The sequence below is a fragment of the Suncus etruscus genome, chromosome 5 (assembly GCF_024139225.1).
Source record: "Suncus etruscus isolate mSunEtr1 chromosome 5, mSunEtr1.pri.cur, whole genome shotgun sequence".
Taxonomy (NCBI): domain Eukaryota; kingdom Metazoa; phylum Chordata; class Mammalia; order Eulipotyphla; family Soricidae; genus Suncus; species Suncus etruscus.
This window is the reverse complement of record NC_064852.1, coordinates 5,068,855-5,140,943: the sequence shown is the minus strand read 5'-3', so window position 1 is coordinate 5,140,943 and position 72,089 is coordinate 5,068,855. Positions and strand designations below refer to the sequence as shown.

The 72,089-nt window shown below is 34.7% G+C and overlaps 1 protein-coding gene and 1 non-coding gene across 2 annotated transcripts; one reads left to right on the top strand and one right to left on the bottom strand.

Moving 5' to 3' along the window:
• Positions 1-20,006: 20,006 nt before the first annotated feature.
• Positions 20,007-20,114, bottom strand: LOC126009803 (U6 spliceosomal RNA). Its single transcript, XR_007496002.1, has one exon. It is a non-coding gene; the product is annotated as a U6 spliceosomal RNA (small nuclear RNA).
• Positions 20,115-24,827: 4,713 nt separating this feature from the next.
• On the top strand, positions 24,828-47,676 carry LOC126009389 (endoribonuclease Dicer-like). The gene is given in 3 exon segments (XM_049773794.1): positions 24,828-24,938; positions 46,926-47,208; positions 47,211-47,676. Coding segments are annotated over 3 exon segments (741 nt in total). The 3' UTR covers positions 47,558-47,676.
• The last annotated feature ends 24,413 nt before the right edge of the window (positions 47,677-72,089 follow it).

Below are 72,089 nucleotides of genomic sequence, written 5' to 3'. Positions count from 1 at the left end.
TATTGCCTATTATTTTATATAAAATGTGTACACATACCTCACTTCATTCCCGCAAAAGAGGAGGCTAAACTATATGCATTTCATTGTTTTTATTTTTTATGCTCTCACCCCAATTTTCTCTCTTTTATTTTTTTAATTCCTCTCTTTTTTTAATCACTTTATTTAAGCACTGTGGTTACAAAATCGTTCATTTCTTAATACCATTCACATAATATTTTGGAGTTTTCTGTGCCCCAAAACAGCTTTCTCTCCCTTTGTCCCCTTGGCCCTCAAGTAATATATCATATTTAGCATGATAATGTAAGTAAGGTCATATTCTGCCTTCAGTCACCAATGTGCAAATTCTGTATTACAGGCTTAATGGAGACTCTAGATGTGCTCTCCAATGAGGCCAAATATGAATAGTTTTTTCATCTCATTTTGACAGGAATGGAAATAGATACATTTTGGACTCCTGGAAAAAATTAAAATATTAAACAAAAATTGCATTATCATCGAGAAAATTTTAAAAAAAATTTTCAAAAAATTCTAAGAAAAATGAGGGTTTTTTTTTTTTCTCCTATCTATGTCTTCACTTCAACTATAGAAACTGGAAGGGACTGAGAAAGTCCCTTGACTTGAGAAAGTGCATTGAGAAAATGGAAGTTCAGAGCTTTGAGAAAAATGGTGGGCTCAGATAGTAGAGGACTGATTAGAGAGTAGATCCATTCCTAGATGGCTCTAACTTCTGGGTAGATGGAACTAATCTGAGTGAAGGGATTTGGCCAACATTTGATTTTAGTATCAGTAGTTGCCTTCTTTTTTGTAAGTGTAGCCCTAGTCTTACTTGCTTTCAACCAGGTATTTTGTTCCCTTTCGTGCTTTTGGCTTTTATAAACTAAAGATTATGATGAAAATGTTCATGCAAGTGCAAGACTGGAGACATGGCTCAAATGTCAAAGCAGTGTGAAGACCTAGGTTTGATTTCTGGAACTGCAGAGCTCATGAACACTGCTGGATGTGCCCACTTCCAACAATAACAACAATGAAAAAAATGAGAGAGATTGTTTACATCATATAGCATCATCGTGATGTAATAATTCACGTCATAGCAAATGCCATGTTCAAACTACGTAGTCAATAATTATGAGTTCTTTTCAATCTTTAAAAATAATAGATCTGTGGATGGGGAAATAGCTCAGTAATCAGAGTTGAATGCATTGCATTTATTAGAACTTGAGTTCAAACTCTGAAACAACATATGCCCTGTAATTTTGGTGAGTGTAGACTTGGTTACTGGCCCCTGAACACTGCCAGATGTGGCTCTGGTGATCTCTGCTCAGGTACATAGACTGAGCAACTCTCCCTTCTCAGTCCTTCACTTTTTTGTTTGTTTGTCTGTTTGTTTGGTTTGGTTTTTTAGCCACATCCGGTGACACTCAGGGGTTACTCCTGGCAATGTGCTCAAAAATTGCTCCTAGCTTGGGGGACCATATGGGATGTCGGGGGATTGAACTATGGTCCATCCTAGTCTGGTGCATGCAAGGGAGATGCCTAACCGCTTGTGCCAAAACACTGGCCACAGTCCTTCTCTTTGAACTGTGCTTCCTTGTGGGATAATTGTCACAGGAAGTGTCCCCTAAATTCCCTGAACAATTCTTAGGAATTCCTTCCTCCAGTTTTTAAAAAAATTAAAAATAAATAAATAAAATACAACTCTGGACCTGGTTCTTTGGAAACAAATCTTAAAAACTAGTATTTTTCTGTCAATGTTTATATTTAAGCCACACTTTTAAACCTAATAATAAGATAACCACATGGTTTTTCTGTTGTACTCCTGGAGAAAAACAAACATTTTATGTTGCTTTTCTTTTTATTGCCAAAATTAGATGCCCAACACTATAAGAAGTGATTTTTTTAGGCAGTATTCCTACCATAGACTCACTCCTGTTTAGAATTTTTCAAGGTTCCACACTTCTTCCAGGGCTTTAAAGAAACAAATAAGCAACCCCACTCCCAACTGCTATAAAACACTAAATTAACATCATTTCCTCACCTCTGATCACCATTTTTTTTCTCTTTCATCACTAACCAATTTTTGTCTTTCCTAAAACAGTGAGTCCTCAACATTACAGTATTTTTTTTTTCAAGTGAAAAATAAAAGGGTTTTCGCCTTTATGGAAACTATACTTTCCATGGTTAACTTAATATTGCAAATGTACCTGGGCTATATGTGGATATTACCACACAACAGGAAAACAGACTATAATAAGCAATCAGTGTACTGCAATCAGGGGCAATGGGAAATATGTCAGTTTTCCTATTTCAGATTCATTGATCATATTGTTCATGAAGCTTCTTTCCTATGGCAATATCTATGGGAGTCACATCTGCATGCATATATCAATTGCTAGAGGAATTGATCCCTCTATGCTGCTGCACCCAGAGAAGAATAAGTTCTACTTAAAAATACTAATTTTGGCTGGAGAAATATTACAGCAGTTAGAGCACTTGTCTTACATTCGGCCCAACCAATTTTAATCTTTGACAATCCATATGTTCCTTGAGCCCACCAGGAGTGATCCTTGAGCACAGAGACAACCAGTATTAAACTCTGAGCCTCACTGAGTACTTAATAGAAATAAGCAAACAAGTAAAAGTTACTTACTTGGGGATATTTTAGGGGAGGAATAGAGGTTAATGAAATGGACTCTTGGAATGTTGGTGAAATGGATAGGCTGATAGTAGGCATGATGTTGTAGCAATGCTTGCATGAAAGTATTGTTGCAAGTCAACCACTGAAGAGGTTGACTGATGGAGGGATGGAGGATGAGGTCTTTCCCCTCTAGCTCGGAGCATGCGTCTGCCACCCTGTCTAGCCGACGGTTCTGAGGTGAAACGGCGGGTAAACAGCTCGCAGACAGTCAGGCTTGTGGAAATATTAGCTTTATTCGGTGGACAAGACTGAAGTCTGAAGACTCAGCCTCAGTTCCAGCAAAAAGCCCCTCGCCTTCCACAGACCCTTGTTTTTATCCCCCAGAATCAGGTACCACCCAGTGGTGGGATCAGATACCACCCAATGGTGGAAGCAGAATCAGGCACCACCCTAGGGTGGGGGCAGAATGCCAGGTCACACCCTAGGGTAGGGCACAATCACCGATCAGGGTAGGGTCAGTAACATAATAATCCCCTAAAATATTTACATACACAACAAGTATAATTTATAGTATTATAAATAATAGTACTTCAACAAAAGTGGTAAAGAAAAACAAACACTTTCTTTCACAGTTGTTTTTTCTTTATAGCATTTTTCCTAAATTAAAAACTACATATTAGTGGATTTTTTGTTGTTTTTAATGTATTCTTCAAGAAGGAAGAGTACGGGTTTTGTCATTTAGGTATGATCATATTTTTAATAAAAAAGGGCGAAAGGCACTTCATTATCATGTCAAAGTCTTTTGCTATATAGTTCACTTTAATTGTTCTGGGAGTTGCAACAAAAATTTTAAATGTGCTCTGCTCTAAATGTTATAAAGTTCTAAGGTGCTAAAACTAAAAATGGTGGAAATACAATTTTCAAGAACTCAAAATAAGAATGTTATTAGGATATCATTGGCCTCATTGTTTCTTACAAACCTCTCTTCCCCCTGAAATAGTCTTGGATTTTGTGGGGGGGGGGGCAGAGGGGGGTGGGAGGGCAGAAGCACACCTGACAATACCCAGTGGTTTCTTGTGGATTCGACTCAGAAATAACTCCTGCTGGTACTTAAGGGACCCTATGGGATTTGGGAATTGAGCCTGGGTTAGCTCTCTGCAAGTGTGGGAGGCAAGCAAGCTACCAGCTGTCCTATAACTTTGGCCCCAGTTTTACATAATCTTAAACTAATATTAACTTTTACTTTGTCCCCACCAAGTACAGATTGATCCTTTGCAGCCTGTTACTCCAATAACTATTTGAAAACTAGCAATATTTTTGGAGGGGCCACACCCAGGGGCACTCTGGGGTTATTTCTGGCTCTATCAGAAATCGCCCCTGGCAGGCTCAGGCGACCATATTGGATGCAGGGAGGGAACCCAGTTCTATCCTGTGTCTGCCACTTATAAGGCAAACTCCCTACCACTGTGCTAGCCCTTTTTGAAGAAGATTATATTTTAAAGGTGGACAATGATACTATCTCTGTGAAAGTGGTAACAGTAAGTTGAGAAGTTATTTTTTTTTGAATTTTACTTTTTTATTGAAGAACCCCAAGAGTCTATTAGCAACTGTGCCCATCAATAGATAACCAAAATTATATAAGTAATTAAATAAATTAATTTGAACTACCTAAATGAACAGACTTAATTGAGTCATATGGGAATAATAGCAGCTTCATCCTTGATTTGGTTATAAAGTAAATAATGCCAGCTGGCATCAGTATCTCTGTCCCCTGGTTTATTCCATAGTCGATTGAAGGTGCAACTATCCTTGGAAAATCATTATGAAAAAGAACAGGGAAGACAGATCATTCCACTTTCCTTCCTGTTGCATACTTGGCGTTCTCTTCCAGGATCCTACTCCGGATCACATTACCTGAGTGTTCTCGGTGATTTGATTTGACAATAAACACAAAATAAATTAAATATGATACCCATTACTAAGCATTGCTGAATAACGCAGGCCATTCAGATCCTAAGCAAACTGGGATATTTCCGCCACTGTATGCTCTTCCTAGTCTGTTGAGACTGGCTTCTTTCTGTCAAACAGAAACACTTCTGATCCACAGCTCAGCTCCTGCAATCTTTTTGACAGCTTATCTACTACTCGGGCTTAATCTGCTCCAGGTAGATCAAAAAGAATTGATATGAATTCCTTGATTGGGTGCCTGTCTTTTTCCCTTCCATCTCTTTACCTTTCAGGAACTGAAGAGGATCCATCATGATAATTTCCCGTTATTAGGTTTGAAGTGTTTTGAATGTGAAATGCCTTTTCACTTAGAAAGAATTGATGCCTATAACTTGTAATGTGTTAGCAGTTTGGTAGACTGTTTGACAGCCCAAACTGCATTACAGGTAGCTAATCCCCGTGGCTGAGCCCCATTAAAGAATAGATCGTATCTGTTAATATAGCCATAGAGTGTGGGTCATTGTACTGAAAGGCAGTCTAGCTGCTGGGAGAAAGATTATTATGTGACTTTATTCTATTTTAAAGTTGGAGAATGTATGGTAGATATACTCGTCGTGATTGATTAAAGTTTCGAGTGGAGATTTTATGACTCTCCTGGTATGTGCCAGGCTTCTAATTCCCACCAGGAAGAAAAATGTCCCCGGTGGTTTAAATGAAACCAATAGCAAAGAGCAAACTATGGACAGACACCTATTCCTGCACATGCTTTGCTGTGACTCTTAACATATTTAAGAAAAGTTCTTTGAAAGGCATGAGGCTCTCTTCCCACCCCCCGATTTTTAATGTATGTTATAAATGCCTATTAGATAAAGGAACTTGTGATCTTATAATGTGACCCTGTGCAATTTGGGTTACTAGATTTATTTTTTCCTGTTAGGCTGAGAAAATAAAGTGTACTTCCATTTATGCGCTACTCTTTATGATTAATATATAGTGGAGAATTTTATTGACCTCCAAGAAAAGTGATATTTATGTGCCTTGATTCATTTAACTACAAGCACAGTAGGTGGCAAAAATGCGATTATGAAGGCCAGTGATACACCTAACTATCATCCAGTATAGAAAAACTCAAGTGTAGTTTAGAAACGACAATCTTTGAAATAATTGAAAATATCATCAAACTTATGACTTAAAGTTTCATCTACATGTTACAAAACACTGCATGTTTTTCTATAAAATTTCATATGATAAAATCTATCCTCCCATCTGGAAAACCCATATTTGGAGGAAATGTCCTGAAGAGCTGAGAAAATCGGAGATTTACCCCCCCCCTTATTTATTACATTAGTTTTCTTATCAAAGAGAATTCAAATTTACCCTGACTCTTCCATCATCTGAGGGAGTACTCAGGGGGTCAGATCTTGTATTTTTCCAAACCTAAAAATGCTATATATAAATGTTTGTTCTTATAACTAACCATTTAATGGTATTTTATTCTGTAAGCCTAAGTGGATTGACAGAGAAAGTGAATTAGGATATTTATGTCCAGATTATGAGATCACACCCATCTTATTGAATTAAATTTAGTTTTAAACAGAAAATTAGATATGAAATTGGATCTAAACAATTTCATTCTACAATCAAGTTTTATTGTGGGGATGCAGAGTACAGGGGTATGTGCCTGGCCCTAGTTTGATGCCTGGCATCACATTTAATCTTACAAACACCATTAGAGGACACTTCTGACACTTCCTGAGTCAGAAAAAGCCCCCCAGCAGGGCTGTGTGTAGCTCAAACTCTTCAGTTCTCCCTCAAAATTAAATAAATTGTGAGAATTGTTATAGGCATTTTTGATTGTAAAATTCCAAAAGAAAATTATTGATAGGATACCTATGCCTTAAAGAATATGCATATACTGGCAAGATGCTAAGTGTAGAAATAACACATGGAATGCAAATAATAGGATGTGAGTAATCTAAGATTTCATATGTTATTACATATTCTTCACAGGATAGCTTCAAAGTCAGCTCAGGGCTCTTTTTGGAGGACAGTTTCTACTAATCTGTAAAGTACAATAAATGCTAAAAGCATAGATTTGCATGTGTGGTCCCACTAACACAATGCTTTCTTTTTATAAGCAGGTGTTGTAAAATTTTAGAATTAATAATTGCAATAGTGTATTATAGACAGCTTCCTGAGTCTCGTTTACTTTATTATAAATAGTATATGCTACTTATGAAGCACACACTAACTTTCTACATTATAAGTATTCTGGCCATAAATAATCAGTTATTGATATAAAGTTTTCGAAAGTAAAAATTATATGAATATTTTATTGCACGATTGGCATTTTAACCATTGCATAAATACAGTATTAATTGTATTTATTTGTTAAAAATTAAAAAAAATGTTTGTTTTTTTTGGGCCACACCCAGTGACACTCATGGCCCATGTGCTCAGAAATCGCTTCTGGCTTGGCGGACCATATGAGATGCCAGGGGATTGAACTGTGGTTTGTCCTAGGTCAGTCACATGCAAGGCAAATGCCCTACCACTGCACCACTGCTCTAGCCCACAAAATCAAAATATTTGTCTTGGAATTTTTCTAGCCCATCTTTTGTTTATTTGGTTTTTGGGGCCACACCTGGTGACACTCAGAGGTTAGTCCTGGCTCTGCTCTCAAAAATTGCTCCTGGCTTGGGTACCATATGGGAGCAAACGAAAGTCCGTCGTGGATCAGCAGTGTGCAAGGCAAATGCTATACCTCTGCGCTATCACTCAGGCCCTAGCCCTCATTTTTATCTCTTGAGAAATTGTGAGGCCAGAGGAAATTGGCAACCAAATAGCCTCTGGATTCCTTGATAGTGCTAGTACTGTGAAATTCTAGTACATTTTATGAAATAGCTTTTACAAAAACATATCTACTTTTATGGGTTGCTCATCTACTTGCTATCACTAATTTAGTAATTTTATATAGCAAGGAATAGTAGATAAGGATCAAATATTGATATGAACACAAATTCAATACTTTTATTTATAGGTTAAGTAAATTTAAACTAATTCTCGGTGTCTCTGATTTCCAATGGAAAGAAATCTTATTTAAAAATGATTAGAAAGATTAAGTGGCATAATGGACATATGCAATAATAAGTAATAAGTATATAATGGATAAAGGGTATAATGAATATTAAGTTACAGATTTAAGAATCTTAGTAAATGTTCTCGTATCTTCAAGTATGATCCTTTTGTGGGAAGAAGGCTTTCAGAAGAATTTGGGGGTCACTTCTTACATTTTGTCTGTGATAACAAGTGCTTAGGGCCCTCTGAGATTGTTCCCAATGATACTCCAGTTTGTGTGAGCCAAGGTTTGTGCTACAGTAGGCCACAAGACAAGTGACTTAATCCCTCTATTGTATCTCTCTATCTTGTAGTTCACAGAGACTCTTCTACATGGGAGTTTCAACTGCAGAATGATTGAAATTTTCATTAATATATAGATTAGGAAGTGATGGCAATGTACCTTTATTCCTATTAAGTCAAAAGAGCAAGCTAGTAAAAATGATTTATTTTATTATTCATTATTACTTACTAACTGTTGAGTAGATTTTTAAATAATATTTAAATATATAAGCTACAAGTTTCATCAGAAAATTTTATCTACCTAGCTCAAGGTAATTGTGATATTGGTCTTAAATACGAACATGACTCAGATGCTTATTTTTAAAACACTTAAAATCGAAGGCAATAATCCAATTCTTTTCATAGTTTATCAAATGTATTCAGTGATATAGATTAGAATGATTTTAGGACCCAGAAGCTTTTCATTCTCTGACCAAAATCAGTCTTTCTAATAATATTTCAGGAATCTGTCCTCTTCTCAATGATAGTTTCATATTTCTCTCTTCCTCATGCCCCTACTCATTGATTAGGATGTTCTCTAGTAGCCAATTTCTTTTCCAAGGAAAAATCAGCACAATTAAACCCACTCATACACACAAAAATTGAAACCAATCCTCTCATATTCAAGACAAATAGGAAGATACAGACAGGATTCTCTCAGAAATTTTCCACCTGCTCAAAATTATGATCAGTGTTTTGTAATCTTCACCAACAGACAAAAAATAGCCTTTCAATTTGATAAAAAAAATGTACAAGAATTATTCTTCTATATTTAAAATATCCTTTGAAAAAGAAGAAAATCTAAAAGAAAGAGAACCTAAGTAAATAAGTCATTTAAAAATTAAGTTAATATTTAACTTTTAAAATTAGTAACTTAAATTTTTCTCTTATGAGCTAGTAATCAACTAACCCTAATAAGATGGAAATGCCATAAAATCTGCTTACCACAGAATACTAAGAATAAAGTGACACTCTTTTCTCTGGTTTCCACCTCCTCACTTTCATTACTCTATAGTAGTGTAAGAAAGAAGGAACAAGAAAGCTATGTGGCCACATTTGGGGTTCATTTTTTTCCAAGAAATACCTGTGACTTTGATTCTGTAGTGCTCACCTATACACGATTGAAGAATTAAAGTCCCAACTCAAGATTAAAAACTACCCTAAAGGCTCAAAGGTGTAAAGAGAGAAATCAATAGAGTAACATTTGTAGCTGTGAGTTTTTGCCCCTACTGCCTGTTCTGCTTAGCTGCTGACTCATCCAGACTACAGAGTCCATGTATGCAATATGTGCTACTCTCCCCAATTCCCCTTCATTTCTTTGTCTCTCAGATCTTCCTCTCACAGTCTTGTGCACTGGTCCTCAAACTACAGCCAGACAAAAGCGGGCACATAGATTTCATTGAGATACTGGTAAGTTTTTTTTTTTTCCCAAATGAAAAATAGCCTCCTGCATCACTTTGTTCCCTTAATTACCTTTTTGAAAAATCATTTTTACTTATTGTTCTTTAGATGTATATATATATATATATATATATGTGTGTGTGTGTGTGTGTGTGTGTGTGTGTGTGTGTGTGTGTGTGTGTGTGTGTGTGTATGTTTGTTATCTTTTCTCCTTTACCTTCACCTATTTTGGTTCTGCTTGGCACAAAAACCTACAAGAAAATGTCTTGCCTGGGATTAAAGCTCAGGTGAATAGACCATATTTTCTTTCTAGACGTAACTATATTTTTGAAATTCTGGTAAGTCAATAGTTGAAGCATTATAGGAATGAGTGCATTTTACTTAACTAACAGATTTTCATATCTAGCATCTACTCATGTGGCCACATAAAGTGGAGATTCAGCAGCATTCGTGGAGGGGAAGGATAAGAGAATGATCCTCCAAGGAGATATGATTATTTCTTGGGCCCCTTTTCTCCTAGTCCATTTCCTCCGTTCCTCTCATGGCACTGTGCTTTGTAGGACTTGCTTTTAGTTTGCAAACTTGTAATTTCACACCATATCTGTCACCATAACAACACAAAATCTCTACAAAGTGGGAAATTTGTTGAGTCACCAGATTTATGTCCTGCTGGTATGAAGTCCAAACTATGGCTACATTTGCAATAATCTATGCAGTATACTGGTAATTTTCCAATGAGCTTTAATTCAATTCCCATCTATCCTAATTCCTTTCCCACATCTCTTGTCTTGAGATGGCATTTGCTTAGTTGGCCAAGATGTTGCTTTTCTCTTTCAAACTTTAAGTTCTATTTTCAAAAGTCTCCTCTGCTGCACAAAGTGAATTATTGGATTAATTATACTGATGTTTGAGAAATGCGTTTGCTGAAAATCATATCAGCATTTGAATGCCATAGTTTAAGACATGTTTAGTTGGGTGGGGCTTATGAGTACTAGTCTGTAACTTATTGCCTGTGATTGAGATTTGATTTGTATGAGAACTGAAATAAAGCATGTCTTAAACAGAAGGTCAAATTGGCCAAATGCCCACAACTGCTTTAATACAACATAAAAATTCAAAAGATAGTGAGCCCAGGCACCTTTAAGATGAGGAAGGGTCTCTATATTGTCTAGGTGGCTGTCACAATATCAATTCACTTCAAAGAAGGACAGAGTAGTAAGGCAAGAGGACATGGAAGCTATTTTATGCCAACATCATTTATATAGAGAAAATTAGACATTTCAGCGGCCAGAGTCATAGCAAGCGAAAGAATGTTTGCCTTGCACATGACTGATCCAAGATGGACCTTGGTCAATCCTGGTGTCCATTATGGTCCCCCAAGCCAGGAGTGATTTCTGAGCTCAAAGCAGGAGTAACCCCTGAGCTTCACTGGGTGTGGCCCAAAACAAAACAAAACAAAACAAAACAAAAAATTAGACATTTCACCATTTCAGGTGCTGTGAAGTTCCCTTCATTTATTTTTAACTGAAACTCTCCTTTCTCCACATAATTCCATATGTCCATCAAACTGTCCTTCTAAAACAATAGTTAATGGAACATGTCCTTAAAATCTATTTTTTTTGCACCACTCCCAAAAAGGGTTATGGTAAAACAGAAAGTCTCTCTGTTCTAAATTTCTATTATAATATATATCTACTTCTTCTATAAAGTTGTTTTTATATGCCAAATCTATATTGGTACTATAAGCTGGATATGTGCTCATTTTACAAAACTATATAATAACCTGCATGAGAGCAACATATGTATTTAACTGGATTACTCTCATTCTGAAATTGACACAGTTGACATAGCTCTAGTTGATTTTATGTTTATAAGTGAGAAGATAGAAGCCTTTTTGATGTGCATGACATACCCCTCTCTCTGATATAAACAATTGGAAAAGGAAGAGAATTTGTCTTTAATTTGCCTTTCTTTGGTACTTAATAAGATAAAACAACCCCAATGAAGTTTTGCTGATCATTGTTAAATAAGCTCACTCAAAATATGAACTAAAATGATTTTCTAATATCTCTGAAGAGACCAGAATATGCATATATGACATATATTTGCTTTTTAGTATGTCAATTTAAATAATTATGGAATAATAATGGGAATATAACTAAAACAATTCAGGGAAGTAGAAAACACTTATGGATCATTACACAGAAATGCTACTTTCTCCACACAAATAGAGTTTCCCAGAATCCCTCAGTCTGCACATGCCCAGTTAGATATCATTACTCTTTCTAGGAATAAAGATGATGGAAAGACTTGCTACCTTTGGATTTTCTCAGTCCCTCTTTCTAATACCTCACAGTGACCATTACCGAGGGACCTGTGCAGCCCCTAAATGATAACTTTAGAGCCAAGCATGGTTGACACTATTCATTATGAAGATGTATGGGATGGCTACTAGCTAATGAACACCAGTGCTTGGAAGGATAAACTCAGCTTCTCACCGATACAATTTAACATCGTATTTCCCTAATTTGAGCCTGATTTAGTCACTGGGGTATTTGGACGCCTCTTCTATGGTGCCGATAGTTAATTAAACAGATGTTGCAGAGGGAATCATTAATTTTAGTGCTGCAGATGGGAGAAGAATGACTTTGTGAAGTTAATGTTTCAGCAAAACAATAGGCTCCTGTCGTCAGTTGGTGGAAACTGAGTAAATTAAGAGAACCAGTAGGACAGGGTAGGTTGCTTGGAAGAAACACCAATTATTCATTTTAGGAATTACACTTCTTTTTTTTGTTTTGTTTTCTTTTGTTTGTGAATTACCCTAAGCAATGAAAAATGAATATCTTCAAGGAAGGGATATGAAAGGAGAAGGAAAGCAAATTAAAAGTTTGAAGCTTTAGCTAGGAAAAGACCTTTGATTTTGATAGGTTTTAGTTTGTAGACTGGGAGTATATGTGTCAGAAATATGGACTGAATACAACCCAAGAAAATTTGTGATAAAATACATACTTAGGAAAGTATTGATGGAATAATGGAGGAAGTAACATTTAAGGCAACCCTTGAGAAATGAATTTTACTTCCACCGGTCAAGCTATGAGGAGGGTTTGAGAGAACACAGATTTCATCCACTATTTTCAAGATTCATTTTTGTTTTTTAGACAGTTTTGGATTTATGATTGGTGGTCCAGTTGATTGAACAAATATGTCTATATCTTAATCAGTGTCTAAGGTGTTATGTTGCATGCATTGAAAAACTAAGATTATAGCTGAGAATAAGTTTGGTAAACAGTTAATCTTGAAATAATTATAAGAAAACCTTTGTTTTTGATTTTCCTTTTCTTTTTTTCCCTTTCTACTTCTGAACTGATATTTTTACGCCTCTAGGCAGATCACCTCAGCATTTTTTTTCTTTTTTCTATTCTTCCTTTTTTTCCCAACAGAACCAGAAAACTTGAATCATCTTGTTCTCCCTCAACTTGAGGGGGAAAAATGGATGGTATCAGGAACAACCAGTTTTATGAACATTGAGTGGAAATAAAAAATGATCAGATTTAAGCACCAAACCCAAAGTCAGTGACACCAGAATCAATACCCAATATACAGCAAGTTCTACACAAAGGAGACCTCTCACACTAGCAGTCCAAGGGGAAAAGGGAGGAGGTATGGGAACATGCTGGGAACAGGGGTGGAGGGAGGACAACACTGGTGGTGGTAATGGTCCTAATTCTTTGTCACTATGTACTTTAAATATTATTGTGAAAGACTTGTAATTCACTTTGATTGCACTAAAAATTATTTAAAAAAAAAAACAAACAAGAAATCCTTTAGCAGGCACTAGGAAATAAGGAGTCACAACTGGATATAGCAACGTGAAAAGATTGATGCTGGTGGCTTATCTTTGGAAGTGAGCCCTAGGAGCAAGTCACAGTCTTTGTGGACACTTTAGAAAAAGAATACAGCTTTGGGGCTGGAGTGATGGCGCAGCAGTAGGGTGTTTGCCTTGCATGTGGCTGACCCAGGACAGACCTGGTTAAACCCCAGTGTCCCATATGGTCCCCCAAACAAGGAGCAATTTCTGAGGGCATAGCCAGGAGTAATCCCTGAGCATCACCTAAAATATTACTGTGAAAGATTTGTAAACCACTTTGATTAAAATAAAAAAAAAATGCAGAAGAAAAAAAAAAAACCTAGTACCTATAGAGTAGAATAATTTTAGTTAAATGTTATCCATATGCAATATGAAATTCTAGTAGCATGTTGAGATATGACAAAATTGAAACACAAATAGCTCTAGTTACAGAACTTCAATGCTGATTATAATATCATTGTAGGATGCGTCACCAGGTAAGTACCAGGATGGTTCACCAGAGTTGTATCAGATCTCACATTTTTCTAATGGTTAACCAGCATTTATCCTTGTGAGTCTCAACTATGCCTGATTGTTTGAATCTAACTCGTGTGCATAAATATTATGGACAAGTGATTAAAAATTTCTTGGATTACATATAAAAGAATTGTCTTGCTCTATGTCATCATGGTGTTGCACAAACCAAACTGTGAGGAATCCAGAAGTGGGTCATGTCTCCATGTTTACCCATTAGCTGAGTACTGGTTTGTCCCTTGGATTCTGGTTGGTTATGCCACTGGCTCATTAAAAACAAAAAGACATAGGCTCCAGTATCTCAGCAATCTATTACCCTCAATATTCCCTAATTGATTTTAGGACATTATCCCAATTCCAATGTAAATTATATTTTCTTTCTGCCTCTGTTGTGTATATAATTATTTTCTTGGTATGCACATTTTGACAAAATTGATAAAAACACAAAGTACTTAAAATTACTTAAGAATTGTACCTACTTAAATATTTCAGGATTATCTTAAAGATAGTCCGGGTCAATTTATAAAGTCAGGCATACTAATATTTACAGATATGGAATTACTGTAAATTTTCATTTAATGGGACAGCAAGGTAGATAGACAAGTAGAAAACTCACACTTTAGCAAAGCAAAAGTGTGATCATTAAATAATCTATTTCACTATATTATCAACTGGGATTTTTTCCTATCAAGGATGTAACACAAATTGATTGAAACAACATTAAAGAACTTGCCTTCTATATCCAGGGTTTAAATAACAGGAATTAAAAAAAAATAAGATCAAGTATTGAAAATTTTAAATTGAGCCTGATTGTCTACTAAAATCACTGCTAACGATTTTTGTGTGTGTTTATTTTCATTTTTAATTGGAAATTTTCGCATTAATTCACAAACTAGTTTCTCCACATAAATTAAAATTGAGATAAATACTTAGAGGAGACAAATTGCAGAGTAAAACATTCTCAAGTCCTTTAATTAATTAGAGCAACAACACACATAAATTACCCGAGAATAGCTAAAGCTATCAGTTATAATGCCTAAGAAAACTTCAAAACTATCAAAATATATTTCTTGCTATTATTATTAAACTACTTCTCCCTAATTTCCTCTACTATTACTATTAGTGTGAAGTAATCATAGAAATATCAAATGGTGGGGCCGGAGCAATAGCACTGTGGTAGGGCATTTGCCTTGCACACAGCTGCCCAGGACTGACCTGAGTTGATCCCCAGAGTCCCATATGGTCCCCCCCAGCCAGAAGCAATTTCTGAGCACATAGCCAGGAGTAATCCCCAAGTGTCACTAGGTGTGGCTAAGCTTCCAAAAAATATTACAAAAAAATAAAAAATAAGTTTCCGACTCATTCATTCTCCAACATTTGGTCTCTATATTAAAGAGCTCTACATAAACTTAAATTATGACCATTAAAACCCCCAAAAAAATAAAAGAAAAGAATTAATAAATGGTAGTTTAATCTTGTTTTCCTCTTGGAGTTATCAAGTCTTTGAAAGGGCAAGCAATTTGTCCAATATATCATGCTACATAGTAACCTAGATATAAGATCATAAAAGTATGATCCATACTAACTCTTCCATATACATTATCCTGTCTTCTTTCTTTCTTTCCCTCTATTTCTGCTTTCTTTCTTTCTTTTTCTTCTTCTTCTTTCTTTCTTTCTTTTTTTTTCTTTCTTCTTTCTTTTTTCTTTTCTTTCTTTCTTCTTTCTTTCTTTCTTTCTTTCTTTCTTTCTTTCTTTCTTTCTTTCTTCCTTTCTTCCTTTCTTCCTTCCTTCCTTCCTTCCTTCCTTCCTTCCTTCCTTCCTTCCTTCCTTTCTCTCTTTCTTTTTCTTTCTTTCTTTCTTTCTTTCTTTCTTTCTTTCTTTCTTTCTTTCTTTTCTTTCTTTCTTTCTTTTCTTTTTTTCTTTTTTTTCTCTTTCTTTCTTTCTTTCTTTCTTTCTTTCTTTCTTTCTTTCTTTTTTCTTTCTTTCTTTCTTTCTTTCTTTCTTTCTTTCTTCTTTCTTTCTTTTTCTTTCTTTTTCTTTCTTTCTTTCTTCTCTCTTTTTCTTCTTCCTTTTCTTCCTTCCTTTCCTTTCTTTTTATTTCTATTTTTTCTCTCTTTCTCTCTTTCTCTCTTTCTTTCTTTCTTTCTTTCTTTCTTTCTTTCTTTCTCTCTCTCTCTCTTCTTTTTCCCTTTTTCTTTATTTTGTGTACCAAAGAATAGAACAAATATTCAATAACTGTTTGAATTCAATTTAACTGCAATGTTACATGCTGCAATATTATTTATAATAGCAAAGAATTGAAAACAATCCAACTGTCCATCTATATATTTTCAATAAAACAATTATATCATCTACGTTCAAAAAAAAGAATAATTCTCTTGAGAAGAAAATAGAACGTTGGCTATCTGTCTTGCTATAGTGTGTAACTTCTGCAAGTTTCTGGCATAAATAAAAAGGACAAGTTTTACATTTGATGAACAAAGCATAAGGTCATTTAACCTATGCCACTAATGTTGTTTTTTGTTTTACTGATCGTAAGTGCAACACATTAGAAGTGATGATGACTCTGGTTGACAATTATTCATATAATTCTCTTAAATATTGAAATTAACTGAGTTGCCCATTAACACAGATGAAGCCACAGATTTCAAATATGTTTAGTCTTTGTCCTACATACTAGTCTTTAATTTCCATGAATATACATATTAGGCATGTCTCATTTATACTATATCAATCATACTTATCTAAACACTTGGAACTTATATTATAATTTTAGTATTAATAATTAATTAATCAATTACTAATTGAAAATTATTTCAATTATCTAAAATATTTATAAAATTACTATGAGGAGTCCTTCTGTCAGAGCAATAAATTAAAAACTATTATAATGGACTTTCAGAGTCTCAAATTTTAAATTAGCTTCAGATATATAATACTATAATATACTTATGTGGGACAACTGATCAGCCACATGCAAAAAAGTAAACTTGACCTCCATCTAATGCCATGCACAAAAGTTAAATTCAAATAGATTAAAGACCTTGATATCACACCTAAAATCATAAGGTATATAGAAAAAATAAAGGTAAAACACTCCATGACATTGAGACTAAAAACATCTTCAAGGAGGAAACACCACTATCCAAAAAATTACAAACAGAGATAAACAAATGGGACTACATTAAACTGAGAAGCATCTGCACCTCAAAGGAAATAGTGACTAGGACACAAAGCCACCCACAGAATGAGAGAATCTATTCACCCAATACCCTTCAGATATGGGACTAATATGTAAGATATAAAATGCACTGACAGAACATAACAAGAAAAGAACAACTAATTCCATCAAAAAATGGGGAAAAGAAATGAACAGCTATTTTTCTAAGGATAAAAACAAAAGGCCAAAAAGCAAATGAAAAGCACTCCACATAACTAATCAGCAAATTAGTTATCAGAGATGCAAATCAAAACAACAATGAGGTACCATCTCATACCACAGAGACTGACACACATCACAAAAACAAGAACAATCAGTGCTGGTGGGGATGTGGGGAGAAAGGAACTCTCATTCACTCCTAGTAGGAATGATGTCTAGTGTAGTCTTTATTGAAAACAATATGGAGATTCCTCAAAAAACTGGAAATTGAGATCCCATATGATCCAGCTACACCACTTCTAGGGATATACCTTGGGAACAAAAATATACAATACAAAAATGCCCTCCTCACACCTTTATTCTTGCAGCACTATTTACAATTACCAGAATCTGGAAACAACCTAATGCCAGACAACAGATGAGTGGCTAAAGAAACTGTGGTACATATACAAAATGGAATAATATGCATTCTTCAGGATAAATGAAGTCATGAATGAGTGGACATGAAATCTTTTATGCTGAGTGAAATAAGTCATTTGGAGAGACATAGAAACAGGTGTTCTCTCACTCATCTCTTGTATTAAAAAAATAAAATAAATTTTAAAAAAGTATATACCAAAAAAAAGGAACAACCTAAATGCCTAAGAGTAAAGGTCTGATTAAAATTAAGGTGCAATCTTAAAATGCTTAAATATATATAAGCATATAAAAAACTTTAAAATTACAAAGAATATTACAGAATATCATTTTAAGAAGGTATTTATATAAGTAAATATCATAACTCTTAAAAAATAAAAATAAAGGACAGTTTGGTAATAATGCCCAGAACAATAGAGATGAGGGTTAGAAGGACCAGCCCATGATATGAAACTTAGCACAAAGAGTGGTGAGAGTAGTTAGAGAAATAACTACACTAACAACTTTCATGATAATGGTAGTGAGTGAGAGAAATGGAATGCCTGTTTCAAATACAGGTAGTAGGGGAGAGAGGTAGGAGATGGAGGCATTGGTGGGAGAATGTTGCACTGGTAAATAGTGTGTCCTTTTTATGACTGAAGATCAACTACAAACATGTTTGTAATCATGTTACTTAAAAACAGATATTATTAAAAATTGAAAAAAACAAAAATAAAATAAAAAGTTCAAAAATAAAATATAGGCAAATTAAGACCATTAAATTGTTGAACAATTTAGATATGATTCAGAATGGGAGGATAAAGTAAGTTTTAGCATGCATAAAAGCACCAGAACCCAACAGGAGACAGAAACCAAGTACTGAGGGAAAAATACATATTTAGACTTTGGTAAAGGCAGTATGCAAAAGGATATACTGTTTTGTTGTTGTTTTTTTTTTAATTTTTGGGCCACATCCAAAGTTGTTTAGGGTTATTCTGGCTTTGCACTCCAAAATCAATCCTGGCTGCCTTGGGGGACAGAATGGGATGCTGGGGATTGAAATCAGAACAGCTGCATGCAAGGCAAATACTCTGTCTGCTGTACTATCGCTCGAGCCTAGTATATACATTTTTTTTACTTTGCTTAGATTTTACAAGAAAAGCCTTCTTTCTTCCTATACAAAATGTGGTTTTCTAGCTTCTCAACAATAATATTAAAAAACAAGTCTTAAGACTTGTTCTTGAAGATGTTGCTAGTTTATTTTTTCACCATAAATTTCATGACTAGTAGTTCCCTTCAAAAATCAAATTTTGTTGGAGTGATGAAAATAATGCTGTTATCTAAACAGCTTGAGCCTTTCAATATGTACATTAAATAATAATATTTCCACAAAATCCTAGAGATATATAGTTATTCGGGATATATAAATGTGGACTTGGTTCACATAATTTCTAGGTATTCCTGATTGAACTTCAACTCACAAAAGTTCCTATTACTATTGTGATCAAATTGAACCTTTGAAACAAAGCATGCATGGTAGTAACTTTTCATTCTGGGTTTACATCAGAATTATTTATAGAAATTTAAATCTAATTTAAATTCAAAGTAAATTTAAATAAATTTAAATAAAATACATTTAAAGTAAATATCTACTAACCAGGGTCCCTGTTCTTAGGATTTAATAAATTTTAGGAGTCATGGTATCAGGAGCTTAAATATTTTTCTCTGATGATTCTAACACAAGGTCAATGTTAACAGCCCCCAGAATAGATCATCCAAACACCTGGGTCATGTAGCTTATTTATTCATTAGTAGCATTTAAAAAATAATTAGAACACTTATCTAGTTAATGAGTCCTGTCTCAGATTCATATTATAGTTAAAATTTAATTTTTCCAAGAATAGTTATTCTTAGGGTTTGTATTATTTTAATAGAATAACATGTATCCTACATTTTAAATGAACCTACTTTTATTATTTTATATTTTAACACAGTTGCACAGATAATTTAGACCCCTTTGCTTTAAAATTGCCTAATTTTAAAATATTCATAACCATGTTAACAATGAAAATATATTAAAAGTGGTATCCTCTTATTAACTGTACTGTAAATTCTACTTATATTTCACCCATTTTTCAAAAACATTGTGCTCTTTTTTTCAGGATTCAATCTAAGACATATGGCCTAGAAAATGAAAATTATTAAGAGTGATCTCGTAGTAATTCCTAATTCTAACCTAATTCACATATTTTAAAGAAGCAAGGCACATTTCAAAACATCCCAGTCTTGCATCTGCTAATGCAAATACATAGCTGTTTATTTCATCATTGCACGCTGGATCACGTTGAGAGTCTAGAAAATTTTAATGAAGAAAGTAAAACATTATGGTCATAAGAAGGCTTCATTAAAAGGCTCAAAGACCAATTAGAACTCAAAAAAGTATTTTCTACTTGGTAATTAGTTTAAGGAAAATGGTTTTACCAAGATCTTTTTGCATGTCGTCATCCTTGAGCAGGGGCCATGCTAATCTTCTTTGTATTGTTCCAATTTTAGTATATGTGCTGCCAAAACGAGACCGATTTGACCAAGATCTTTTTTATTAAATTACTGCTTGAATGATCTATGCTAATACGAGTGATCAAACATTTACATATAGATACAAACCAAAAACTTGACAAGAGACATGATTTCTATAATCTATTTCCCATCAGTTTGTAATCAATGAAATGGACAGTTATCAATAAGTTTCTATGCGGGGCCGGGCAGTGGCGCTGGAGGTAAGGTGCCTGCCTTGCCTGCGCTAGCCTAGGACGGACCGCGGTTCGATCCCCCGGCGTCCCATATGGTCCCCCAAGAAGCCAGGAGCAACTTCTGAGCGCATAGCCAGGAGTAACCCCTGAGCGTCACAGGGTGTGGCCCAAAAACCAAAAAAAAAAAAAAAAATAAGTTTCTATGCTTAGAAAAAACTTAAAAAATAAAAGACCTCATTCTGAATAAATGTTTCAAAAGTATATTTTTCTTTCTTTATGAGTAGGATCTTTACTTCAAAAAGCTAGTAATCTAAACAGTGTGGTGGGTACTGAAATAAAGACAGAATAAGTTTCACAGTACAATGAAATAGAATTGAAGGTCCAGAGACAGATCCTGAAATACATAGACAGCTAATCTCCAATAAAAGAGAAAAACACCATATGAAGTGAATGGAGCATTAAAGTCCACTTTAACAAATGGTGTTGGAAAAACTGGTAAATTATATACACACACACACAAAAAAAACTCTGATTCTTTTGGAACACCATGCACAAAAGACAAATAAAAATGAAATGATTTGATGTCAGATCAGACCTAAATTCATAAATTATATGGAGGAAAATATAGATAGGACACTCCAAAACATTGAAGCTACATACAGGTGGTTCTCCATTGCTCTAGCAAAGAGAAAAAAAAATGGGATTACATCAAACTAAGAAGATTCTACATATTAAAAGAAATGACAACTAGAATAAAATGAAACCTACAGATTAAAATAAAATATCCCCACTCTCATCAGATAAAGGGCTAATATTGAAGATATATAAAAAGCCCTGGTAGAACTTTATATAATAAGAAAATCTCATAAAATAGTGAAGTAATGAGCATAAACGTCCTCAAAGAAGACACAAAGATAACTGAATGGTATAATAAAAAAATGTTTTTATTATTTATCACCAGGGATATTACACCAATGATATTGACACATATCACAAAGACCAAAACAGCCAGTTTTGCCATGGATATGTGTTGAAAGTACTTTCATCTACTACTGATGGAAATATTAGTAGGTCTGATCTTTTTGTAAACAATATGAACACTTCTCAAAAATGTGTAAATGAACTCTAATGGTTGTATAACCCTGCAAATTTACTTCAAAGAATTAAACCCACAAAAGCCTCAAAAATATTCAGAAGATACTTTTATATTTCTAGGTTTTTTGCAGCATGATTCACAATAAACAAAAAAAATGTTAATAACCTAGTATCCAAAGTAGGATTGGGAATACCAACTATAGAACTTATACATTATGAAATAGTGCTTTGAAATTTGCTACTACATGAATATATCTGGTGAGATATTATTATGATAAGTGAGGTTAGTCTGAAGGAGAGGGACAGGCAAATGGTTTCTTTGATATATAGGTTATAAAGAAACCTAAGTAAATAAAAATAATATATAATAAGTAAATAATAAATATTCTATAAGAATAACACGTAAATAATATTTAATAAATAAATAGTAAGTATAATAAGTAAATAACAAATAATATATAATAAGTAAATAAAAAGTATAATTAGTAAGGGCTGGTGAGGTGGCGCTAGAGGTAAGGTGTCTGCCTTGCAAGCGTTAGCCAAGGAAGGACCACGGTTCAATGCCCCGGTGGTCCATATGGTCCCCCAAGCCAGGGGCAATTTCTGAGTGCTTAGCCAGGAGTAACCCCTGAGCATCAAATGGGTGTGGCCCAAAAAACCAAAAACCAAACAAACAAAAAGTATAATTAGTAAATAACAAATATCCAAAGACAACAGAAACTGAGAACTAGTTCTCCGTAAGAGGTTTACAAGGAAGAGGAAAATGTAGAAAAGATAGAGGAAGGATACTAGGACAATGGTGGAAAGAAGTAGACACTATAAGAAGGAGTATGGTGCTGTATTCTGTTATGTAAAACTCTGCCATCAACAATATTAAAAACCAGGGTGCTTAAGTCTTTTTTGAAAAGCTATAAAATAAAATGATATATTTGGAAATCAACATACACACAAACACGCAAGACTTATCGCTTGTACACAAAGACTCAAAGGCAGAGTGCCTCTCAATCTGATAAACAAAACAAAACAAAACTTTTTCCTAAGGTAAAGTCCTCACACTCTGTGTTTTAGATGTTTTCAGTTTTCTTGCAGCTCGAATTTCACACTTAAGTTTACCTCTTTAGAGCTCAGTTGCTCTAAATCACTTCATCTTTACGAAATTTTGTATCATTTTCTTCTCTTCAAGGTGTTAAGTTTCTAAAACTGTTGTTGGGCAACGTCATCAGTGTAATAAACTATTTTCAGATACAAAATCTGACCATTTATAAATAAATTAATATTCTAAGTTAAAAATAAAATAAAACAGTTTCAGAGAACAAGTGAATACAATCACATAAGTTGTGTTTATTCAGTATATTATACTTTCATTGATTTTTCATCCTTACTTAAGTTTTATAATAATAAACCTAGAACAATTTTGTATATTTTTATTCTAAGTTCTCTGTATGCCTATAGATATTCTATAATTCTTTACATAAATTAAGTTGAAAAACAATTAAGTATAGGTTTATTAATTACATTTCTAAAAATCAGTTTACTACTTAGATATTACTAGATATTAGCAAGGAGTCAACAAATTATCTGAGTTTATAAAACTTTCCAAATATTTAAAGATCTTTGGGAAACATAAACACCAAAAACATTTACTTAGAGATTAAAAAAGAAGCTCTCATTACACATTGTTATTGTTTTAAGATGTTAGATCAGAGTATTAAAAGTCACTACTATTTTTTTTTACTCATGTAAAAGTCTAGTATATATATTTATATATATTGGTTTTTGGACCACATCCGGTGACTTTCAGGGTTTACTCCTGGCTGTGCGCTCAGAAATTGCTCCTGGCTTGGAGGACCATATGGAATGCTGGGGGATCGAACCGTGGTCAGTCCTAGGCTTGCGCAGGCAAGGCAAACGCCTTACTGCTTGTGCCACCGCTCTGACCCCCAAAGTCTTGTATTTTATAAATTGCAGGGACATGACTGAATAATATATTTTAACAGAAAAGTTAGTGAATTTAATATAGGGCAAGATCTAAGATTAGCTAGAGGCCAGTGTTTTCAATATGCTTTTGTATGTTGTACTTAAAACATCTTAATTAATTCACACCATACTAAGCTATATTTCACCTTAGTATTGATAAAAGTGTCTAATATCCTAATATTAATCACTTTGTGCTTAGGGATAGATGCTATATTAAATACCATTCAACCAAACTCATTGATTTAACAAAACGGGAAATATAGATCATGATAAGAATATGGCTTACTCAAGATCATATAGTATTTCATTGGAGCCCAAGCTATAAATATGGCTCTCTGTTGTCAATTTCGATTTACTAATTGGCAACTTTATGCTTTATTGCTAATGTCTGTTTTTGCTAATAATGAGAATTTTTTTATATATTTTCTAGGTTATGGAGTTAATACAGGCTCTGCATTTTAATACATTATCCCAAGTGACTCTAATGCACCTGCCTGAATAAAAGTCAACAGACAATGATGGACAAGCCCATTCTTCTCCATAAGGAACATGCATTATAATGCCCCCAAGAAATGTTTTAATCCATGTACAAATATTTCACTTTCTACCACAACTAAAACGTGATTATTCTGATATGTCATTATTAGGATTCAAAGCAGACTCAGGTGTTTTTGTTTCTACCTAGATTTTCAAAAAAGACTGCCTAGAAAAGATAAGTGGCACCATAGAAATACAAGATCATGAAAATTAAATCAAGAAGGTATCTTATACATGTTTTATTTTAATCCTTTCTTTGATGTGTACCTCAAAGGAAATAAGAGACTTGTACAAGATCACATAGAGATGTTGTCAGATGTTGTATTTATCTGCTTGAGTTACCATAAAAGAACACCATCGACTGGTTGTTTTAAGCTAAAGGTCTTTATTTTCTCACAATCCTCGAGGCTAGAAGTTTATAATAAGGTGTTCTTAAATTCTATCCCCTAGGAAACGACTCAGGAGTAACAGTGACTACATATATATTTAAAAGTGAGTTCAAACACCAATGCCACTGGTATGCAGAGCACGTGCATCCATTTGTGTACTGTTTGGAAAACCTTTAATATTGCAACAGAGAGTGAAATTTTCAATTCACAGCAGCCAGAGATATTTGAACACCATCAATGAAGTGTGTGATTCCCTATGAGAAACTAAGACACATACGTATTAAGTAATGAAGAGGAGGGGAGGGATGGAAAGAATGTTTTTTTCTAGCCATCCCTATGATTCTCACAGGTTACTCCTGGCTTGGAACTCAGGAATTACTCCTGGAAGTGTCCAAAGGACCATATGGGATGCAGTTGATAAAATTCAGAAATGTCCCGTGCATAGATAAGACTTCCCAACTGTTCTATCATTCCAGATCCAGGAGTAGATTTTTAAATAATATATTCTTCCTTTTCCTCCCTCCCCTTTATGTTAGACCCGATGAGGCTAGCACCAAATGTGTACGGGACTGTCACCAAAATAATAATGAAGAGAAGGGAGAAAAGGGGAGAAGTACAAGAGAAGGAGGAGGTAGGAAAGATAGTCCAGAGGGTAAGACATTTACCTTGCACACATCCAACAGATTCGATACCCATCTTCCTATGTGGTTTTCCTATCATTGTCAGGCATAATTCCAAAGTGCAGAAGCAGGAGTAATCCCTGATCAGTGCTGGGTATGGACCAAGAAAAATAGAAAAAAAGGAGGAGAAGATGGGGCAGGAATGGAAAAGAAGGAAATGGAAGGGGAAAGAAGAAAACAAGAAGGGAAGGGAAGGAAATGGGAAGAATGGTGATAGGAAGGGAGGAGGATTAACAATGTATATATACCTGTAAAGACAACTACTCTCTCTTATCTAGTATGCAGTTTCCATTCTTTTAGTTTGTTTGTATGTTTGTTTTGGGGGACCACACCTGGTGACACTCAGGGTTACTCCTGGCTAGGCATTTAGAAATCACTCCTGCTAGGGAGACTATCTGGAACACTAGGGGATCGAAGAGAGGTCCATCCTAGGTTAGAGCATAGCAGGCAAATGCCCTACCCCTGTGCAATGGCTCTGGCCCTTGCCAATCTTGTTATGACAATTTCCTGGATCATATGAATAAGAAAGAGAGAAAATAGAGTGTGGGATGGGAGGTTGAAGAAAGAAAGCAAGGTAGGAAAGGAAATGACAGAAAAATCTCTGGTTTCTTTGCTTTATAAATACATAAATATTATAGGATCAGTCCTTCAGGCCAATTACTTCATTTAACTCTAATAATGTCATTAGAAGTCCATTACCTTCCTACACTAAATGAAGCTGCAACATAAGGGATGACAATGTTCATTCTATGACAAAAGTAGTCACAAATTCGCATGTAAGCATATGATAGCTATAAATATAGGATATGAGAAAATCATTCACAGTAACTCCCTTATAACCACAAATTATAGAATAAATTTATATGTATTTATTCATTTATGAATTTTCTATATTTTATATGCTTTCAGAAAGTCATTCTAGCAATATAAGGGTAAGTAGAATGTAGAGTAGACATGAAACATAGGATGGTTAGACTGCTTATAGTGAATTGTAGAAGCTCATTGTAAGCACCGTTTTATAAATATGGGTTCATACAATGCCACATGAAAGCTTGAAGTTACTTACTTTGGAAAAATTTTGAACATGGAAATGGCATATGAGAGAAATCATCCCATCCCACCCCAAAGATCTAATAGTTAAATTTTTGTCAACATATAGTGGATAATTATTGATGAGTTTGATTATTTTGAAGAGAGTAAAAATTCTAGGTGAGCTATTTGATCATATTTTAGACATTGCAATGTACATTGCTGATGTGTTAAATTATAGCATCAAGCAAACATCATATCGGAAATAGTAGGAACAAAAATAATCTTGATATATCTGAGTCCTTTATTCTGTGAAAGTTTAGTTAGCTACTACTGTTCATATTAGTTCTGACTATTTAGGTATAAATTTCTAAAACATTAAATATTAATTAAATATTCTAATAAAGGTTCAGGCATAGTGAATTCCTAGTAGTATAACTTAGGCATTACTTTTATCTGTCTTGGCTCCACTATTCCTATCAATAAAGCATTCTTGATGTATAACATCTTCAAATAATTACTTACAGGTTAATTAAATCACTGAAAAGCATGCATGCTACACATTCTGGCATCTAAGCAGTTAATTCCTATGGCTTTTACTAGAAGTATGACTTCTTCTGCTGCTGTTACTGAAATTGCATAAGCAAACCCGCTCACTTTATCAAGTACCAGGCAAGAGTTGGGAGAACAGAGTAGGAAGGTTAAAGCTATTCCTGGCTCGGAGAAGTCAATATTCTTTTTATTACAGAGCAATCAAATTGATGTTCCCTGCTATTAGGCTGGCACCTTTCCTATGCCAACAGGTTTGAATGTACAAAATCTAAACTTACAAGAGCTTATATCTGAACAGAGAATTAGCAGTAATTAAACAGTTTTCACCGTGAACACCTCAGTGAAAATTAGTCTCTTCAATGGATTTCTTTTGACATCTGGCTATGGTCGAAAGACTAAATGGGGCCATTCCTGATCATCTGCCCCCTGTGGTCAGTCAGGTCTATGTCTGACCAGGAACAGAGAACCACCTCTGCCCTGTTGTAATCACTCCAACCAAACTTGAACAGGGCTGTCCTTAGGGTCCTTCTGGGTTTCAACACCTGTACTAATTCTCTGACTTCTTTGGCCAGTCATATTTGTGTGTGGGCAGGACAAGGTAATCCCTGCCCTTCCCATTAACCCTCCAAACTGTGGATGTGAAGGCATTTTGATTTATATCAGATAGTTCCTAGTGGATTGGACCTAGCACATGGTTTCCATAGAAATATCCAGCTCAACCCCTAGCTGAAAAACCAGTGAACTAGTTGGCAATATATATATTTTTTTATCATAGTGAGATAACCTTTCTTGTTTAGAAAAATAACATCTAAAAAGATATTTCTCAAGCCACCTTTCATACAGACAGTTCAATGAATCACATTCTTAAACACCTTAAGGCTTCAGCATTCCAAACCACTAAATGCAAAGATCAATGGGGAAACTAAGGAAGACACCTACAGTTGGGGGTATGGAGAAAAATCCTGGCAAATTTCCAATCCACCCAAATGCCTGTGCCTTATTGATGAGGACTTAAAATCAATACTTAATGGTTTAGCAATGGAAATAAAAGAGTCACTAGCCTACAATTAAATCTATAGATAAACAATTCAACCAACTTAAATTCAGACAACATTCTTCAAGGACTTAGAACAATCAATTATTAAGTTTGTGTGAAACCATAAAAGACCTAGGGTAGTCAAAATATTGGGAGACATCTCATTACCTAATTTAAAGTTCTAATACAAAGCTATAGAGATCAAAACAGCATGGTATTAGAACAAAGACAGATTTTTAAGCCAATGGGTCAGAATAGAATATTCAGTGGCAAAAACCCAAGTATATGGTTTACTTATCTTTGAAAAGAAAATCAAATATGAAATGGAATAGACAGTCTCTTCAACAAATGGTGTTGGAACAAGTGGATAATAATGTGTAAGTAACTAAAGATTGAATCTTACACAAAAGTCAATTCAAAGTGGATTAAAGGTCTTGAGATTAGATCCAAATTCATAAAGTTTACTGAGGAAAACTTAGGTAGAACACTCCAAGACTTAGACTTCAAAGAAGTTTTTGATGATAGGTTGCTGAAGACAAAAGCTATAGCATCAAACCTAAATAAATAGGACTACATTACACTAAAAAGTTTCTGTATAGCAATAGAAATATGAGCTAAAATTTGAAGACAGCTAACTGAATGGCAGAAAACGTTTGCACTCAACACATCAGATATAGGGGTTGAAATCTAGCCTAGAGTACAGAGAGAAGAGAAGCAACTGAGTGGAAAAGAAGAAACACAAATGTGTATATTCTCTTCTATATTTCAAAGAGACTTTCAGCAACAAATACAACTGTTTAGATTGATCAATTGTCCAATAATATGCCCTTTTTAGATGTCTATAATAATGTCCTAATGCTTTTATCCACAGAAACAGGTGCAGAATGCATTTGGAAGCCATGGACTACCACTGCAGTGCTCACTAAAAGAAGTATTAGTGTCTTAATTTTAATAGTCTGTAATAACTCCTTGATCTTTTTGTCCACATTAGTACTTGGAAATATAGCTTGGTTTCCCTGAATTCACATTGCAATGCTTTCCTATATTAGACTCAGAAGACAGTGCTCATTAAGGTAATGTCTTGACAAAATTTCTAATTATTTACTTTCCATTAAATTATGACTGCTAATATCATCTAATGTTTATGACCACAGATAACAATGGAATACACAACTTCATGCCATAAAGTCCTGCTACATTGATCATTCATTATATTATTATAATATTTTCTCAATCAAAGGTAGTTTACCATTATATCTAATGCTCATCATTTCAGTTTGCTCTCAGGAAACAATTTTGGATGAGATAGACCTGCTAGTGGATACTTAATGTGTAGACTTTTCTTACAATGCTCATTGTCATATTGCTTAGTTTTCTAAATTTGAAAATTATGAGTAAGAATGCTCTATACACAATCTAATGCAGGAAATCTTTCTTTAGTAAAATTTACCCACACCAATGAACATTTGACTAGAAAATGTGAATTTTTCATCTGATCTGACTTGCTGGCTTTCAATTGTAACTCATGGATCTATCCTCAGTGTCTATGTATGTGAGGGAGTGTATGTGTTGGCCACTTCAATGTCTGCCCAATGTCCATCTGTATATACATAATGTATCTCTTTGTTGTATATAGTCCTTTTGCTGTTCCTCTGTGAAAACAAATAACAAAAAACCTGCCACCAGCCATTTTTGGTGTATTAGACTCTTACCACAGTTTATTACTTTTCTCTTTTTCAGGCAAAACCACGCAATTTGAACTAGCTAGTCCTGCCTCCAGTTAGAGGGGGAAATAAGGGAGGCATCAAGACCAAACAGGTGCAAGACTACTAAGTAGTAGGTTAGATACAGAGGGGACCACATATTCTAGCCACCCTGGGGGTGAGGGAAGAGGAAATGGGAGGTAGGACAAAAACGAGGTGTAGGGAGGACAATTAGGTGATGGGAATCCCCCCTGATTTTATGTAAATATGTACCTAAAATATTATTGTCAACAATACGTAAGCCACTATGATCAAAATAAAAATTATATAAAAAAAGAGAAGAAGAAAACCTGCCACCAGAAAACCCCACATTTTTTCTTTAATACTTTTATTTAAATTTGTATTTTAAATAAGGCTCCCACCTTTTTTGGAGAACTTTGGAACATAGTTTACTTTGTTTCACCATATATTTATGTATTTTTCTAAAAAAACTAATATAAAAGAAAAATAGTAAGTCTGGGGACAGAAGTCAGGTTTTGTCAGATGTATTGGAGGAGATAAAATAAGTATAAAACAAAATATCCAAGCCAAAGTCAACAGCAATGGAATCAAGAGACTTAAACTTTAACAATCTAAACTTAAATGAGCCTGCTACACTGGCAGGCCAGGGGCAAACGGTAATATTGCAGGATGCTCTCTGGAATCATTGGTTGAAAGAGGTCGACACAGGTGGTCGGAATGGCCCTGACTCACTGTATATCTGAAATTCAAATACAAAGAACTTTGTAGATAACAGTGGCTTCAATAATATTTAAAAAAGTAAAAATATAAAAAATAAGGACTTAATGGGAGTTTTTACTGAAAGACAGGATGATTTTGTACTTACAGTAATATTCAAGGGTAGCCAAATTGAATGTATGCACTAATTATGTTGAGGAAGGTCAAGTGAAAGACTCCTGAATGCATGAACTATTTTAATGTGGTTAGTAGATATATACCTATCTTTACATGTTAGCCTAAGGAAACTTATAGATACCTGATTCATAGTAATAAGATATAATATGCCTTCCTAAAAGGTTCTTAAGAATTAAGTATAGCAATACAGCAGTCCTTGGAAACCAAAAAGTCTATTGCCTGGAACATGGCACACACTCATTGAATTGAGTCACTTCCTGCTTTATTGTTGTATTTTCTTTCTCCCTACACCACTTACTTTCCATGCTCTTTTTTTTAATAATAGTTTTTATCGTGAACATCAGTGCTTCTACCTTAATCTATCCTCTTATTACATATGTGTAGTCACGGAGAGGTTTGGCATTCATCCTATTTAATATGCATGATAATATTCTCATGTAAATATCAGTCACATTATTTTTCACAAAACTGAATGGGTATACAGTCATGTAATTTACCAAGTCATTTAGCCAGTTGATGATTGAGGTAAATTTCAAATCTAGTTATCTTGTCTTCAAGGTGAATCCTTATGAAATATAGTGTATTAACTATTTTTCATAGAGTCACTATCTTTAAATATTATCCGATTAGGGGCCAGAGTAATAACACAATAGGTAGGGTGTTTGCCTTGCACATGGCTGACCCGAATTTAATCCTTGGCATCTCATATGGTCCCTAAGCATACTGGGAGTGATTTTTGTGTGTAGTGCCAGGAGTGACCACTGAGCACTTCCTGGTATGTCCCAAAAACAAATAAACAAAAAAACCCATCTGGCTATTTAAAGTTATTTGACTACAAATATCACTAAGGTCTTAATCATTCATTTAAAAATTATGAGTCTATAAAACAAAAGTATGGCTATCTGATAGCCTAAAATTAATGTTGACAGTTCAATATCAATTTGGTTCATTCACAATAATTAAAAATTGCTATTCATGTGCTAGCTACTAAACTCTGTGAAGAAAACAAGTAGTAAAAATATAGACAAGAACTTAGTAATATCACAAATCTAACAGTCTAGAGGGAGAAAACAAACAATGAACATCAAGGTTTAAAAACATTTTTTGTTAATGTCCAGTACTAAATATTTTATGCTTTGCAAGACATATGGTCTCTGTGCAACTGTTCTACTTTATCTTTATAGTGTAAAAATAGGCATGTACATAAATAAATGGCTGGATTCCATGAAACTTTATTTATAAAAACAGGTGGCTGACCAAATTTGGCTTTGAGGCTATATTTTGCTATTGCCTAGATAAACAAAAAATGATTCAGAAAGAACAATATGAGTTAGTGGTAAGTTTTAAGCGTCATAGCAGACATAGCAGGTTGTTTCATTATAAGAATTGAGAAGACAGGGGCCAGTGAGGTGGTGCTAGAAGTAAGGTGTCTGCCTCACAAGCACTAGCCAAGGAAGGACCACGGTTCGATCCCCTGGCATCCCATATGGTCCCCCCAAGCCAGGGGCAATTTCTGAGTGCTTAGCCAGGAGTAACCCCTGAGCATCAAATGGGTGTAGCCCGAAAAACCAAAAAAAAAGAATTGAAAAGACCCCTTAAAAATTAACTTAAATTTAATATTTGATAATTTTTGTATAAAACAGAAGATCAGAAGTAAAAGCATATAGAAAGATTGCAAACCACCTAGAAAATATATTTGACAAAACATAAAAGAATCAAGTGAAATATGAAGAACAAATGGTTGTTACATAATAAAGAAATTAATACCCTTCATTAATAAGTTTATTCTTACTATAAATGCATTGAGAATTTTTTAGGATGGTGTGAGGGAAGAGTATGGTCATTTGTTTTATATTAAATAATTAGTTTGGGGTTCTAGAAAATTCCATTAGTAGTATAATCTTAATTCTTTTTGACTCACCATATCAAAAAAAATAGCCAAATAAATTACCTTTTTATCAGAACTAAGTGATAATAATTCCAGAACCACATATTATGAATGGCTGTTTCCAAACAATGGATCTGTATAAATACACAAATATAGATAGTAGAAAAGCAAAAGAGAATATATAAACAAACAACATATAGCAGGTTGATTTGAAAAAAAAAAAAAGCAGTTGAAGGGATTTAAACAGAAAATAAGAGATCTAGGAAAAGGACTAGAAGAATCAAGCCAGGCATTCAAAATAACTTATTCGTTAGTCCTCATTGCAGAACAGAGCCACCTCATATTGGAGAAATGTTCTGTGGGCAAAAGCAAAATGCTGTAGGTCATTGAGAATGCAAACCTAAAAAGAACAAAAAACAAAACAAAAAAAAAACTTTAGATAAAAGTGGGCATAGAGAACCACTTTATGCCAACAAACTTCAGAGAGTGAGTCATCAGATTTTTTAATTTTACATGTAAAAGCAGTAAAGACTTTTTAAAAGGTTAAAACAACTAACCTAAATCAAACTTTCTTTTTAAAGTGAAGAAGATGTAAATGGATATTGAAATTAGAGCATAGGTCTTGCAGGTGTTATGATCCTATGTTCAATTTCAGGTTCTGGAAAGGAAGAAGAAATGAAAGAGTGGAAATTAAGAATAGGAAAAAAGAGAGAAAAATGGAAAAAAGAAAGAGAAAGAAAAAATAAAGAAGAACGAAACGAAGAAAGAAAGATAAATAAATAAAAATAAAGAAAGAGAAAGAAATAAAGAAAAAAGTTAGAAAGAAAGAAAGAAAGAAAGAAAGAGAAAGAAAGAAAAGAAAGAAAAAGAAGGAAGGAAGGAAGAAGAAGGAAGAAGGAAGGAAGGAAGGAAGGAAGGAAGGAAGAAGAAGAAAGGAAGGAAAAAGAAAGAAAGAAAGAGAAAGAAAGAAAGAAAGAAAGAAAGAAAGAAAGAAAAAGAAAGAAAGAAAGAAAGAAAGAAAGAAGAGAGAGAGAGAAAGAGAGAGAGAAAGAAAGAAAGAAAGAAAGAAAGAAAGAAAGAAAGAAAGAAAGAAAGAAAGAAAGAAAGAAAGAGAGAGAGAGAGAGAGAGAAAGAAAGAAAGAAAGAAAGAAAGAAAGAAAGAAAGAAAGAAAGAAAGAAAGAAAGAAAGAAAGAAAGAAAGAAAGAAAGAAAGAAAGAAAAAGGAAGGAAGAAAAAGGAAGGAAGAAAAAAAGAAAAGAAAGGAAGGAAAAGAAAAAGTAAAGAAAGGAAGAGGAAAGAAAGAAGGAAAGAAGAAAAACAGAAAAATGTGTTCAGAAAAAATAACTTTTATATAGTAGCATAAATATTGAGTATGAATTGCATAAAATTATTAAACACAAGCATATTCTTGTACTATAAAATATTTCTGTGCTGGAGATACGGTGAAATAGAAGGTGGCTTGCCTTGTCCCTGACTAGCTTTGATTCCTTTCACAGCATATGGTCTCCAGAGCTCCATTGGATATGATTTCTGAGCACAAAGCCAGGAGTAAGCCTGAGCACTGCTAAGTGTGCTTTAACATCACAGAAGAAAATAAAGGGACTGGAGCAGTGGCGCAGTAGTAGGGTTTTGGCCTTGCATGGGACTGATTTAAGAAGGACTATGGTTTGATCCCCCCAAGCATCCCATATGTTTCCCAAGCCAGGAGCGATTTCTGAACACAGAGCCAAGAGTAACCCCTGAGCATTATCAGGTGTGGTCCAAACAAACAAAGATAAAAGAAAAACCAATATATCAGGAGGATATGCCCAAAGAGAAGAGCAATGACATGAATTCTCTCATCATAAGATCAAAATAATCACAAATGACAAAGAACTCTAAGACAAAAAAAAGTCAAAAACACAGAGAGCTTTAAAATGAAATTACAAAATGGGCATAAAATCTATGAAGTAAATTCTTTGATAATAAATTCTTAACCAAACACTAATATATATGACAATGTTGTATTTTGGGAAGAAGTGAGGGATGGTTCCTGGATCACACCCAGTCATGCAGTGCCAGGAATTCAATTTGGGTTGGCCATGTGCACATGACATATCCCTTTTACTATTTTTCCAGCCTCTAAAAAAATTGTAAAGAATAAAAAAAGAAGAATCTACAGAAACCAAGAGTATGAAAAACTTGGTAGATATAGGCAAAGTATGTCTGTTATTCTAGTAATAATAAAACTAAAACATTAAAATATCAGGAACAGAAATAAATAACAACAGTTGTAAGTTAAGAAAAGATTTTAAGGGGCTGGGCGGTGGCGCTGGAGGTAAGGTGCCTGCCTTGCCTGCGCTAGCCTAGGACGGACCGCGGTTCGATCCCCCGGCGTCCCATATGGTCCCCCAAGAAGCCAGGAGCAACTTCTGAGCTCATAGCCAGGAGTAACCCCTGAGCGTCACAGGGTGTGGCCCAAAAAAAACCAAAAAAAAAAAAAAGATTTTAAGTGGAATAATGAAGTACTGTGAAACAGACAAGTTTATTGGATCAGATCAAAAACACAGTAAGAATGCATTTACTTCACACATAGCTGGTCTGGGGTTAGATTTGCAGAACCAAATATTGTCCCTTGAGCATCTTCAGGAGTAATCTTTGAGTAGAAAGTCTGGAGTAATCCCTGAGAAACATTAAAGATAGCCCCCAAATCAAACCAAACAAAGAGAATATTGACTATGAAGATCATGATAAGATATAGCACAATTGCTAGTGCAACCAATGCTCATTGAAATATCATTGATAGAGGAAGAGAGATAGACACAGTATAATCTCACTTACTTATGGGATTTAAGAAGTCTAAAAGTCATTATTATAATAATATACAGAGACAATAGAGATGAAGGCTGGAAGGACTGGCCCACTATATAAAGCTTATAACTACACTAATTCTCATGACAATAGTAGTGACTAGGAGAAATAGAATGCCTGTCTCAATACACGCATGGGTGGAGGAAGATGGAGTTGGGGGATTTTGAGGTGAGAAGTTACACTGGTGAAGGCGGGTATTCTTCATTTTATAACTGAAAACCAATGACAAACATGTTTGTAATCATGATGTTTAAAGATACTGAAAAATACTATTAGTTTTCAAGTTCACAAAAAGTTCAATTTCACACTTTTTTTGTTTTGTTTTTGTTTTTGTTTTTGGGCCACACCCGGAAGTGCTCAGGGGTTACTCCTGGCTGTCTGCTCAGAAATAGCTCCTGGCAGGCACGGGGGACCATATGGGACACCGGGATTCGAACCAACCACCTTTGGTCCTGGATCGGCTGCTTGCAAGGAAAACACCGCTGTGCTATTTCTCCGGGCCCCAATTTCACACTTTTTAAAATATTTACACTTTTTAAAATATTTACATCCATACAACAACTACCATTAAAGTGCCAATACCGATCCATCACAATTCACTGACCCACTCCTTTTTTTCTACCCTCTTCTCTCATCCATCTCTGGTCACTGTAGTTCTTTTGTTAGATTCTAGAGTTTTGTTTGTATAGATTTTGTCTGTTTCCACCCTTTGTTTATTTATATCACTGATATAAATACAATCGTGTGGCATTTGTCTTCCTTCTCTTGACTTATTTTTGCTTAATTGCTAGAATTTAAATAAGAAAAATCATCTGAACATGAAAACAAAAGCATTAAATGAGTTATAAGGGAAAGAAAACCCATCTTCAGACTTTCAACAAGGATATTTATGTCAGAGGAAAATGAAATAATATGCTTAATATTCAAAGATAGCAAAAGAAAGATAAAATTGCTATTCAGAAAAATTTACTTTCTGCCATAACTGCTATCAACAACCAAAAATCAAGAAAATGTTTTCTGATGAGCTCATAGGGAATCTGTTGGAGAATGATCTAACAACTAAAATGATGAATAATATATTAAGATTAGAACTTTTGGGAGCAGAAAGGATACTTATTAAAAAATTAAAATTTTATGAGGTTTTGTTTGTTTTGTTTAGTTTCGGGGCTGCACCCAGTGGAGCTAAGTTGTTACTCCTGGCTATGTACTCAGAAATCACTTCTAGAAGATTTGGGGGACCATAGAGGGTGCTGGGGATCGAACACTAGGCAGCCGCATGCAAGGCTAATGCCCTACCTGCTATACTATTGCTCAGACCCCAAACTTATCTGATCTTTTATTTTCATTGGCTTTAATATTGGTTTATTTTGTCTGAATAATGGCTGCCTTTGTTTGCAAGACAGATTAGAGTTAGAAACACCTAAAATATGAGATCTTTTCTGGAGTATATTTTGACGTTCTTTTCTGTCTTAGTAGTGATTTCAAATACATTTGGTAATAATCCATTAACTTCTCTATTTGCCTTTATTAGTTTGTATCTGTTTAGTTTACCAAAAGAGAAATACTTTTTTGTATTACTTTTATTTACTGATTTTAGCTATTAAAAGGAAACTAGGTTAACGTGGAATGAAATGAGTTGCTATTTTCTTAAAATATTCCAGGCATGATGATGGAGTGTAGTATGTTTTTCTGTTCCACTTAGGTGAAAAAAGAGAGAAATATGGATTCTCTTCTTCCTTCTTTCAAAGCGCTCAATGCACTGCAAAGAATATAGAGAAAGATGTGTCAATGAGAAACTTCTAACATATATCTGAACAAGTACAAATGCACATTTCTAAAATATAGTGGGGTTACTACCTCAACAATAACATAAAATGAGACATTTTCTCTTCACATATTAATAGATTGCTACTTTAAATAATAAGTACATTTTATGGCATCTTATAATTAATTAGTTTAGTGTATGAGCATTGAGTTTGTGAGACTTTTGAAAACCTTAATAATTAATACTTAAGACTTTTCTGTATTATTTTGTCTAATAAAATTATATATGCATTTATACTGGGGGACAATATTTTGGGAGAAATATTTTGACAAGGTATTGCCCATATTTATTCCACAAAACCATCAACAGAGTTTCTTAAATCTTTGAAAACTTACTTATGACTTTTATGTAGAACATTTAAAACTTTTAAAGGAAAAAATAAATTAAAATCATACAGAAATAACTTATCAATAATGTTGCTAATTTTCAAGCCAAAATTACAGATAAATATATCTTTTTCTGTAAGTGAAAGGCATCTTTATGATTATTATAAAATTTAGAAGGATGGAATATTAGACAAACCAGGGAAGTTGGTATTAAAGCACATACCTTGTATGTTGTCAACACCAATTGATTCCCAATATCACTACCTGGTCCCTGGCACATCACCGGTACAGTGCAAAAGACCCATCAACATCATAAGATGTAGCATGGTGATGTTTAGCCCTCCTCAAACCCTCACAAGAGGGCCAAGAACAGTTATCACTGGAACACTGCATCAAGTCTCTTAGACCCCAACTTGGAACAGAAAAACAGGGACTGAACCAAGGACCTAGGAGGGGCATAGAATCAAATTTGATGTCTGAATTTACTAGTTTCCAGCTATGAAATTTAGGGATAGTCCTTAACACTAATCAACCTTAATTTCCACCATTTTAAAAGTGTATACATCAGGAAGGATAGTCAGCAGTATAAGAAGAAAATCATTTTCAATCAATGGCTCCTGTGTTATATAAAATTGTTCAATAAATATTAGTTTTTTTTCTTTCTGGAAAATACCATATTTTTCACTCTATAAGATGCACCTAACCACAGACACATAGTTTTTATTTTTATTTTTCCCCTGAGCCCCCCACTTTATGCATAATTTTTCGATGCTCTCCTACCCTGCACTCAGGCTTCAGCCTAGGAGACATTCGCTCCATAAGACATATCTTTTGGGGGTGATGGGTGCATCTTGTGGTACATAATATACAGTAATTTCAAATGTACAGTAATTTCAAATGTGATCCTCTTCTGCCACTTTTAAACCTCATGGAATTTCACCTGTTAGCTAAACACGATGTACTGAATTATGCGGAATACTTTTGATCTTGAGCAGGTCATCGTTGACATCAAGCTGACATTTCCCAGTGCACTGTCTGTAAGTACTAGGTTGATATCAGGTTGACCTGAGTGGCTTCCATAATCATTCCTTTCCTCTCTGAAGTCACCTGCTGTCAGAGGCTGCCTATGCAGAAGTAACTGATTCTCAGTCCCATCAGAGACCTAATTAAAAGTGCACCAAATTAAACTTGAATGCATGGAAAACAATTAGCTCTCTCTTTTGTCTCTCTATTCAAATCCATAATGCAGAGCAGCCAGGTGTCGTGTTCAACAAATCTCCATCACTTGATGGCTAGAAAAAGGAATGAAGTTGGAAAGGATCCAGAATCTTTCTCTAGAGGCCCATGCCAGCCTTTCTATCTTTGCAGCTATTCAATTGTCAAGATACTACTTTTTAAATCATTTTTCTCAATAGAGATTTCTTTTCCAATAGTTTCTTTCCTTTCAAAAAGATATCGCTCACATATGTGACATCCTGGGTTCTATTCTTGAGATCACTTACAAAATAAAAACAAAAAAGTATCACTGGACATAGGTTTTTTACCACCATGATTTTTAAATTTTTTTTATTGTATTGAAACAATTGTGATCTACAGAGTTCATCATTGAATTCAGATATACAGTGAATCAGGGCCCTTGCCACCACCAGTGTCGACCTCCCTCCACCAGTGGACCCAGGGTGCATCCTATCCCACCACCCTTTGCCCCCTGACCTGCCAGTGTAACAGGCCCCTTTGAGTTTAGATTATTTAGGTTTAGGTCCCTTGGTTCTACTATCATTGACTTTGGCTTGGATATTTAATTCTGTTCTTATTTATTTCCCCACCAATGCATTCAAGGCCTTTCGGCCCTTTTCTTAATTCCTTTTCTCTTAGTTTCCTCTTCGAAAAATGCAAGTATATGTACCATGATTATATTAAGTGAAATTAATAAAATATGGATTGAAAAGTGACTATTGGCCTAAGGTGCTTTCTTTGCTTACTTCCAACACCGCATTTTAATCTCTAATACCTCAGAATTCTCCAAGCATTGCAGTGAGCTACTACAAGTACAGAACTGGTAATAGTGCCCACTAATTGTTGAATATGCCCTCCCTAAGTTCCAACTAAAATTTTATCAAAATACCAAATATGAATTTTAACATATTTAATTGATTTATTTTTGCAAAGTATTGAAAAATCAAACACAGATTCTAGTTCAACTTTCTATTTTCTATCACCACTGCCTTGAGTTTTCAACAGTGTACAAGGAACGTGACATGTTTTCTCTAAATACGTGCATTACTTATTCTACATACATATCTTATATTAGACCCTCACCCTTACTCAACTTCCAGGAACTAGAACTCTGCTCTATGTTCTCATAACAGAGTAAAGGAATTCGAAGAAGTTGTTCTGTACTCTCTGAAACCCTGTCTCTACAATGGCCTTTGTTCAAACTTTGTCCCATCCCATTACTAACACTGGGAAAATATTTATGTATGTTAATTTCCTAAAAAAATATGCCTATATACAAGATAAAATCAAAGCATTAGAACAAATTCAATATTGTTGTAAATAATCTATAAGGAGAAATAATCTATAAGGAGAAATTTAAAAGAGAATAAGGAGAATAAGGAGAAATAATCTATAAGGAGAAATTTAAAAGAGAATAAGTGTATGCTCAGAATACAATGGTTCTTTTGTTTTGTTTTATGCTGTATGGAAACACAGTGGCTTATGTTTTCTAACAGAGCTCAGAAGGTCATCCAGCAGTGGTGTAAATAGAACTAGGACTAAATTGGTTCAGAATTTTGTACATGCCAGGCATGAACTCCAGTCCTTGCGACTTCTCCCTGCCTCCAGAATATATGTTTTTTAAATCAATTCTTAAGTTTATTACTCCTTAATCATATGAAATTTATTACACAAATCTACAAATTTATACAACAAATTATTTAGTTTCTAATGCAATTTAATTTATAATTTATATAATACAAATATAAATTTATATGTAATTATAATGTTGAATGTATGTAATATATAAGTATAAATAAATAAAATACAAATGTATAAATATATAATATATAACTTAATTTATACTCTATATAATATAGAGTATAATTTAGAATTTTAATTTTAAAATATCTCTGTGATTCAGTTCATTCACTTAAAGAATTGTTAAAATGATAAAACAATATCCACATTAGGCAGTGTCTTGAGAATTAAAGGTAACTTATAATTGACTTTTGTTTTTGTTTTCTTTTGTTTTTATTCTAGGGCTATACCTGAGGATACTCAGGCTTTTTCCTGGTGATGCTCAGATTTAGTCCTAGTTCTATTTCCACCACTGCTGGTGATTCTGGGGGACTATTTGGAGTTCCCAAAGTTTTAACCTGGATTTGCCACATGCAAGGCAAATCATTGTGCTATTGCTCAGTCCTGATTTATGTTTATAAATTTACAAATTTATGTTTATATGAGCTGGTGCTTTGAGTTCATTGAGAAAGGTATTGTTCATATTAGGAGGACAGTCTTCCCAACCAAATATTCATATTGAGCTTTCATCTAGAAGCAAGAATGAGAGAATAAAATCCCACAGAGTTTTCCAGAGTACAATTGAATGTTTATTGGTACTATTGTGATAATAATACTAAAATATTTTACTCCGTATCATTTTAAGGAAGGTCATAAATATTGAAAAGTAGAAATTTTCTTAATGATATCTGATCTATGATCAGCACATGACCTTGGCCTAAAAATATCAACCATACAACCATACATCTTATTTAAGATCTTTGCCAATAACTTCAAGAATGATTGTCACAATGCGCAGATACCTTAGGACAAATTTATGCACCATTAATAAGAACCCTTGTTGTTCCCAAACCACATTAAAATATTATAATTTTGTTATTCAAGTTGAAGACATAAAAGAGCACAAAATATTAGTAAATAAGTCAGAAACAACCACACATTATTCCCATCAGATAACACAACTTACAGAAAAGAATTCAAAGTCATGACATTATTTATTCATATTGATAATAGTTTGCTATGACAGGAAAACTGTTAACTACCTCATGGATCTTAAATTTCACGACAATAACTACACAAGTGTTTTACTAAAGTTCCAGTCATTTGAGATGTTATTGGTTTTGTTGATCAGATGCATTACTGCCTCACTTCTCCATACAAAGCAAAAGAGGTCAGCCTTACCCAAAATTCTCAGCACCCCACTCCATCATCTAAGCAACATCATCATAATATGTCTTAATAATTATAATTTATAGCCAACTAGAAGAATAGACTATATAATAAATCTTCCTGGGAACTGATTTTCTGTATACTATTATAACTATTGGGTAAATTTGTTTTAAATACTAATATCTTTATTTAAGTATCATATGGGTAATGTTTTTATTTTAAAAAAATCACAAAGCCCAGAGTGATAGCACAACAGTAGGGTATTTGCCTTGCACGGAGCTGACCCTGGACAGACCTAGATTTGATCCCCTGGTGTCCCACATGGTTTCCCAAGCCTGAGCGATTTCTGAGGGTATAACTAAGAGTAACCCCTGAGCATCACCGGGTGTGCCCCCCCCCCAAAAAAAAGTCACAAAGGTCCCTCTACAAATTATAAAAAGAGATTGAATAGGTAAAGAGAGATCGTGCTTCAAGGAGTGTCTTAGAAACATAATTGACAGAAACAAAGCCTTTAGGAAGTCATCAGAAAAAGTGACAGTCTATGGAATTCAGTGGAAAATCTCACTCATTTTAGTATTCTAAGAAAGATGTCTAAGATTCTAGAAAAGACTTAGAAAATTAGAGCTATCAATAAATCTATCCCCAACACATGGGCTCCAGTGGGAAATAGAATAATGTAAGTAAGCATTAAATAACACTCAGGAAGGATATAACATAAGGCATGGTACATGTCTAGCCTTTGCTAGAAAATTAAAAAAATCATTAAAAATGATGGCTAAACATTTTGTTCATCAAATGTTCAAGCTACATCCTTTCTGCCTCTTTTTCATGAAAAGTTTTTGCAATGTCATTTTACTTTGTTCACATGAATGTATTTCTATTTATGCTTTTCATTCACCAAAAGCAGCAGTTAGCAAAGATACTCATATTGCCCTTGCTTATTTCACTTTGTTAGCCTCTCTTCCATTTTCATTACTCATAGAACACTTTAATTTTTAGGGAAGTTGATCTTAATAATGTTTATTTCAAACCTTGACTTTTCTACAAAAGTTTAGCTCTATTGTGCCTCATCCCAAACTATATATCTCTGGTCCTGGGTTTCAATTATCAGTCTATTATCCATATAGACATTCTTCTACCATTGACATTTTCACTATTTTTCTTTTTTTTTTTTTTTTTGTGGTTTTTGGGTCACACCCGGCAGTGCTCAGGGGTTACTCCTGACTCCATGCTCAGAAATTGCTCCTGGCAGGCACGGGGGGACCATATGGGGCACCGAGATTCGAACCGATGACCTCCTGCATGAAAGGCAAATGCCTTACCTCCATGCTATCTCTCCGGCCCCGACATTTTCACTATTTTTATATAAATGTATTCGTCTATTTATTTGTGAATCTATTATACTTCAACTTTTGGAAGTTTTATAGTCTTGAATACCTAAATATTCCTTTACAGTTTTCTTCCTTTAAAACAGAAACTTTGTGAGTAACTTCAATTTGTTGATAAGTAGGAGTTTATAAGAGAATATATATATATATATATATATATATATATATATATATATATATATATATATATATAATTTTTGGAGGAGAGAAAACTGAAGATAGTCTTCAGACTGTCCAAGGATAAAGAGAGAAAGAGGTAGAAGAGAAATAAAAAAATATGAGAAGTTTCAGGGCCAGGGTTAAAGCACAGCAGTAGGGCTTTTGCCTTGCATGTGGTCAATCTAGGATAGACCTTGGTTCCATCTCCGACCCATATGGTTCCCCCAACCAGGAGTAATTTCTGAGCACATAGCCAGGAGTAACCCCTGAGAGTCACAGGGTTTAGCAAAGATAAGAATATGAGAAATTTTGAAGCTGAATAGGCCCAGGAATGATGCGGCTACTCAAAACAGGAAGTTCCATAGTCATCTATTCTATTAATTTTTCCTTCTAGACTGATCCATATATATTCTCCTTATTGTGCTCAGTCATAGGTTGCAATTCATTGAAAGCATGGTGAATTCATAAAGATGATAGCTGTGGACATCAGTCTCCTATGTCCTTTGTACTATGATGTCTAAAAATCTCATTTTCTTCTATGCCACACCAGGTCAATGAAAAATAATGGAATTTATGGCATCATTATAAAAAGTGTTTTTGGTCCAAGATCTTGTCTCACTACTTTTCTTATCTGGTCCTTAGTCTTTTGCTGTCTCCTTTTCCTTATTAAAATCTTAACTCAAGTATCAATTCTGCAGGTAATTTTCTATGACCACATTTTTCAATGGTGCTTTCACTCCTAAGAAATTTAATATCACATTATCCTGTTTTATTTTGTACATAACTTGAATTACTACTAAATGTCATCTTATATATCTGAGTACTTGTTTAAAATCTTCTTCACTATGTTAGAATAATAGTGTAATCTAACCTATTCACTACTCCATAGACAATATTTGAGAGTGCTAAAATTAAAGTTTAGGAAGATTAATGCTATAATATATTGCTATTAAATTTTTTTCTTTTATAAATGCACATACATTTAGACCATCCAAAATACCACACTGGTCATCCCTACCATATCAGCAGTCACCATTTTATTGTTGATGCTGTTGGCATATATCTCTGTCACTAATCTGTGAAGTCTTGAAATATAAAGGTCATATTTTATATTGCATATAATAATGCACAAAATAATTGATAGTGCCTAATCACTGATAATAGCAGAGAGAACAAAGGGAAGATTTGTGTGTAGAATTCTAAATAATCATTCTTTCTTATAGGCTTAGTGGTGTATGATGTGGAACAACATAGTATGTGCTTTTGAGTTACTTACAACTGTGAGAGAAACACAGCAGGAATAGATAAGAGATGAACCAAGATATGCAGCTAAAGAACAACCAAGCAAAGCCCATAAGTTGCCTATTCTGTTGGCAGGTGGTATATCCATTTGGTGATCAAATAGGTACTTCCTGGTAAGTTTTGGAAAAAAAACCTTATGCTTTCTTTGAACTGGTGACTGTGGCCACAGCCTGGTCCAGGCTGAGGTTACTTTTTCCAGCACTGCTTCTTCTGAAATCAAATGCTTTGTTCCTTGATCAAAGGCCATATCTATTCCCATAATTGAATACTTCAGTGCCAACTTTGTTACATATACCTACAGAGACTCACCCTTTCTTTTTTAGGTTGATACTATTTTCTAGCTTAAAAAGCTGCTGGGTTTATGGAGTATGTAATTATTTTTAATAATTGTTGGATTTGACTTTTTATAGACCAAGTGTACTGGGATTCTATGTTGATCAGGAGCAAGGCAATGTGGAAAGAAAGTACAGTATTAATTGCTAGAGAAAAATAGTTTGAGTTTCTTAGTTTCAAGTTTATGCTGCATTAGGTCAGTTATTTAAGGTCTTATTATATTGATTTTCATATCTCTAGAGTTTCAAGTCTCATAAGCTTTTCTTGATGGTCAAACAAGAGACTGAGAACACTTAAAATAGCTTCTGGCCTTTACTATGTTCAATACACTGTTTTTATGCTATGTTTCTGAAATAAGATTTCTGACCATCTTTATAATTACTTTTATTTTGCTTTTATTGGGAGAGGAAATTATTTCCCTCCTAATCCCAACCGAGTAGCTCATTATCTGGGAAAATACTTAGGATTCTAAGTCTTAGTCAAGCTTATGGAGGCAGTCATGAAGCACAGAAAGATTTTTCATCTATTTCCCAAAGACCTTGTGAACTTCTACTTCAAGGAAGGTGAATCAATTAGTCAGTATTGAGTGGGGAAAGTTAATCTGCATCCAGAGCATTTTGCTGCACAAACAAGTTAAATGAAAAAATCCAGTGCAGGCCAATTGACTTACTCTACTGGAATGAGAATTAAAGAGAGTGAAGTCATTCCCTCTCAACCTTTTCTAATCCTTTCTTTCTCTTTCTTAGTGAAGATGCCAAATTCAGATGGGAATCAGAGACTGGGAGGTCCTGACTTTTGACAATGTGACTGAATCTCATTAGTTTGAAGAATTAAAGACTCTTGTGGCTCTTTAATTCAGGTAAATGCTACTGCTCTTTTAGAGATTTGAAAAGATTTCTATCTTGAGTACAGTTGAAACCACTGGGCTTACGCTCCAGCGAAACTGTTTCCAAAAATATTTTCTTTCTCTAAAAATACTGTCAGTAATGAGGGCTGAATCTGGTATGTGAAACTCTTTACACCTGCCTTCAAGCATTCAATTATTATTAGAGGTGCATTTTGGCACTTTCCCCTTTTTAATTTTTAACTGATATCCCTATTTTTGTTCATTCTTATTTGGAATTTTACTTCTCCAGTTCTCTTAGTTAGAATATTCAGCATTATTCAACTATTTGCTTCTTTCTTGTGTCCCATTGTTATTTCTATTTTATGTTAAACACTAATGATAGATTCATCTTCAATGTAATGTGGCAGGATGAAAACACATTTTGACTTAATAGACTTCCCTTTGCTCTCTGTTTAGCTATTTACTGACTTCAACTATGCCACATAAACTTCCCAGTGTGGACTGATGCATAAATTTGTGTATTTGTGACAAATAAAACTGATAGCATGTAGAAAACTTTTAGTGCTATCCTTAGCCTCTAATAAGCACTCAAGAAATATAAACAAATAAAATACCAAAAGACTAGTTGGAGAAACATTTTCATATTATCTCATTGCTTTCCAGTGAGAATAAAAAATTTTTGATTGTATGCTTCAATAGAGTGCATATAATCAAGTAAGAATGCATTTTATTGCTATTAATTAAGCTAAAACAATACCCCCTCATTAGTTACCTTGTAGATTAAAATACTGAGTGATGGAATAAAAGTGGAAACAAATATCACATACAGAAAATAGAGATTAGAGAGAAAAATTAGTGAATAGCTATTCTGTGCAAAAATGTCAGGTGAATCCAAATTTATAAAGTCTATATCAAGAAAAGAGATTCCAGCATTCTGGAGGTCCTAGAATACAGGGGAATGATGGAATTCATTGAACAAGAGAAACAATGGCACACATTTAGATCAGGGAAGGACAAGGCTCAATGACTTTAGTGCTCAGAACAAATCACCCAATTCCATTTCCCGAATTGTTCATCTTCTATGAGGCATGATGAATGCTGACTTTAGATTCTTTTTTTTTTTTTTTTTGGTTCTGCCAGCAATTCAGTAGTTTAATCTTTTTCCAATCTTAGCTGTTGCCTAATAATCTGTTCCAGGCACAGAAATTTAATTAACTCCTCAATGATGTCCACAGGCTTTGACCAGGGACATCATCTGTTAAGCTGCTTTTATTTCAGCTACTCTACAAATTGTCCTCTGTTTAGAAAAAATAAAACACAAATAAGGTGGGAGATAGGAGATGGAGGAGAAAAGAATGGTGCAAACCCTTCTCTTTTTCTCAAACAAGTGTTTTGTCCTTAGAGAAGCCAGTTATATGGAGGAGAAATTAAGTTGCAAAAGCAATGACTTGGTAATGAAGTTACCCCAGATTTTATTACCTGTATCTAAAAAAGGGGCACCTGTCACAGCCAAGTATATGTAGTTTATCTCCTTCTAGGAGATAGATGGTAGAAATGTGGTACATGAAGAGTGATTTCTGCTAATTGTGGGAAATCTGGAGTCGGAGAGAAGGGCACATAGAAAGTGGGAAAGGGGAGATTAAGAGAAGAGGCCCATGGCATCCCACGAGCTGTAGTCAAAGTCCTCCTCTGTTCGGCCCTGGTCAACAACAGCATCTTCGCGTCCCTGGCCGTCAAGTACGACTATCACAAATACTTCAAGGCTGTGTCCCCTGAGCTCGTCCATGTCATCGATGACTTCGTGCAGTTCCAGCTGGAGAAGAACGAGATGCAGGGCATGGACTCCGAGCTAAGGAGATCCAAGGAGGACGAAGAGAAAGAGGAAGACATCGAAGTCCCCACGGCCGAGGGGACATTTTTGAGTCACTAGCTGGTGCCATTTACATGGACAGTGGGATGTCACTGGAGACAGTCTGGCGTGTCTACTGCCCCATGATGCGGCCACTCATAGAAAAGTTTTCTGCAAATGTGCCCCAGTCCCCTGTACGGGAGTTGCTTGAAATGGAACCAGAAGCTGCCAAGTTTAGCCCAGCTGAGAGGATGTATGACGGGAAAGTCCAAGTTACTGTGAAAGTGGTGGGCAAAGGCAAATTCAAAGGTGTGGGCCGGAGCTACCGGATCTCCAAGTCAGTGGCAGCCAGAATAGCCTTGCAAAGCCTCAAAGCAAATCAACCTCAGGTTCCCAACAGCTGAAACCCCTCTGGAGAGAAAACCGGGTGTTTTTGTTTCTTTGTTGTTGTTGTTTTTTAAAAAGCAGAATTAAGGGAAGAGATATTTACGTTGAAAAGGCTGATTTTAAGGTGGAGAAAGAGCAGAATAATCGAAATGTCTGTTTGATAACAAGCTAGATCACAAAATAAAACATTGAACATATGTACCCAAAAAAAAAGAGAAGAGGCCCACAATAAGTCCCTTGTTTTATTTATTTTTAATATTATCTTTACTTAGGCACCTTGATTACAAACATGTTTGCAGTTGGGTTTCAGTTATAAAAAAAAGAACATCCCATTCACCAATGCAACCTTTCCACCACCAATGTCCCCCACCCTTGCTTTAAACACTTCTACATTAGACTGAATGATGGGAGTTTATCAATAGATAAGAAACTTTTGGATAAGATTAATTCCTTATATCCTCTTCTCCAACTAATTGATAGTTAGAACTTTTCTGTTTCTATTTGCTGTCTCTATGATACATCAGATCATGTTCCTTTATGTCACTTAGCCAAATGCTTTATATCATGTTATTATCTTATTCAAAATTTTCTTCAGTTTCAAATTGTTAAGAGCAAAGTTCAAGTCATATGAAGCTAACACTAACACTTGGGGACCAGAAACTTTCTAGGCACCAACAGCAGCATAGCTAAGGACAGAAGTTGTTAATTGGTTGCCAAGGAAACAAGAAAAATAGTTTGAGAAGGAGCCAAGTTTGATTTAAATAGAATAATGTGTGTTAAGTAAATGCTATGAGATCAAGCAAGGGGTACATTGCGGTTATAGGCATAGATCTGAGGTTGTTTGCTCTTTCACTTCAGTGGGCATACTTATATATACTGGTTTCTTTTATTCTATATCTTTGGGATTTAATGAAGCATTCAGAGACTTCTGGATGAAATGATGTTGTTTCAAGGGAAGTGGGGATGCCATATGATTGTTTTTGGCTTTATTTTGAGAACCTATGTAGTAATTCTCCTTTATTCCCTCAAAAATCTGATCATACTATAATATGCAACAGAACACATTGTGGTTTCTATATATTGTTTTTATTTTGCTAACTGTCAGGTGTCTTCAAACTGCAGTGGTGAGCAGTCTTAAAATATCACATGTAAAACAATATTATCAGAGTACATTTATATAACTTTCATCCCAGTATAATATACTTGTTCTATTTTATTATTAGATTATGTTAATTTCTTACTTAATAATTCATACCATGAAATTCATCTTAGCTTTGATGTATAAGAAAGCAGCATATATTTACCATACTTTTTCTATTTATACATTAGATATTTAATATTATATTATACATTAGATTTACATTTTAACTATTAGATGTCAGAGACTACTAATCCTTAGTGCTATTAGCTTGTTTAATGAACTTTATTATATGTATGCATTATAACATAATCTCATATATAGAAAAGGTTTGGCACTATCCATTGTGTCAGGAAGCCATAATCTTGATGAGTAAGAGAAAGATTATTATACTGTAGTTCATGAGAATTGAGAAAATATTATGTGAGATTCTCACTTACTCCTTTAATGTTTCCAGAAAGAGATTTAGAAAATATTGATAAGACATTGACTGATTTCTCCATGGCAGGCACACTTTTAAAATATATCTCATGACCAATTTTTGGAAGTGTTTTATTTTAAAATAAATAGAATCCTATGTACATTTAAAATGGGCAGTTTTTAATTTCTATATATTGTGTCTTATACTATAAGTAAAATTTTTATTATATTACATGAAATCATTTTATTCTTTCACAATAACTTCTTTGTAAATTATAATAAAATATTTTGTATATCTATAAATGATCAATTCAGAGTCCAATAAGATTTCTAATAGGTGAGATTATTTCTTGAGTGACTTGAATTATATTTTTACAACATCAAGTTAATCATCTTCTATGTCTCTATATTATTCCTTGATTAAGCTCATAGGTTGACACTCAAAATGGAGTTTTCAGCACCTCTTCTATCAAGCAGCATACTCAACATCATAAGATATCTGTGATAAACTCATAATTATAGGCACATTCCTTGCTTGAGAATTATGAATGCTCAAAAGTAAGGCAAATTTTTTACCTTCAAAAACAGTATTAAATTATAGTTAACAAATATATGTATTACAGTACAATTTGATAGCACTTTTGTTTCTGAAAAAAAATTATGATCTATTTTTATGAAAGGAATTACTGAGTGATTTTGTTAGATATTGTCAGATTTTCATTTTAAGTGAGTGCGCCGATGTATCTGCACTGTATGAGATATCAGTTTGTCACATTGTCCATTTCATAAATATGTTAGCATAGTTTATGACAACAGATAAGAATGCTTCCAATTTGCAAATATGTAATTATGAGAATAATGTTAGACAGTTTTTTTAAACATATTAGGTAGTTTGGGGAGAGATAATAGATTATACACTGTAAACTAAATTGTCTTTCTGTTATCTCTCACCTAGAAACTTTCAGGTTAGTTTTAGAAGACTCACAGGCAATTCTAATACTTAGCAAAATCACAGAATATCACAGAAAATTTCAGTATCAGAGAAAATTTTGCATAAAATTAGAGCAGATGCTCTTAAGAGAAACTAACTTATAATACTAAGAGAAACAACTAATGGAAATCCAACAGAGAAAGAAGAAAATAATGTACTAGAATAATATACAAAAATAAAAATTCAGTCAGTTTCATATCTATATTTTTCTTTGACCATATATATCATTTTACCATAATTTAACTTGTTGGTTTTTAGGCATGATCAATACTTTCATTTTCTTGCTTCAAAAATTTTATGTCCCATGTTTCACTACCATATCCCTTCTTTCCTTTTGTCCTCTATGATGAATAGTCTCCGATTACTTCAATTTAGACATCTTCACTAGAAATTCCAGCTATCCTCATTAAACTTTCCATCAATTTTTTTTCCAACCATGTGCATCCTTGGCTCGCTGGTAATCTGTGCATATAGCTAGTATTTCATTGAGCCATACTTTTCTGCTTCTCTATTTTCTTCTGTGCTATGAAGCCTTGCAGGCTTGAATTGTTTTCGTATCCATCTATTTCAGTGAAAGGAGAAACTCAAACTGCCCTCCATTTGAACTTAAAAATAAGTTGATTTAGGAATGCCATAATACTTCAAAAATATAATATTTTGCAAGGGAACAAATACTACAAAGTTTTTATAAGTCTTTTTTTCTAAATATATAAAGAAACATGACTGATGACAGAATCTTGATAAGTATCTTTTAGAATAGAAAGCATAAAATATATTGTAGAAATATATGAGTGGTTGTAATTTGGATAAGAAATCCAGGAACCTAAGGCCCGGTTCATGGTATAGTGGGTAAAGCATTTGCCTTATACCAGCTGACCTGAGTTTAATCTTCTACATACCTGCATTCCTTGGTTCCCTGATCACAGCTAGGAGTCATCATTGAGAATGGTGAGTTTAGTTAGAGAAATAACTACACTAACAACGATCATGACAATGGTAGTGAGTGAGAGAAGTAGACTGCCAGTCTCAAATACAGGCAGGGGGTGGGAAGTGGGAGATGGGGATCTTGGTGGTGATAATGTTGCACTGGTGAAAGGGGATATTATTCTTTTATATAACTGAACCCACTGCAAACATGTTTGTAATCATGGTGCTTAAATAAATGTTAAAATAAAAAGCCAGGAATTAGTCCTGAGTACCCTTGATTGTTGCCCAAACCCCCCAATGAAATATCCAGGAACATACTTCCAAAGTAGATTTTATTTTTTAATGAAGCAATACCATTCATATTAAAATTTATATAGAAAAATGTGAGGGGATATAGCTTTTCTGGGAGTGGAAATAGGTAAGCAGAGAAAGACAAAAAAGTGAGATAAATGTTTAAGGAAGAATAGTAGCTTAAAGAGCAAGCCAAGAGTTTATATTCTAGAGGATTTATTTTCTGAAGAACTATCCAGAAATTCTTTTCCTAATGAACTGGAAAAGAAACTTCCTACAATTTATGTTGAATATTCAGATTTTACTCACATATTACCCTGTTATATATCTGCCCTTTTCTGAGTACTGTGACACAAATTTTTTTCTATTTTGTGGAATAATGCTGAGGTCCATTTTTTCAGAAATAAAATCACTGTGTCACAAATAAAACAATAAATAAGAGGCTATAATAGTAGGAACTCTGGGAGCAAATGGAAACAATTGAGGTCAGATAGTGTTGTGAAACAAAATGTAGATTGAGCCAGAAAATAATTGAGGATTATTTTTTTGAGGGGTCACACCCGGAAGTGCTCAGGGATTACTCCTGGCTCTACCATCAGAAATTGCTCCTGGCAATGGGGACCATATGGAATGCTGGAATTTGAACCACCACCCTTTTGCATGCAAGGCAAATGCTTTACCTCCATGCTATCTCTCCAGCTAGCCAATATTCTCAAACCAATTAGTGACATTGAGAAGAACACTGTGTTCCCAGATGGGTGGTCTACTGTTGAATTAAATAATTAAAGATGGGACTGGATGGAAGTTGATGGTGAAGGATGGAGGCCTTTGTCCTTAGGCCCCGGCCACGTGGCTTCATCCCCCATCAACCGGCGGGTCTGGGGTCCAGGAAAGCGACGGGTATTGAACTCACTCACAGGCAGGCATCAGGAAGCATCAACTTTATTCATGCTCTATCCACCACATGTGTGGCCTCTATCCTAACCTTTCAAGCATTCAGCCATTCTTAGCTACCCTACATCTTAATTCCTTTCAGCCATCTTTCGTTTGACCTCCATGCTGGTCAAAGACCAAAAGGGCAAAGACCCAGCCTAAAGCCAAAAGGGCAAAGACCCTAATCCCCTGGGTCAAAGGCTTTATATAACCTTCCAAGACCCCTCCCCGGAATGAGATGGGTCTTGCAGGTAAGGTTACACCTAATATCCAGTTCCCAAGACCCCTCCCAGAAAAGGGCAGGTCTCAGGTATGTACACCTAAATCCAGGGTGGAGTTACAGTCTACTACCTTACTTTTAAACTTAATTTTATTGAGGAATAATTTATATTCACAAATACTCATTTTGGGGAGCCTATTATGCTGGCAGGTTTGGGGTCAGGGGCTGGGTAGGTCATGGGATGCAGTCTGGGAACATTGTTAGAGAGGGGTCGACACTGGTGGTGGGATTAGTTCTGATCTATGAATGACTAGTGTAACACAATAGTTTCAATAAAAATATAAAACATTACTCATTTTAACTATCTGTTTCTCATTTTTATTAAAAGGTACATTCTTCTAAGAAACACTTGCAATCATATATAATATTTTACACAAATCAGAAGGTTCTTGTACCTTTGCTATCTTCTCAATGTAATTTATCCCACCTACCTTTGATTCCAGATAAATACTGATCTGTTTTGTGTCACAATAAATTAGATGTACTTGAGGGGGCTTTAAATTTCTAAAAACGTGCCTAACTCCATTTCAAAGTGTAATGGCCTCTCCCCTCACACATACATCCACATTCTTATGCCTCCAAGCAATTTTGGGTACGCCACTGGGCACTGAATAAGTTAACTAAATTGAGATACTATAATTTAGAGCAGTGGTCCTCAAACTTTTTCAAACAGGAGGCCAATTCACCGGCCTTCAGTGTTGGAGGGCCAGACTATAGTTATGAAAAAAATAATGTGAACTAATTTCTATACATACTGAAAATATATTATTTTGAAGTAAAAATAATAACATAAACGCAAACAAATACAATATTTAAAATGAAAAATAAGCAAAGTTACATCAACAAACTTACCAGTATTTCAATGGGAACTCTGGGCCTTCTTTTAATTTGAGGACCCCTCCCCAAGAATGAGATGAGGAGTCAAGAGACCAAGAAAAAGAAGGGAGTTGGAGAGTGCAGCACACATCCCACATATGAGGCCAAGGAAGAGTTGGCTGCTAAGCAGGACAGGTATTGGTAACAAAAACACCCGGAAGTCCAGATAAATGTCCTCAGTGTGCAACACGTGGCTTGTAGGCCCAAGTTTGAGGACCCCAATTTAGAGCAAGTGTCGAATTCCACAGATGAGAGTTCATCATTATAAATTGAATCCACTCATTCAGATATCCACCACAAATCCCAGTTTACCTTTTATCTGAGTGGTTATTTAAATCTAGAGTTTAATTGGTGTTTACCACAATCCCTAACCCTTGTATTGGTAAGGTATTTGACTTGCATGTGGCCAACCCAGGTTCGATCCCAGTCATCTCACATGATCCCTGAACCTGCCAGGAGTGATTTCTGAGCATAAATCCAGGAGTACCTCTTGAATGCCACAGTGAGTGTGTGCCCTAAAAAAAAAAAATAAATAAAAAAAGGACCCTTATGTTAGACTTCCTATTTTTAGGAAATAATTTTTAGATGGTTAGGTTATTAATTACTTATGAATAAATAATACTTTATTATTAATATTATTTCATTATTTATCCACATATGTAGTAGTATATATTTTATTATTTTTATAAAATTATTATTTTTATAAATATGTTATATAACATGATTGTATTATTTATTACTAAATCATTTTATATTGTAAATATTAATTATTAATATTAATTATTCATCATTAATAGATCCTCTCTGGGTATAATTAATTTGTCAAAGCAATTCGCATATTGTGATATAAGGTAGAAACTATAACGTGTAAGAGATAAATAGGGAAAAGGAGAGAACATGGAACTTCTGGACTGTCCTTGGGTACCCTATTCTCCACAAATCTCCTTGTTCACCAATTCTGATGTTCTCTGGACTTTATATGGAGTGATTGATTTATCATCAATCTTTGATGATTAATTTCATCTCTACCTCTCTGACCTTTCTGCGGTGGTAAGGAACTGGGACTGAAAGTTTCAACCCTTTTATCATATATATGATTGGTTGTCACTGTCAACAAGTACTTCATCTTCAGGTGGGGTCAGCAAGTCATCATTCCATTAATTAATGTAACAAACTATAACTGGTTGCTCTCATTATTTTGAAAATCCTAAGGACAACTTTTGAGTGGAGAACTGTAGGGTAAGGTGAAATATAGTGAAGAATAACATAAAGTATCTAAGGAACCAAATATCTTTTAGTATAAGTTACAGTATCACACTTTTCAATGTTCTATGGTGTGTGAGTGCATTTTACAATCTCATTAAAATATAGGCTCATTTATGCTTTTAAAATTTTCTTTTATTAATAATTTTTATTTTGCCCAAAGTGGATTACAAATCATTCACAGTAGAATTTTAAGTAAATAGTGATATTGAATCAGGGGCATCCTCACCACCAACGTTGTCTGTCCTCCACCCCTGTTCCTATATCGCCCCTCCTTTGCCCCCTGGGCTGCTAGTATAAGTGGTCCTTTCTGTGTCTAACCTGTTGTAGATTGGGTATCAATTCAGTTGTAGTTGGCTTTGGATTTGGTGTTCAAGTCTGATCATTTTTTATTTCTACTCAATGTTCATACGACTGTTTGGTCTTGGTGCCCTCCATTATTTCCCCCTCAATTTGTGAGGCAGAACAAGATGATTCAAGTTATGTGGTTCTGCCTGAACATAAAAAAAAAAAAAAAAGAAAAGAAAGAAAGAAAAAAGGAGGGATTCAAACAAGCAAAAAATGGGAGGAGTCCTTCTAGAGACTATAAATTTGAGAATTCTAAAATACTCCATATATCTGGCAACACTTGCTATGGTCAGTCTTGTTTTTTCAATTTAAGCTATTTTCTATATGTGTATTTCTTTACAGCTTTACTTACAGCATTTCTACATGATAAATAATATTAATTATGTCTTATGTATCTGCCTTCCTCTCATTTTATTCACATGTTATTGTTTCTATTAAGAAACAAGTTTCTTCACCTACTCTTTAATCTTTAATTTTGATGGTTTATTTTTTTTTTTTACTAAATAAATAGGGTAGGAGTGATATTCTGGGACATGCGTGACCAATATTTAAAAATTGATGGCTTGCACTTAAGAATCTCAGAATTCATAAGCAATGCTGTTAGAAACCCAGCATATGAAGAAAACAGTGTCAATGAGAAAGGATTGGTTACCACTCTAGTTAAACTCTTTAGTTAACCTAGTTCAACTCTCAGCCATTCTTAGCATCTTATGAGTGTGTCCTCTTAACTGCCCTGGTCCTATGTTGATCAGGTGAACACACAAAAGAACTCTCCAGCTAAATTCAATAAATGGAGAGAGGTAATAAAATGTTTATGTTAAGCCACTGAGTCTCGGGATGAGTTGTTAAATAGCAAAGATAACCAAAATATTTATGCACAAAACTCTTAGCTTTGGGCTCAATAAATATTTGCCAAGTTAATACATTCAACCATTTAACATCCATTCTTTGTGTAGTTAGCACTGTGCTAAATATTGCAGCACTTCTGTGTGTCTTGAGAAAAATAAAAAGGCAATTGCTTCCTCAATTTGCAGATGATGATCGCATTTAGTTATAACAGTTAGGAATCTTTGGCTATAAATCATTGACCCTCATTTGGCCTTTATCAAGAGCCTCTTTATTCCAATCAGGCCCTGCTGGGAGACTGGTCTAATTTACCTAAGCAACAAGTACTATGAATCATCAACCCTCCCTTGCTCTCTCTTACAAGGCTTGTAGAGCCTGGGTATTCAACAGCACCCGCTGCTTGAGTGATAGTGGAAATCTGACCTCTTTAGTCACATCAGCAGAGATTGTGTCTTGCCACAGTTCATTCTTTGAGTAAATGAGGTGCAATCTTGAAGAGCTGTAGGATAGTAAATTGATCGCTGATAGAGTTCCCCCATCATCCACCACTCAGCTGCAATTTATAGGCAGCTGTGACCGATTAAATCCAAAAAAGAACACAGCAATTGTTGATGCCTTGATGCCCAGAGTGGACGGTGCCCTTTTTACCTCTTTGGAGAATGAAAGAGACAGATTGAGGAAGCATCATGGTGCACTCTGCCCCTGACTTCCTTCCTGTCCTTCCTGTTCCCATTGTTAAGAGATATTTGATATTATTGATGGTTTTTGTTAGCTAAAACCTAAGACAGTTCAAAGTCATCATTTAGTAGATAAGAAAGAAGGAGGCCCTGGTAGGTTAAGTAATGCTTTGCTAGTCAGACAAGAATTAGAGTTATGACTATGAGTCTCAGGTCACTAAAATTTTAAACATTTGAACTTTCCTTTTCAGTACTTTATCTTTCTGCTACTCTGGTACTTCAGATTTTTTTCTAAATACTGATCATTTGGGTATGGAGAGACAGTGCAGCCGATAAGGCATACAACTAACTTAGATTGTTTATTTACCACCCAAAATTATTCCCACCAACAGTGATCACTGGGCATAGAACCAGGAGTAAGTCATGAACACAAAATTTTTTCAAGAAAAAAATCAAATGGAATAAAAAAATACTGATCATGCTTTGAAAGAGATAAGGCATTTTATTATGTCTTTGAGGATCAAACATAGACACCAGGATATTCCCCCAAATCATTTCTAAAATCTCATTCTTTATCTTTCTATCAATAGCAACTCCTTCCTTCCTTAAAGAACTTCAGAATTTTATTCAATCATAACTTTCCCGAGTATTTAATATGTAGAAAATCCTAGTGGTAGAGTAGTGAGGCAAAAAAAATATAAGTGGGAGATTTAGAGATAAAACATCTAAATATAAACTTATAGTCAATGATTATACTGATATTAAAATTTCTAAGATAAAATTAGTAGATAAGAACTATCTTTTATGTGACTGATTATTAAATTTCTAAGCAGATATTTAATTAAATAATCCATATTGTTGCTATCAAACAGTGGTTGCCATGAAAAGTTTATAGACATAACTGGGAAATTTGTCCGAAGTCTTGTTGTTCACTGTATTTGTTCCTCTAGACCAGCGATATCAGCAGCACCTGAGGTTATTATAAATGTGAATTCTCAGGGTTTAAACTGGATCTCCTGAATCAGCATCTATATTTTAACAAGACTCTTGGGAGGGCTTGTACCATAGTGACATTTGAGAAACCCGAAATAAAAGGAAGAGAACAAATTGATTATGACTTGTTGTGGGTAAGGAAAACTCCAAGGCAGAGGACAGTTGATTGGTATGTTTATGAAGACAGGTCAGGCAGATAGGTAATAAACTGGTGGAACCTGGGCAAACTATTTAAATAACTTATTAATAATGGGCAATAATTTAGTGCCTATGTCTAAGATCACAAATAAATAGGTAATATTGGAAGATAAGTGGGAGTTAGAATGTAAAGATGGGCAGGAAAAGGAGAGCTTTAGGAGAAAATTATTTGCACAATTGTTGCAGTTGAAAAGATAAAGGACATATGGAAGATATCTGGAGTGATAAATTAGGAAAAAATAGAAGAACTGGTGTAATAGTGAAAGTGAGCTAGCTCCCAAGAGGTCCTTGCTGAAGACCATGCATTAAATTATTATGCAATCCTCTACACTTTTATACTATTAGATTTAATGTTAAGGCTTAAGTAGAAATAGCTTTAGATCCTCTCCCCATATTCGAGTCTCTTTTTGCCAATTCTATCTGTCACGAATCCTGGTCCTTGCCATGTTGTTTTCTCTTTCCATTGAACAATATCATACAAACTGCTCCCCTCCACCATCTATCTTATTTATATGGTGTCACATATCTTATCTCCATTGTTCTCAATCCAGCATAAGGATTCAAACCTAAGACAGGAACTCTGGAACCTGTGTCCTTTTGGCACTTTGTCTTTGTCTTTCTTGGCATTGCTCTTTGTCCCATTGTCTTTCATTCTTCTCAGGTCATGTGTACATGGATAAAAACTGAAGCTTTTCCTACCCTCTGTCAAGGCAAACCTGAAGGAGCAAAGAAGTTACTAAACTTAAAACACTCATTTAACATTAACAGGGGTCTCAAATTCAATTTACCTGGGGGCTGCAGGAGGTAAAGTCGGGGTGATTCTTGAGTGTAAAGTCAGAAGTAAGCTTTGAACATAGGGGGTGTGACCCAAACAACTAAAACAAAACAAAGCAAAACAAAGGAAGACTCCTCTAGGGCAGGGCCACAAAATGTTGTACGGAGGGCCGTTTGCGGCCCGTGGGCCACGAGTTTGAGACCCCTGAATCTGACAGCTAGATGTAGGTGAGATTCAAAGTCAACTATTATGTTTAAGTAGATGACCTAGCACCTCTCTTCTCTCACCACCTCTACTGTACTACTAGGCAGATAGGGGTTACATGAATTTTATGATACTTCTGCTAAAAGTTCTGCAGTCGTAGTTGGGGAATTATGTCCCTTGAACCTCGTGATACAGTGTCAACATCTTGACTATAGAGAATGTACAGGCTGAATTAAATGGAAGACGCGGTGAGTTTTTGATCCTTCTAGTGGCTCTCTTTGGGCCTTTGACAACTTCTCTGAAATAGACTTTAACATAAAAAAAGGATCCCCAAATGCAGCTCAATTTTTCATGCCTTGTAGCATTTTGCATTACGCACATGGTCATGTAATGTAAAGGGTAATTCAGCGTTGATAAATTAGCAGACAGGAAAGAGGTCTCCAGGGAGATCCCTTAAGCCATTTAGCATTCAATGAGTTTTGTAGAGCTTTAGGCTCTTTCTAGACTCAGAAGCAAGAAATGTCCTGGTTCTCTGTACAGTGCATTCCAGTGTGAAAATGTCTTAAGGTCTTCTATATCAGAACACCAGAACAATGCTTCAGAGGGAGGGTCCATTAAATACAAAAGGAAAATGAGAGCTTAAGGGTATTATGAACTACAGGGTCCTATTCATTGCCCTATATAATATGCATTTTATGTTTTAGCTGATATAAATATTATATGTATTTATTTTATATATTTTATTTATATATAAACTTTATATTAGACAGTAACATATTTATTTGTATTCTTTATGTTCACATTTCTCTTTTGAATTTACAATTTCTATACTATATATAGTTTATTTATATTATTTGTAATTATTCATAATTGTGATTTATAATTTCTATATCATTTTATAATAATTATTACCTATATTATTCTATATTCTCTTTATTATTTTCTCTATTTATTTTCTCTACTATTGATCTGTTGATCTAACTGATTCTAATCAGTTCACTATATAATATGCATTTTTATATTTATATTTTTTATGAAAATTATATATATATTTATATATCATATATTTTAATTTATATATGTGCTTTATATTGGCAGTGGTACATTTATTTATATACCTCCTTTTTACATTTCTCTTTCTACATTATTTTATAATTTCTATATTTATTTCATTTATATTGTTAAAATTATATAATTATATATTAATTTTTTATTATTATAACTTGTATATTATTTTATAATAATTACTACCTATTAATTCTATATTCCCTTTCTATTTTATTTTCTGTGCTTCTGTTTCATTTCTTTCATGACTTTTCACTTCAGTTTAAATGGTACTGATTTAAATAAATAGAACTTTAAAATAAAATTAAGTCAGGGTTAAATGTAGCAGACCTCAAAATAATTTTGCTTTCTTTGATCTATACTGAATAGTATCATGATATCCCTGCAGATGACACATCTTCAGGATTAGGAATAAAATTCCTATCCAAAGTATAGATTAGCAAGAAGCTACTATATAACATATGTGCCTCTATATACATATGTGGAATGAAGACTGATCTTGTCTGTGGTATAAATAACAGAAGGGTAAGAAATAATGAATTCTACATGAATTCTTGCCCATGTAGACACTAAAGTTTCACAAGTCTTACTTAGATAACCATCAAACTGCTTGTGATGCCCACCAGATTTATATAGCTTGTGAGCTGGTCCCTGGTACCTAAGTTTGGTTCAGAGAATGAGTCAAATTTATGCCTCTTGTAGGTAAAGAAGTGAATTCAACTTGACTCAGGATTACAGGTTTGTATCTTTGATTACAGAAAAGCTTTTAAGGAGAAGACAAATAGTAAATCAGAAAAGCTTTATTAAGGGGAGATGAGATACATTCAAGAAATAAAGTGAGGAAAGAGTTTCTAAATTGAAAAAGAAAATTCATTCAAATAAAAGGTTCAAACTGGCCAAAGGCAATAGAAACAGAATTTGTCTATTGACCTGATGTTGCAAGTCAGCCCCTGAAGAGGTTGACTGATGGAGGGATGGAGGATGAGGTCTTTCCCCTCCAGCTCGGCGCAGGCGTCTGCCACCCTGTCCAGCCGACGGTTCTGAGATGAAACAGCAGGTAAACAGCTCGCAGACAGTCAGGCTTGTGGAAATATTAGCTTTATTCGGTGGACAAGACTGAAGTCCAAACACTCAGCCTCAGTTCCAGCCAAAAGCCCCTCGCCTTCCACAGACCCTTGTTTTTATCCCCCAGAATCAGGTACCACCCAATGGTGGGATCAGATACCACCCAATGGTGGAAGCAGAATCAGGCACCACCCTAGGGTGGGGGCAGAATGCCAGGCCACACCCTAGGGTAGGGCACAATCACCGATCAGGGTAGGGTCAGTAGCATAATAATCCCCTAAAATATTTACATACACAACAACCTGAGTTTACCAAAATGGTACATTGGGCGAGGACCATGCGAGGGGAATGAGATAATAAATTTTAGATGGAAGGACCCTCTAGAACTCTAGTAGAGGGTATAATTTTGTAACGACATATTCATGCAAACTTATCACAACCAATACTATAAATCATGGAACATCAGATAAAATGTATCAAATAAGATTAAAGGTCAAAGAAAAGAGGTGCAGAAAGCTTCGCAGGTCATAAAATAAATGAAAGACACACCCAAAGTAGTATATGGCAACTGTAGATTGTAAAGTTTTCCAGGTTAATTTGAGAAGTTGATAATTCTAAATTTGATATCAAAGGAATTAATGATCAAGAAGGACATAGAGTCATGGTGATCTTTTCATTCTCTGAATCTTTTCAGGACATCATTCTGTCTATACGTAATCTCTGGAGAGATTTTTGTTTGCTTGTGTTTTTGTTTGATTTTTTTTCTGGGCTGGCATCAGGATGTCTCCTGTACAGAATACATCTTGTCTTTCCAAGCATTTCTTAGTGCTGTGGCTTTTTGTCTCTCCAGATGTTTTATACTATTATGACTCCATGAAACTTTTGACAAGGATCCATTTACCTGACTGTCTTTGTCAAGTTGGTGAAGGTTCAATACATATGATACCTTGGTATTATAATTATAATGCTTCTTTCAGAGTGTTTACTATTCGAATACAGTTGTTTCCTTAAATTTTGTAGGTCCAAACTGGTAAACTGAAGAGACACTGAAGATAAGGTGAATTTAAAAAGAAACTTGAAAATTGCATGTGTGAGCTTGGAATGCAACATCATCATTCCTTAGGATGAAATTGGCTTTTCCATCAGGGCTCCTGGTCTAGAGCTATGTTAAAAAAAAATGTTTGTATTGGAGGCTCTGAGGATTATTTACAAAAGAAAGTGACTTGCCTTGCAGTCCTATACTAATGGACTCTTTATTGAGCTTATTATCTTGTTGATAGCACACACAATCACTTTGCTACCAGTTTCCTCTTGTTTCAGGCCAAAATACTCTGATCTTTATGGGAAAACATAGTGATCCAGTGAAAATGGTAGACTAGATAACAACAAACCCAGCGATATTTTTTTCTCCACTACCAAATTGCTGCCTATGAGTCATCATACCCTCTTTGGCTCCACTTTGTTATTGACAAAACAATAATGCTAACCCCTGGCATTTCTATCAAAATTTACAGCTTCAACTAAATTGCATATTCATGTTTGCTACTATAATCTCAGAAATAGACTATAAGGAAAAACAGTGTAATCTAGATTTTATCTTATTTTATTATTAGTATTCTCTTTTTTTGCCATAGTCAGCAATGCTCAGGCTGATTCCTGGTTCTACACTCAGAAATCACTCCTTTGACTATCTGAGGACCTTACAGGGTGCTGGGGATCTAACCCAGATTGACTGTATGCAAAGCAAGTGCCCTGCCTGCCAGCTGATCCCTAAATAATATTTTATCATGAGGATAATATATATAAAATTTCTTAAAATAATGCCATAATTAACCATGCAATATGTCCTTGAATCATAGCTATCAACTTATTAAAAGATATTCTTCAGATAGGCAAAGAAATGTTCTTTTCTAGTCAAATAATTGAAATTTAGTGTAAATTTATATCTCCTCATCAAAGCTAAAAAATGTAGAAACAAGCTGATCTGAGACTTTTAGCTTAAATGATGTGACAGTCCCTTAGTGTAAGCTGCCACATTGTTTTGATTTGATTAAAAGAGGATAAAACTTTACATTTGTACTGAAAAGTAAATTTATATAAGAAACTTGAACATTGCAATCCCCTACCTTGATAGAGTTGAGTAGCAGAGACTGTGAAATAGAACCATAGAACCAATGTTCTACTTGCCATACTATAAATCATGTCCCCAGCATGTTTTTTTCATGCTTTTCTGTGTATACATTTTCTAGCTCTGTATATTCTTTCCATGCTCCTTAACTGTGAATATTCAACAGTTCCCATCATAAATATGCATGATTTTCCCAGAAAATTTTCTTAATATGTATAGGCTATTGTATCACCTTAACTCTTCCCAGCATAAATCTAGACTTCTCCTAATTTTTTTGTCCATTCTAAAACTTGCCCTAAAACCTATGTTAACCAGACTCACTTGCAGTAAAACTTTTCCTGTTTATTCAGTTATTTTTTTCTTTCTCCTTGATATTCTTATAACACCTGGATGACATTCACATTCAAAGGTAAGATAAAAAATAATATTCTATGAAACTCATAAATGTATAAATGTTCAATAATACATTTTATGAGGTTCAAGTGCAAACTCAAATGTTATATATTATAGTAAGATAACATGTGGGAGGCATGATAAAAAAAATACAAATAAATTTGCAAATTTTAGGTTTGTGAAAAGTTTTCAAAATCCACAGGGTAATAATCTATGACAGTTCATGAATACATAGGGACAGGATTTTTTAGAAATAAAAATGTGCATTGCTATCAGAATTCACACTTGCAAAATAGGAAAATAACTCAATGGTAATGAAAGATGGTTAGAGCTATGGGGGGGGCTTATTTTGTAAAATCTTTTTTTTTTTTTTTTTTTTTTTTGGTTTTTGGGTCACACCCGGCAGTGCTCAGGGGTTATTCCTGGCTCCAGGCTCAGAAATTGCTCCTGGCAGGCACGGGGGACCATATGGGGCGCCGGGATTCGAACCGATGACCTCCTGCATGAAAGGCAAACGCCTTACCTCCATGCTATCTCTCCGGCCCCCATAAAATCTTTAATGATATTTTTCTTAAGCTAAAATATTGTTTTTATCTGAGAGTTCACCTTAAGTATCTCTCATGATCCTTTAACTCTCTCTAGTTATAATATGCTTTGTAGATCTTAACATGGTAACATTGACCAGATTAGAGAAGATTTTGTTACAACTAAATACAATCAAATTTGAATTACAATGTAATTTATTAAGCAAAATGTTCTTTACAGAACTATATATACATTTGTATTGATAAGTAATTTACAGAACTATATATAGTACATATACATATATGTGTATGTATAAATATACAGTGCAAAGCGTGTGGTTGAAGAAGATGGTGAACCAGAAAAAAAATCCAGGAAACCAGTACACAAAAGCTGTTTATATAGGTGCCAGACCTTTCCTTGTAATGTTTCTCTGGTGAGGAAAGAAATGATGGTCCTCTGGAAAGAACCCCTAAAATAGTTGTCCAAAAATGGAGAAAACTAGTGGGTAGGGTTGAGAGAGAGAGAGTGTGTGTGTGAGAGAGAGAGACACACACAGAGAGACACACAGACAGAGAGAGATAGAGTTAGAGTTTACTGACATGAAGACAAAAATCTAGGTTTGACTTAATTCAGCTCCTATATTTATACAGATTTATATGAGTACTAGAAGAACCACCTAAGTTGAGGGATTTATCTTTCACCACAGCCAGACTTTTTATCTATCTTTGCCTCAAAGATTTACTTATCAATATCCTCCTAATGATGGCAGCTAGTGCTTTTATGTTTAATTTCCATGACACTGTTTTCGTTGCAAATATTTTTATCTGTCATCATTATTATCAATCAATATACTTACTAGTGACCCTTAGTTGATCATGTCTGAATTTTTATATCAATATATCATAGTAGCAAAAGCTTTTAAAACTCAGATAATAGCAATATAGGCAATAAAATAACATCAGTGATAATAACTAGTGTTTTTATTTTTCTTTTCTCATTTTAATACCAAAGCAATTTTATTACATAGGGACTATTATGATGCCTATTTCTCAGATGATAAAATGATCATGGATAGTGTAACTTTCTGGCTCAAATCTAATATTTAATGGAATTAGTTCCTCAGTTTTAAATTAGATTGAATTTAATGAATTGAATACTTACCTATTTTGCTTTGTAATTTGAACATAAAAAAATGTAATCATGTTATAGTTTGTTTGGGGGCTATACCAGTAGTGTTAAGGAGCTACTCCAGTCTCTGTGCTTAGAATTAATTACTGCTGGTGTTGAAGAGACAATGTAGGCCTGAAATTGAACCCAGGTTTTCTGCATATAAACCATGCATTCAGCCCAATGAGCTATATCTCTGGACCTAAAAATATAAAGACATTGATATAAGGAACTCAAGAACTTTCTGAAGGGAAAGTTCTATCAGCCTAAAGATAGATTTTGTAGAGTTGTCTGTACATTCTCAATGTGAGGTGAATGGTTTTCATCAATGCACATCTTCAGTGACTGGAGGGAGAATAAATTGTTTTCTACTTCTCTACGTTCTTTTCACTAGTGTAATAAGTAAATCTGTAAAAGATAGATTAACAGGAAAGAAGCTGATTCTATTATGTAAGTATGGGAATCTTGCAAAGACATGTGATTTCCCTACTGCTCAGGAAATTGGTATCTTTATAAGAATCTGAAGTAGGAGAAGGGAGTAGGGAATTAAAGGGGACCTAAGAGAAAAAAACTAGTATATGAGAAAATGGGAAAAATAAAATATTTGGTAAACAAGCGCTTTTATGTAGTGTCAAAGAGGTACAAGGAAGAATATGAACAAGCAAGTTTACTTATTTTTTCCAGCCTACCTTATCAAATTCATATTCTTTGTTATTATTACTAGTGATAACACCCTTCTCAGAACAGGCTCCTTATTTAAAGATTTTTAAGCAACTAAGAAAGTAGTCAGGAAATAGTCTTAAATCTGCTATTTCTTAAAAATTTATCCGGCCCAACCCAGGTCTGATCTCCTGCTTGTTCCACCAGGTTCAACACTTTGGTTATAGTGGAGAATTCTTTCTCATTCTCTATCTAATTCTTACCTCTTTGATGTGCCGCTATGTGTATAAAGGTTGCTATGACACATTCCTGATGCAAATATCTCTTTCTATAAAGTAACTAGTCCAATTCAATTAAATATTAGCTACTCATATGTCATATAATGTTTCTTACAGGTCCTATCTTCATATACAGTCAATAGTCACATTAGGCATGGGGGCAACAGTTAGGAACTGGGGACATTAGTGAAGCAAAACATCACTAAGAGTAAAGATAACCATAATATAATTTTAGGATTAGGGCCACAAAAATTACTTGGAAAGAACTTCCTTCATAAGCTCATGTAGTAGCATTTTTCAACGCAAAGAGCTTTATTCTGGGAGCGCTTTCTTATCAACTATTTATTGCTTCTCTTGGTGTCTGCTTTTTATCTGAAAAATTAAGGTAGCAACTAAGAAATCTATAGGTTTTATCTCTAATTCAATCCAGAAGAGTAATGATGAAAACAGAAAACTGAGACCATGTCTGAGAGCGGTAAGAAAATAGAATATAACTAATTATAGATATATTTTTGAGCACCAAAAGTAACAAAAATAATATACCATAAAAGTTTTGCGTTTTAAAATGTGGGGCTACAAAAATGTTATGAAAATGACAAACTCTAACTTTTCTTTTTAATCTCTAAAGGATTTCAAGCTCTTTTGGGGAAAGGATTCGAAAATCATCATCATCATCATTATTATTATTATTAATTATTATTATTTGACTTTTGGGCTACATCCGGTGGCCCTCAGAGGTTACCCCAGGCTCTGCACTCAAAACTCGCTCCTGGCAGGTTGGGGGACCATATGGGATGCTTGGGATCCAACCTGGGATGGACCGGGTCTGCAGGGTACAAGGCAAACCCCCTACCACTGTGTTATCACTCTGGTCTGGATCTTAAAATTACGAAGTGATATACCTTGCTTCAAGTAACGGAAAGTAGAATTCAGTAATATGATCCTGAAACCCCAGAGGAAATGTTTGTCAGGCTCTGAAGGTAGGGGGCAGAGAGAAAGTGCTAAAAGCTGAGCAATGAACCTGCAGAGTAATTTTGTTTGCTAAAAAGGGGCAGTAAAGTCCATCTTCAGCAAAGTGGGTCTGAACACCTTAAGCTGAGCCACAGAGGTGTATAAAAGCTGTTGCAAATGCCACTTAGCAGGAGAGCCTGGGAGCAGGAAGTCTGATGCTAAAATGACAGCAAAGAAATGGTTTTAGCCTCGGTGCACTAGCACATGTGAAAAGAAAACAGTGACTTTTTATTTGCCTTTAAATTGTTCCCCTTAACATTTTGAACTCGCTAACCTGGACAAGCACTTTCACCCCAAGTGAAAGCAGCAAATTATAGATCTCTACTAACTCAGGGAAGTGGGAGCCAAGCACCTGGCTATTTTCACACAACCCCCCAACAGTGTTTATTTCTGCTTCTAAGATGAAGGCTTATTAGGGCGCACAATTAACTCATCAGTTGCTATTAGCAGGACCAGATGACTGCCAATTTTTTTCTGGGAAAAGTCAAACCTCTCAGTGCCCTTCCCAGAAAGAACTTCCTCCTGCCAGGAAGTTGTTTAATCAAAACGACTCACAATTATGAAGACAAAAATGGCCTTTGTATTACACAGTATCTCTCTCCAGTAAGAAGCCAAGTGATTGCAGGAAAAAAAAATTAGGTAAATAAACAACAAAATCAAATGCAGAGAAACCTGTCTATATCTCCCTGGGTTACAGAACTTATTTCCTCCCACAGTATGGGGCAAACTGTTCTCTGTTGTTCTTCAGACCCTTCATATGTTGCTAATCTTTAGTCTTTGTCCATCCTTCTAGTGAATTCATATTCATTGAGGCTTTCTTTCAAGATCCATACTTACAGATACACTCTGTATGTATATAAAGCACATACAATTTTTTTTAACTCAGCCTGATTCATGCCATGCATCTGTATTAAACATTTTTTACTTCCCTTTATGTGACTCTAGAATATCACTTTATAATAATCTATTTGGGGGGTAATGACAGAAATCTATAACATAAGTTAAGAATATGGAATGAAACTAGACTCTCCTGCTGAGTGATATCAATGAGAATATATAATAATAATAATCTTATTCATTATAGGCTATAAAGATACATAGGAAGGGAGCATCATGTTACCAAAGGAAACAAAACTTGAGTCAATCTATAGAGGGCTAGAGATAATACAGTAGGTAGTGTCTTTGCTTTGCATGCAGCCAAGTTAGATTTGATCCCAGGCATTTCATATGCCCCCCTCCAACCTTCTTGAAATTTTTCCTGCACACAGAGCTAGGAATAAGCAATGAAGACCACTGAGAAAGACCTCAAAAAGGTTGGTCTACATAACTGAACTTACATGGGGGTGATGTAAAGAATTCTTGCAAGTTAGATCTCAAGTGGGCACCATATTGGATTGGTGTGTGCATGAAACTATCATGACATACTATAAATCAAGGAGCCTCATTAAAAATGGGGAAAAGCGTGTGTGCCATAAAAACAAAATAAAAATAAAGTAAAATGATTTAAGAATATGGTGTGCTTATTAATTAAAGGAAAATTGAAAGTAATTTGACTACATTTTTACCAGAAAGAGAGAATGTGGTTTCATGATTTAGATGTCTCAGCAGATTTATCAGGACCTATGGTTATTGCTCTTTTCTACATCCAGCATAGGAACATGTCTCATTAAAATATGTCTTTTATGAATATGCATTGTTTGTGACTATTTTAAAGGTTAGTTAGTTGACCATTTGCAAATAAAGAAAAAGTTTTCTTTTCATGGATTTCCTTTGAAAAGGATTGAAACTTTTTAAAACCGAATATTATCCCAACAGATTTCTTTTTATTATTTTAAGCTTTAATAACATTATTTTATTTACATATTTTCTGTTTTTTTATTTTAATTTATTGAAATCATTGTGGCTTACAAATTCCTTCATAGTTGTATTTCAGACATACAGTGAATCAGGGCCAATCCCATCACCATTGTTCACAGAGTGTATCCTATACCACCATCCTTTGCCTCCTGGCCTACCACCAGTATCATAGGCCCCTTTTTAAGTTTAGATTGTTAAAGTTTGGGTATTTTGATTCCATTGTTGTTGACTTTGGCTTGGATATTTAGTTCTGTCCTTTTTTATTTCCACCAATGCTCCCAAGACCACTTGAGCCCTGGATCCCATCCATTCATATCTGAGTTAATAATTTTCAGGCTGGTATAAAGAAGAAGGTGCTTCCTATTTGGTTTTAATTCCTGGAACACCTTAGAGTCTCCAAAAACACTACTCTGAATGATCCCTGAGCACAGTGTCAGGAGAAATTCCTGAACGCAGTTGGGTGTGGCCTAAGGGAAAAAAAAACCACAAAGGAAAAATAAAGTAAACTAATAACAATCAAGTGTAATGGAACAACTATACTGGTTTTGCCCGTAATGGTTCAATCATTATGAATAGTGAAGATGAGTACAACATCTACTTGGAGCAAAATACATTTATTGTTTTGTTTGCGGGGCACACCAGGTGTTATATCCTTGCTATGTGCTCAGAAACCTCTCCTGGCTTGGGGGATCATATGGGACGCCAGGGATTGAACCGAAGTCCGTCCTGATCAGCTGTGCTAAAGGCAAACACCCTACTGCTGGCCACCATTGCTAAATATGAAAATCATAATATTTTAACAATAAAATATTGAGGGAATAGGAATTGGACAGGATAATTTTACTGAAAAGGAAGAGTCTATGATATGGTGCAGTTATTGGAAAATGTTAGGCTTAGAGTATTTCAAACTGTACCAATGTGTTGGAGTGTAGGTTGGGATAAAGAAGACTGAAGCACGGGGTCGGCGAGTGGCGCTAGAGGTAAGGTGTCTGCCTTGCAAGCGCTAGCCAAGGAAGGACCGCGGTTTGATCCCCAGGCATCCCATATGGTCCCCCCAAGCCAGAGGCAATTTCTGAGTGCTTAGCCAGGAGTAACCTCTGAGAATCAAACGGCTGTGGCCAAAACAAAACAAAACAAAACCAAAAAACAAAGAAGACTGAAGCAGAAGATAGTAAATGTCATTTCTAACATAAATATAGTATTTTCATGCCAAACAATTTTCAGATAAATTGGAAATTTTTGAAGAATAAAATCCAATTGAATTGTACAATGTTGCTAAAATTCTGATTCCTCAAGAGACCCAAACTATAACAAGCTATCACAGAAAATGGACCTGTTCCACTAGTAGTCTGGGGTCTAGAGGTGGAAGGTGGAAGTATGGGATTCATGCTGGGAACTATGGTGGAGGGAGGTCAACACTGATGGAAACGATCTTAGTTCACTGTCACTATGTACCTGAAATACAACTGTGAAAGACTTGTAATTTACATTGGTCTCAATAAAACTTATTAAAAAAAAAAAAAACACTGATTCCTCAAAGTAGAAGTACCTTAAAAGCAACTAGAGTGTTAAAAAAACAGTACATTTGGTAGGGCACTTGCTTTGCATGCATCTGACCCTAGTTCAATTCTTGGCACCCCATATGGTTTCCCATATGGGAAAAGTTGACACTTGATCCCAGAGTCATAAAAAATTCCTAACTATCACTGGGTATGGCCCCCAAAACAAAACAAAGCAAATACCCAAATATAAATGATTTTACTAAAATTATAATCATAAGATTTAATAGAGGTCGGTTGATTGAACTGACACATAAATATTAAGAAATTGGGGGCCGGTGTGGTGGCGCTAGAGGTAAGGAGTCTGCCTTGCCAGTGCTAGCCTAGGACGGACCGCGGTTCCATCCCCCGGTGTTCCATATGGTCCCTCAAGCCAGGAGCGACTTCTGAGCGCATAGCCAGGAGTAACCCCTGAGTATCACTGGGTGTGCCCCCCCCAAAAAAAAGAACAAAAAAAAAAGAAATTGATAATGTAAAAATAAATTAAATATGAGTCACTTTATACACTGGTTCCCCAATAAATGATTTATCAACCCCAAATCAGTTTATGTGGTTTTTCTTGGCAAATAATGTTGCTGGCAAACATATTAAAGATTGAAGGACAAGATAATTTTGGATAAGATTCAATGACTTCATCCTAGAAAAATAAAGTGATTTGAAGAATTTAGAAACATACAAGGGAGAAGTTCATCTTAAGATGAAGGCAAGATAAGTGTGCTAATAAGAACCAGAAACTAGGAAAGAAACATGGAATAAAATCACCTTAAAAATTTCAAGAGAACTCAATCTTGAAGGCCCTAAATATCATACTTCTAACCTTTAGAACAAGAGATTGAATAAAATTTTGTTTCGAGCTACTTCAGGCATTGTGGCAAATGAAAAACAAAAGTGATCATAAATGATTCCTTATCAGGTAAGTTTTGAGAAAGCATCAGATTTTCAGAGTATCACCATCAATACAGATCAACATATTGGTATGAACTAGATTCTGTTTTCATTAGCAGTCTCTTATTGCTTTGGTGGTTAAAAAATAAACTTAAAAAAATCTATGTGGCCTTGTTCAGAAAAATTTACATGCCTGTATAGTTTATACACAATTATGGACTCCGAAATCTGTTAAAGCTAATGGAATCTAGATTAAGAGCACTTACCTAAAATTCTTTCCATTTTTACTTGCAATACACATGCTGTGATTCTCAAATAAATGACTGGAGTTGAGAAAGTAAGAAAAAACAGAGATCCAGGACTTGGGTGCTAGAAAATAGTCATGGAAAGGCCAAATGCTTGGAAAACTTTGAACTACATGCTAAGGTCTATGGACTTTGTCGTTTACTTATTAGTAAAACTAAGAACTTTGATTTATGGAGCCACATAGACATCTGTTATGTATCTGAATGAACAGTGGCAATTACATTTCAGGAAGTTCAATTTGGCACCATGAACAGGGTATATTATCTTTGAGAGAAAAATTGTAGTACATGAATAACTTGACCTAAACTGGGACATATATTGCACTAGCATTCCAGCACTGGACATGTCCAGGGAAACGCATTTGGGGACATATGGAACATTATAAATTGCACTCTCTCTATGCAGTTCCAAAAACGCTATTATATATTTTCAAATTGTTTTTTTCCAGAGTAGTGTTTGTTTTTCCCTTATGTGCTACTGCATATAACAA